The 70,079-nt window shown below is 46.0% G+C and overlaps 6 protein-coding genes across 7 annotated transcripts; 4 read left to right on the forward strand and 2 right to left on the reverse strand.

Moving 5' to 3' along the window:
* Positions 1 to 23,048: 23,048 nt before the first annotated feature.
* LOC127310466 (uncharacterized protein At5g43822) lies at positions 23,049 to 29,673 on the forward strand. Its single transcript, XM_051341146.2, has 10 exons — positions 23,049 to 23,373; positions 23,836 to 24,055; positions 24,172 to 24,787; positions 24,942 to 25,089; positions 25,634 to 26,855; positions 27,166 to 27,284; positions 27,398 to 27,574; positions 27,883 to 27,930; positions 28,947 to 29,011; positions 29,107 to 29,673. The coding sequence occupies exons 5-10, from the start codon at positions 26,724 to 26,726 to the stop codon at positions 29,148 to 29,150; spliced, it is 585 nt and encodes a 194-aa protein (XP_051197106.1). The 5' UTR covers positions 23,049 to 23,373; positions 23,836 to 24,055; positions 24,172 to 24,787; positions 24,942 to 25,089; positions 25,634 to 26,723; the 3' UTR covers positions 29,151 to 29,673.
* Positions 29,674 to 30,223: 550 nt separating this feature from the next.
* On the forward strand, positions 30,224 to 31,813 carry LOC127334823 (pentatricopeptide repeat-containing protein At2g21090-like). Its single transcript, XM_051361367.1, has one exon. It carries the CDS (start codon positions 30,224 to 30,226, stop codon positions 31,811 to 31,813), a length of 1,590 nt encoding a protein of 529 aa, XP_051217327.1.
* Positions 31,814 to 32,471: 658 nt separating this feature from the next.
* LOC127310495 (uncharacterized) lies at positions 32,472 to 36,271 on the reverse strand. Of its 2 annotated transcripts, none has more exons than XM_051341169.2 (7): positions 36,115 to 36,270; positions 34,685 to 35,178; positions 34,476 to 34,553; positions 34,051 to 34,149; positions 33,750 to 33,942; positions 33,212 to 33,639; positions 32,472 to 33,133 (listed from the first exon to the last, which is right to left on the reverse strand). In XM_051341169.2, the coding sequence occupies exons 2-7, from the start codon at positions 35,135 to 35,137 to the stop codon at positions 32,915 to 32,917; spliced, it is 1,470 nt and encodes a 489-aa protein (XP_051197129.1). In that variant the 5' UTR covers positions 35,138 to 35,178; positions 36,115 to 36,270; the 3' UTR covers positions 32,472 to 32,914. The 2 variants fall into 2 exon arrangements, with proteins under 2 accessions (XP_051197129.1, XP_051197133.1); XM_051341173.2 differs by lacking the exon at positions 32,472 to 33,133 and having other exon boundaries at positions 33,275 to 33,415; positions 33,595 to 33,639; positions 36,115 to 36,271.
* A 116-nt stretch (positions 36,272 to 36,387) lies between these two features.
* Positions 36,388 to 43,900, forward strand: LOC127310476 (SH2 domain-containing protein A). The gene is made up of 12 exons (XM_051341152.2): positions 36,388 to 36,653; positions 38,242 to 38,430; positions 38,595 to 38,795; positions 38,869 to 38,958; positions 39,210 to 39,287; positions 39,369 to 39,536; positions 41,962 to 42,279; positions 42,360 to 42,637; positions 42,715 to 42,877; positions 42,991 to 43,337; positions 43,442 to 43,507; positions 43,584 to 43,900. The coding sequence occupies exons 1-12, from the start codon at positions 36,462 to 36,464 to the stop codon at positions 43,615 to 43,617; spliced, it is 2,124 nt and encodes a 707-aa protein (XP_051197112.1). The 5' UTR covers positions 36,388 to 36,461; the 3' UTR covers positions 43,618 to 43,900.
* Positions 43,901 to 44,352: 452 nt separating this feature from the next.
* Positions 44,353 to 47,001, forward strand: LOC127310488 (nuclear intron maturase 2, mitochondrial). Its single transcript, XM_051341162.2, has one exon. The coding sequence runs from the start codon at positions 44,473 to 44,475 to the stop codon at positions 46,705 to 46,707; it is 2,235 nt and encodes a 744-aa protein (XP_051197122.1). The 5' UTR covers positions 44,353 to 44,472; the 3' UTR covers positions 46,708 to 47,001.
* A 4,621-nt stretch (positions 47,002 to 51,622) lies between these two features.
* Positions 51,623 to 53,066, reverse strand: LOC127310511 (uncharacterized). Its single transcript, XM_051341182.2, has one exon. It carries the CDS (start codon positions 52,793 to 52,795, stop codon positions 51,920 to 51,922), a length of 876 nt encoding a protein of 291 aa, XP_051197142.1. The 5' UTR covers positions 52,796 to 53,066; the 3' UTR covers positions 51,623 to 51,919.
* Positions 53,067 to 70,079: the final 17,013 nt, after the last annotated feature.

Raw genomic sequence — 70,079 nt, forward strand, 5'->3', positions numbered from 1 at the left:
CTTGCCACCATTGAAAAATTGTTATTTGGATGTTAATCTCACTGATAATGCTAAAAAGAAACCTTTGGGGAGAGTTAATAATGTTCGCATTACCGTTAACAATAACCTTGTCCCCGTTGATTTTGTTGTCTTGGATATTGTTGGGGGGATGACCCCCGGTACGCCAAAGGCGTGCCAAACCGGATGGTTCGAGCCATCGAGATACCGGTTTAATATTCTTACCGGAACACAAACGTAAGAGTTTGGGCTAAGTGAAGCTAAGCCGGTATCCCCGAGGGGGTATGCCGGAACCCGGTAAAGAAGATACCGGAGAGAAGGGCCTGTCGGCGGGACTGGTCAAAGATTCTCTTCAGAGCAAGAAGACAAGGATGAGCTAAGCAAAGCGGCTTTAATCAGAGCCCTGGCGCCAAAGAGAGAAATGACACTGAAAGAAGCCGGAGGACGTCAGCGTCCCTGATTAAAGAAGACTCCGGCATCATCTATGATTAAAGTAGCTTTGTAAAGTAGTTTGTCTAGTCAAAGATGCCATTAGGGTTTCTTGTTCTGTAAGCCACCCTCTCCCCTATATAAGGAGAGGGGGTACTGCCTCGTACAGGCGCGTGTCCACAGAAGAGATTAGACGATAGAACTTGTATCCAAGCACTTGTAACCATGTTGAGATCAATGAAGCAAGCGATCTAGTAAAGAGTTCTTCCTCTTGTCTCTCTTCTTGCATACCGGCCTTTGGTTGTGTTCTTGAGGAAAGCATCCGGAAGTTCATCCCATCTAGTCGCAAACCCTCCCCCGAATCCTCTAGCGTCCATTCGGCCCCAATTTAAGCCATCCTATGGCATCTGTCTGTTCACCACGACGACAGTTGGCGCCCACCGTGGGGCATGAAGTGGCGCTTGCAGGAGTTCACATTCGGGCGGGCATCCTTGAGGTCGCCGGCGAGCGTACGGTGTCCGCGCTCGTGCAGCGCATCTACGACATGGACTTCATCAACGACAACGCGGGCTGCTTCGCCAATGGCGGCGTCTTCCCCAAGAACGGCCGCACCATCGAGTTTGGCAGCCACCGCGTCTACTTCGGCACCGTCCCTGTGCGCCAGCGCCTCTCGCCGGTGCTGGTGGCACCAGACCCACCAAGATGGCTCTGTGCTGGCCGTGCCGCCGACAGCGTCGAGGTAATGATGACTGGCGTGGTTGGTGCAGGAAAAGAAGCTGTGGATGAAGGTGCTGGTCGTGCGGCTTCGACCCATGCGGCCAAGCCACCGCTAGAGCGCGACGCTGGCGCTGCGGGAGCATCTTCCGCACCACCGGCAACACCTCTCCAAGCGGCGATGAACGTGCTGGCAACGCCCATCGCGCAGAACATCGACCCGGCAGTAGCTCAGGCGGAGCTGGAGGCGCAACGCCAGAAGCTGCTCGCAAACGGCGCCGACATCGTCCGGGCGCAGCGCGAGCTGAACCTAACCCTACGAGTGGAAAAAAAGAAAGGCGGACATGTCCCGAGAGGAGAGCAAGCGTCCATGGAACGTAGCTCTATTGCGTCCTTTCTACTATTGAAGTTGTGGAGTACGAAGTTCCTTTTTGTACCTTACATGCTATGAATAAAAGATGTCGGAACCTCAAATGAATCTCGGGGACTACCCCAACCTAAGTTGCATGCAACATGTTTATTTTTTCAGTTCACCGGCTGCTTGGTGAACATTTTTTCTTTTCGGTTTAGTAGCGTGCTAAACCTACCGGAGTCTTCGACTCTGCTGCTGTCCGCAAACCGGCTTCATGGCAAGCAAGATAAACCGGTAGCAACTAAGCACGCGAACCGCGAAGAGAGAGAGTGGGAACAAACAATCCGGAAAAATTTAACTAACCCCGGTTAAACCGGTTTTTTGCAAAATTTCGAAGTTATTTCTAAGTCCAAGAAAATGCTTGTTTGGTGAAATAACCTTGTGCTCATACGCCAAAGAACACCCAGAGAAGGTAGGCAGAGCCAAGGCAAAAGAACCAAGTGTGCATCGAATTGGATGCGGAAACAATTTGGAAATCTTTGCAGTGCAGGATAAAAGCAGAACCAAAAGCAATTATACTAAGGCAAACTTAAGATGATTGACTACCGGTATAACTTACCAGCATAAACTGTTGTACGGCAACCAAAAGCGAACTTAGAGTTTTACATCATAAACCCCGGCATACCGGGGTAGAATTTAACGGGACATTGTTTTGAGATAAGCAGGACCAAAGAGCATAACACAGGTAAATTTTCAAGCAAGTGGATGATCAGGCAGCGGGGGCTTCAGGAGGGGCATCGCCAGCACCGGCATTGCCCAGAGGCTCCTCCTCGGCTTCATCCTCCTCCTCGTCGAGATAATCTTGGACGTCAGGAGGGGGAGGGATGAAGGTGCGCATGTCAGCGTACTCCGCGATATGGTACGCGCGATCCTGCCGCTTAGCGGTAAGAATCGGGTCCAGATCGGTTTTCGCGCCTTCGCGCACTCCGGTGAGGGCATCCAAGTTCAGCTCCGGATACCATGAGCAAGCGACGCGGAGGGCAGAGTCTGCTCTAGCGCGGGCAGCAGAGCACTGCCACTCGCGGATCCTCTTGCCGGCACCCTTAAGGCGGTCGCTGATCAGTGAGAAAGTATCCGGCACCTCCTCGCCAGGCCACAGAGTCCTTAAGAGCTGGGTAGCTACATCAGGAATGTCAGACAGGTTGCGATCTATGGCGCGCATATGAGACACCCGCGCGCTCAGCGCGACCAGATGGTCATAGGGGGTCCATGGCACGCCAAGATTCTCTTGGCCCTGGGCAGTGCGGTGCTCGTCAACCTTCTTGACAGCAAACCTCTGAGAGTCCGGGAAGAGGCCTGTGCAAAGAAAGAAAAAGGCTAAGGAAAGGAATCCGGAAGAAAATGCAACCGGAAGGACAGATAACGAAAAGAAAATGCGATCGGAAGAAAAAAGGCTTGTGGGCAGTAGTCAGAAAGTGCAAAAGGAAAGGACTTACGGTAGGCGTGTGCGTCAGTTTGCATGACCAGCCGGTTGTACTCCTTCTGCTCCGCCTCCAGCCGTGCAGCTTTTTCCTCGGCAGCCTTCCGGGCTTTGGCCAGCTCCTCCAGCTCAGCTTGCAACACCATGTTGGCGTTGCCGGCATCTTCAAGAGCCTCATGCATCTTGGCCGCTGCATCAGCTTCAGCAGCTTTGAAAGCCTTAGCATGATCAAGCCCCAGCTGGATGAACTGGGACTTGAGCTCCTGGTAGCTGGTCTTTTGGGCGCTCAGCTCCTCCTGATGCTGCCGGATGAGCTGGTCCTTCTCCCCTGTAACCCGGAAAAGAAGGTGTTAGCAAAATTGTGCTGGTTAAGATGAAAAGAAAACCAAGCTAACAGGAAAGAGGGAAAATTGTACGTTGGGCGGCGGCGAGCTGCTCCTTGAGAGCCTCAATGGAAGCTTCCGGGATCACTGTTAAGCAAAAATTATAAATGTTAGGAGGAAAAAAGGTTTCCGGTAAGAAGATGCCGGTGGTACAAAAACTTACCTTGGCACTTATCATGTGCCTCAGCGAGGTCCCGATGTTCCCATAGAAGCTCCTCAAAGAGGACCTTCCGAGCGTCAGCCGTGAGCTGTTCAAGAAAAAGAGATTAGCTAAGTTTTGCGCTAAGAACAAGGTTCTTAACCCGAAACTCGGGGACTGGCAGTGCTAGTTTCGCGCGTTTTAAACTAAGTTTTGCGCTAAGAACAAGGTTCTTAACCCGAAACTCGGGGACTGGCAGTGCTAGTTTCGCGCGTTTTAAGCTAAGTTTTGCGCTAAGAACAAGGTTCTTAACCCGAAACTCGGGGACTGGCAGTGCTAGTTTCACGCGTTTTAAGCTAAGTTTTGCGCTAAGAACAAGGTTCTTAACCCGAAACTCGGGGACTGGCAGTGCTAGTTTTGCGCGTTTTTAAGCTAAGTCTCGCGCTAAGAACAAAGTTCTTAACCCAAAACTCGGGGACTGGCAGTACCGGTTTCACGCTAAGTTTTTAAGTTAAAGTTTTGTGCTAAAAGCTGCGCTCTCACCACAAAACTCGGGGACTGGGAAGATAGACAAGAGAGGAACCGGCATGAAACTAAAGAAAAGATAGAAAGAATCCGGAAGCAAGGAAACCGGTAAAAGTTGAAAAGAGTTAGTAAAGCGTACCATCAAATTGTTCGTGGCATCATACCACGCGCTGTCGAGCTCCTTCACGGCGCAGCGAAGCCGCATGAAGTGCTCCTCGGAAGACCGGTCCCCAACAGGGTCAGGTGCCGGCAGCCTGTCCTTGCCCATACCGCGGGTCGCCGGAGTCATATCTGCGACGTTCCACTTCTGGGCGTAGGGCAGCAGATGCCCCAGCTCCCGGCCCCTGCGCTGGAACTCAGTGATACGGCCAAGCAGGCCGGTGGCCTTCTTGCTAGCAGCACTGGCGGCCTTGGAGACGTGCAGCACTAGGGGCTGCTGGCCACCGGAAGGGGCGTTGGAGGCCGTCGCCTTCCCCTTGATAAGCTTGGAGATCTTGGGCGGCGGTGCAGTTGGAGCAGCCCCGGAGGGCTTGAAGCGAGGAGCATCTGGCGGTGGCATTAGAGCAGTTCGTGGAGAAGGGGGAGCGCTAGGCGCGTCACCCAGGTTGGAACTTTCCGGCGCGGAAGTTTCCGGCGCGGAAGTTGTCTTCTTTTCAAGGACGGGAGGAGCCGAAGGCTCTGCCCGCCCGGCAGCTTCTTCCTCGGCGCCGATGTTGCTGGCGCCGGTATCCTGGCTCTCTGGAAGGAAGGAAAGATCCTCCTTCGTGCGGTGTTCTGGCGATGTAGGGGCCGCACGCCCCAAACTTGTTGTGCCCCCCAGAGGGGAGGCAGAGGTGTTGCCGGCACCAGATGGTGCCGGGCTTGAGCGAGGAGGAGGGGTTGAGGTCCTTGCGGAACCTTCAGAGCCCGCTGGCCTTGAGCCAAGCTTGAGCGCAGGGCTGAGAAAAAGAAAGAAAAACAGTTGGAGAAAAGCAACCGGAAAAAGAACTTGGAAAAAAGAGGCAAGCAAGAAAACAAGAAACTTACCCGGAGGCAGTCGGCATCTGCTTGCGCCCGTAGCGACGCATGCCCACTTCCTTCTCCCCCAAGGGCTCAGTCCGGAAGCGCTTGGAGGGAGGGGCCTGACTGGAACCGGCATCAGATGCCGGCATCTTGTTCTTTTGGCCCTGGGCCATGAGTTTGTCCACAAACTCGGAGCCGGCCTCGGCGCGCAAGGGCGGCACGTGCTCGTGGACCTATGAGTTAAAAATGGCTAAGAAGCGATTCGCGAAAAAGCAACAACGAAAGAAGAAGAAGAAACCGGAAAAGAAATACCTCAAGCATGGTCAGATCATCCGAAGAACCGGTTGGCTTCGGCGGAGACCTGCCAAGGCGCAAGGCTGGGGTCTTGCCCATCTTCAGATCTTTCCAAAAAATGTAGGGATCTGGGTCGACGGAGTCAAGGGCGCGCTTCATGCAGATCCCACGCCGCTCTGCTTGAATGAGGGGGAAGTGGTCCTTGGCCTGAAACACGAAAAAAGAGGGTTAACAAGAGCAAAAAAGGTTACCGGCAAAACCGACCCTAATTGCGTAATCTCTTACTTCTTGGGTCGGAGGGTTAGTAGTGCTGAGGGGAAGGAGGCCCCATTCCCAGTCAAACGGCATGGCAGTTTGGCAGATCTGCCTAGCCTTGCGGACGACGTCCTTCTTGCTAAGGGGACGGCCTGTGATCTTGGTGGGATCGCCAGGACCGTACATCTCGCTCATCCTATGCATCCGGCGCTTGAGAGGAAGCACCCGGCGCGAAATAAAAGTGCGGATGATATCATCCGAGCAGATGTTGGTCTCCTTCTTCAAAGTGGCCATGAAGCGTACCACCCGGTTGGTTTCGGTATGATCCGTCTTCGGGTTATAGCTCCAGTTGGCTCTACTGGGAGGCCCCACCTTGAACGGCGGAAGATCAATGAGATTTGCGCGGCCGTTGTTCTTCACGTAGAAGAAAGTTCCTTGCCAGGCGCGACAGGACTTGAGGCCGGTAAACTTAAAGAAAGGGCTCCCCTGGCAGGAGCCAACGATGCAGGACCCGCACTCCACAGGCGGCTTGGGCTTAGGAATTTCCTTGCCCTGAATGGAATTAATCCGCAGAGAAAAGAAGCGGGCAAACGTCTCACGAGTGGGACGAATGCCGATGTAGGCCTCCATGAAGGTGGCATAGCAGGAAAGGTAAAAGATGGCATTGCCAGGAAGGTGATGAGGTTGGAGTTCATAGAAATCTAAGAACTCCCGGAAAAAAGGCGAGGCAGGAAGGCCGAAGCCACGCTCAAAATGAGCAAGGAAAACAACATGTTCACCGGGCTGGGGCTCCGGTTCAATTTCGTCACCGGGAAGCCGGCAGGTTACTCCTTCCGGAATCCTGCGGGACCGGTATAGCCAATCAATCTCGTATTCGGTAACATTGGAGCCCATCCAGGCTCCACGAGTGATGGGGGAAGGCTCTCCGCCGGATACTTGGCTAGAGCTACTGGATTCTAGGAGGCTACCGGATTCTTGGCGGCTACCGGATCCCTGCTGGTTGCCGGAATCGGTATCCATCGGATCTAAAGCCGTAGATCCACCGGAAGGTTATCTACGCCGGCTACCGGAGGAGGAAGAAGACGAAGCAGAGGAAGATTCCTCGCTAGACATGGGTTTGGAGGCGAAAAACAGAAATCCCACAGTTGAACCCCGCGCGAAGATCTACGAGTAAGAAGAAAATCAAAGAAAAAGAGGAAATAAGAACACTATCGACCCAAGATCTAGAAAACAAGCAAATGGCAAGCAAAGTGAGATTGGCACTAACCTCGAGCGGCGCAGTCGCTGGGGAAGACGTTTGCCGGCGAAGGAGCGGACCTACTGTCCCCGACGAGCACCGTCGACGGTGAAGCGGAGAAGGACGCGAAGAAGCAAGAATGCTGCGGGCGCGACGGAGGTGCTGCGGAAGATTTCCGCACGGCGAGGTCCGGCGGAAACGCGGCGTGAGTTCGCCGGGCGACAAAGCTCAAGCGAACGACGGCGGACGAAGAGCGGCGAAGGCGCAGAGGCGAGGAGTACTGTGCGCGAAGGTTGGGGAATGCAAGAAGAGGAAGAAGAAAGGGCAGTTCTCCTTATAAAGAAGAGAGAAGGTGGGCTGAAAACCGCCGGGCCGCGGCGGTTCGCCTCGCGGCCCGCGACGGTTCGCACCACGGGCCGCCACGTGGCGAGGAAGTACAGGCGAAAAAATAAGAAGCCACACGGAGGCACACACTAGATCCGAAGTGGCTAGTGGGATCCGCAGTGGTGCATTTAATGAGCGCGCGGGAGTCGAAGCGAAGTGACAACTGACACTGGCGTGCCAGTTAACAGTGCGCATGTCACTGACAGGCGCGGGGCCCGAGATATTCGCGACTTCGCCGAGGAAAGAGTAAATGCGAATGATACCGGAGAAAAGAGATGCCGGGGGATGCCTTGCAAAGAGAGAAAAGACAAATAAGGGCGAAGATGCCAGATCCAAGTTCGAAGCCGGAGAGATTAAACCGGTATCCTAAAAAGATAAAAACCTGGCATGGTCTGTAGGATAGAATCCGCCAGACTATACCAGCTTCGGGGACTAATGTTGGGGGGATGACCCCCGGTACGCCAAAGGCGTGCCAAACCGGATGGTTCGAGCCATCGAGATACCGGTTTAATATTCTTACCGGAACACAAAGGTAAGAGTTTGGGCTAAGTGAAGCCAAGCCGGTATCCCCGAGGGGGTATGCCGGAACCCGGTAAAGAAGATACCAGAGAGAAGGGCCTGTCGGCGGGACTGGTCAAAGATTCTCTTCAGAGCAAGAAGACAAGGATGAGCTAAGCAAAGCGGCTTTAATCAGAGCCCTGGCGCCAAAGAGAGAAATGACGCTGAAAGAAGCCGGAGGACGTCAGCGTCCCTGATTAAAGAAGACTCCGGCGTCATCTATGATTAAAGTAGCTTTGTAAAGTAGTTTGTCCAGTCAAAGATGCCATTAGGGTTTCTTGTTCTGTAAGCCACCCTCTCCCCTATATAAGGAGAGGGGGTACTGCCTCGTACAGGCGCGTGTCCACAGAAGAGATTAGACGATAGAACTTGTATCCAAGCACTTGTAACCATGTTGAGATCAATGAAGCAAGCGATCTAGTAAAGAGTTCTTCCTCTTGTCTCTCTTCTTGCATACCGGCCTTTGGTTGTGTTCTTGAGGAAAGCATCCGGAAGTTCATCCCATCTAGTCGCAAACCCTCCCCCGAATCCTCTAGCGTCCATTCGGCCCCAATTTAAGCCATCCTATGGCATCTGTCTGTTCACCACGACGACAGATATTGAATGCAATGCATCTTGTCCCATTATATTGGGAAGACCTTTTCTTCGAACTGTTGGAGCTATCATTGATATGAAGGAAGGTAATATTAAATATCAATTTCCTCTCAAGAAAGGTATGGAACACTTCCCTAGAAAGAGAATGAAGTTACCTTATGATTCTATTATTAGAACAAGTTATGATGTTGATGCTTCATCTCTTGATAACACTTGATACACACTTTCTGCGCCTAGCTGAAAGGCGTTAAAGAAAAGCGCTTATGGGAGACAACCCATGTTTTTACTACAGTACTTTATTTTATATTTGAGTCTTGGAAGTTGTTTACTACTGTAGCAACCTCTCCTTATCTTAGTTTTGTGCATTGTTGTGCCAAGTAAAGTCGTTGATAGTAAGGTTCATACTAGATTTGGATTACTGCGCAGAAACAGATTTCTTTGCTGTCACGAATCTGGGCCTAATTCTCTTTAGGTAACTCAGAAAATTATTCCAATTTATGTGAGTGATCCTCAGATATGTACGCAACTTTCATTGAATTTGTGCATTTTCATTTGAGCAAGTCTGGTGCCACTTTAAAATTCGTCTTTACGAACTGTTCTGTTTTGACAGATTCTGCCTTTTATTTCGCATTGCCTCTTTTGCTATGTTGGATGAATTTCTTTGATCCATTAATGTCCAGTAGCTTTGTGCAATGTCCAGAAGTGTTAAGAATGATTATGTCACCTCTGAACATGTAAATTTTTATTGTGCACTAACCCTCTAATGAGTTGTTTTGAGTTTGGTGTGGAGGAAGTTTTCAAGGATCAAGAGAGGGAAATTATGCAATATGATCAAGGAGAGTGAAAGCTCTAAGCTTGGGGATGCCCCGGTGGTTCACCCCTGCATATTTTAAGAAGACTCAAGCATCTAAGCTTGGGGATGCCCAAGGCATCCCCTTCTTCATCGACAACATTATCAGGTTCCTCCCTTGAAACTATATTTTTATTCCATCACATCTTATGTGCTTTGCTTGGAGCGTCGGTTTGTTTTTGTTTTTGTTTGAATAAAATGGATCTTAGCATTCATTGTGTGGGAGAGAGACACGCTCCGCTGTTGCATATGGACAAATATGTCCTTAGGCTTTACTCATAGTATTCATGGCGAAGGTTGAATCTTCTTCGTTAAATTGTTATATGGTTGGAATCGGGAAATGCTACATGTAGTAATTCTAAAATGTCTTGAATAATTTGATACTTGGCAATTGTTGTGCTCATGTTTAAACTCTTGCATCATATACTTTGCACCCATTAATGAACAAATACATAGAGCTGGCTAAAATTTGGTTTGCATAATTGGTCTCTCTAAGGTCTAGATAATTTCTAGTATTGAGTTTGAACAACAAGGAAGACGGTGTAGAGTCTTATAATGTTTACAATATGTCTTTTATGTGAGTTTTGCTGCACCGGTTCATCCTTGTGTTTGTTTCAAATAACCTTGCTAGCCTAAACCTTGTATCGAGAGGGAATACTTCTCATGCATCCAAAATCCTTGAGCCAACCACTATGCCATTTGTGTCCACCATACCTACCTACTACATGGTATTTCTCCGCCATTCCAAAGTAAATTGCTTGAGTGCTACCTTTAAATTTCCATCATTCGCCTTTGCAATATATAGCTCATGGGACAAAATAGCCTTAAAAACTATTGTGGTATTGAATATGTACTTATGTACTTTATCTCTTATTAAGTTGCTTGTTGTGCGATAACCATGCTCCTGGGAACGCCATCAACTCTTTGTTGAATATCATGTGAGTTGCTATGCATGTTCGTCTTGTCTGAAGTAAGGGCGGTTTTCACAATCAAATGGTTTGAGTATGCATACTGTTAGAGAAGAACATTGGGCCGCTAACTAAAGCCATGAATCATGGTGGAAGTTTCAGTTTGGACATAAAACCTCAATCTCTTATGAGAATATTATCTGTTGTTGAATTTCTTAAGCATTAAAAGAGGAGTCCATTATCTGTTGTCTATGTTGTCCCGGTATGGGTGTCTAAGTTGAAGAATGATCAAAAGCGAGAAATCCAATGCGAACTTTCTCCTTAGACCCTTGTACAGGCGGCATAGAGGTACCCCTTTGTGACACTTGGTTGAAACATATGTCATGCAATGATAATCCGTGTTAATCCGAGCTAATTAGGACAAGGTGCGGGCACTACTAGTATACTATGCATGAGGCTTGCAACTTGTAAGATATAATTTACATGATACATATGCTTTATTACTACCGTTGACAAAATTGTTTCATGTTTTCAAAACCAAAGCTCTAGCACAAATATAGCAATCAATGCTTCCCTCTGCGAAGGGCCTTTCTTTTACTTTTATGTTGAGTCAGTTCACCTATCTCTTTCCACCTCAAGAAGCAAACACTTGTGTGAACTGTGCATTGATTCCTACATACTTGCATATTGCACTTGTTATATTACTTTACATTGACACTATCCATGAGATATACATGTTATAAGTTGAAAGCAACCGCTGAAACTTAATCTTCCTTTGTGTTGCTTCAATACCTTTACTTTGATTTATTGCTTTATGAGTTAACTCTTATGCAAGACTTATTGATGCTTGTCTTGAAGTACTGTTCATGAAAAGTCTTTGCTTTATGATTCATTTGTTTACTCATGTCATTACCATTGTTTTGATCGCTGCATGCATTACATATGCTTACAATAGTATGATCAAGGTTATGATGGCATGTCACTCCAGAAATTATCTTTGTTATCGTTTACCTGCTCGGGACGAGCAGGAACTAAGCTTGGGGATGCTGATACGTCTCCGACGTATCGATAATTTCTTATGTTCCATGCCACATTATTGATGATATCTACATGTTTTATGCATACTTTATGTCGTATTTATGCATTTTCCGGCACTAACCTATTAACAAGATGCCGAAGAGCCAGTTGTTGTTTTCTGCTGTTTTTGGTTTCAGAAATCCTACAAAGGAAATATTCTCGGAATTGGACGAAATCAACGCCCAGGGGCCTATTTTTGCACGAAGCTTCCAGAAGACCGAAGGAGTCACGAAGTGGGGCCACGAGGCGACGACACGCTAGGGCGGCGCGGCCCAGGTGCTGGCCGCGCGGCCCTGTTGTGTGGCCACCTCGTGTGGCCCCCTGACCTGCCCTTCCGCCTACTTAAAGCCTCCGTCGCGAAACCCCCAGTACCGAGAGCCATGATACGGAAAACCTTACTGAGACGCCGCCGCCGCCAATCCCATCTCGGGGGATTCAGGAGATCGCCTCCGGCACCCTGCCGTTGAGGGGAATCATCTCCCGGAGGACTCTTCACCGCCATGGTCGCCTCCGGAGTGATGAGTGAGTAGTTCACCCCTGGACTATGGGTCCATAGCAGTAGCTAGATGGTCGTCTTCTCCTTAGACCTCTGTACAGGCGGCATAGAGGTACCCCTTTGTGACACTTGGTTGAAACATATGCTATGCAATGATAATCTGTGTTAATCCAAGCTAATTAGGACAAGGTGCGAGCACTATTGGTATACTATGCATGAGGCTTGCAACTTATAAGATATCTTATACATAACACATATGATTTATTACTACCGTTGACAAAATTGTTTCTATGTTTTCAAAATGAAAAGCTCTAGCACAAAAATAGTAATCCATGCTTCCCTCTGCGAAGGGCCATTCTTCTACTTTATTGTTGAGTCAGTTTACCTACTTCTTTCTATCTTAGAAGCAAACACTTGTGTAAACTGTGTGCATTGATTCTTACATGTTTACCTATTGCACTTGTTATATTACTTTGTGTTGACAATTATCCATGAGATAAACATGTTGAAGTTGAAAGCAACCGCTGAAACTTATATCTTCCTTTGTGTTGTTTCAAAGCTTTCTACTAAGAATTTATTGCTTATGAGTTAACTGTTATACAAGTATTATTGATGCTTGTCTTGAAAGTATTATTCATGAAAAGTCTTTGCTATATGATTCAGTTGTTTACTCATTATCTTCATCATTGCTTCGAATCGCTGCATTCATCTCATGCGCTTTACAATAGTATTGATCAAGATTATGATAGCATGTCACTTCAGAAATTATCTTTGTTATCGTTTACCTACTCGAGGGCGAGTAGGAACTAAGCTTGGGGATGCTTGATACGTCTCAAACGTATCTATAATTTCTTATGTTCCATGCTACTTTTATGATGATACTCACATGTTTTATACACACTTTATGTCATTATTATGCATTTTCCGGCACTAACCTATTGACGAGATGCCAAAGAGCCAGTTGCTGTTTTCTGCTGTTTTTGGTTTCAGAAATCCTAGTAAGGAAATATTCTCGGAATTGGACGAAATCAACGCCCAGGGGTTTATTTTTCCACGAAGCTTCCAGAAGATCGAGGGAGAAACGAAGTGGGGCCACGGGGTGCCGCCACACTAGGGCGGCACGGCCTAAGGGGTCCCGCGCGGCCCTAGCGTGTGGGGCCCCCGTGACTCCTCCGACTCCGCCCTTCCACCTACTTAAAGCCTTCATCGCGAAACCCTCTGTACCGAGAGCCACGATACGGAAAACCCTTCCAGAGACGCCGCCGCCGCCAATCCCATCTCGGGGGATTCAGGAGATCGCCTCCGGCACCCTGCCGGAGAGGGGAATCATCTCCCGGAGGGCTCTTCATCGCCATGATCGCCTCCGGATCGATGTGTGAGTAGTTCACCCCTGGACTATGGGTCCATAGCAGTAGCTAGATGGTTGTCTTCTCCTCATTGTGCTATCATGTTAGATCTTGTGAGCTGCTTATCATGATCAAGATCATCTATTTGTAATGCTACATGTTATGTTTGTTGGGATCCGATGAATATTGAATACTGTGTCAAGTTGATTATCAATCTATCATATATGTTGTTTATGTTCTTGCATGCTCTCCGTTGCTAGTAGAGGCTCTGGCCAAGTTGATACTTGTAACTCCAAGAGGGAGTATTTATGCTCGATAGTGGGTTCATGCCTCCATTGAATATGGGACAGTGACAGAAAGTTCTAAGGTTGTGGATGTGCTGTTGCCACTAGGGATAAAACATCGATGCTTTGTCTAAGGATATTTGTGTTGATTACATTACGCACCATACTTAATGCAATTGTCTGTTGCTTGCAACTTAATACCGGAAGGGGTTCGGATGATAACCTGAAAGTGGACTATTTAGGCATAGATGCATGCTAGATAGCGGTCTATGTACTTTGTCGTAATGCCCTGATTAAATCTCATAGTACTCATCATGATATATGTTTGTGCATTGTTATGCCTTCTTTATTTGTCAATTGCCCAACTGTAATTTGTTCACCCAACATGCTATTTATCTTATGGGAGAGACACCGCTAGTGAACTGTGGACCCCGGTCCATTCTTTACATCTGAAATACAATCTACTGCAATTGTTCTTTACTGTTCTTCGCAAACAAACATCATCTTCCACACTATACGGTTAATCCTTTGTTTACAGCAAGCCGGTGAGATTGACAACCTCACTGTTACGTTGGGGCAAAGTACTTTGATTGTGTTGTGCAGGTTCCACGTTGGCGCCGGAATCCCTGGTGTTGCGCCGCACTGCACTTCGCCGCCATCAACCTTCAACGTGCTTCTTGGCTCCTACTGGTTCGATAAACCTTGGTTTCTTACTGAGGGAAACTTGCTTCTATACGCATCATACCTTCCACTTGGGGTTCCCAATGGACGTGTGCTTTACGCGTATCACTAAGTTGAAAGCTAATCAGTTATGCAGAAAAGTTAATTCGGAATAGATGCTTACCATGACATTCCTCTCCACATCATACCAAGCGGTGTCGGTATCACGCATGCAACGCTTAAGCCGGCCAAGCTGCTTGATTATCGGCAGACGCCCGTGCTTGTGACGTAAAGCACACGTCCGTTGGGAACCCCAAGAGGAAGGTATGATGAGTACAGCAGCGAGTTTTCCCTCAGTAAGAAACCAAGGTTATCGAACCAGTAGGAGATGAAGACCACGTGAAGGAGTGTAGTGCGGCGCAACACCAGGGATTCCGATGCCAACGTGGAACCTGCACAACACAATCAAACTACTTTGCCCCAACTTAACAGTGAGGTTGTCAATCTCACCGGCTTGATGAAAACAAAGGATTAAACGTATGGTGTGGAGAATGATGTTTGCTTGCAGAAAACAAAAGAGAACAATGATTGCAGTAAGTTGTATTTCAGATGTAAAAGAATGGACCGGGGTCCATAGTTCACTAGTGGTGTCTCTCCAATAAGATAAATAACATGTTGGGTGAACAAATTACAGTTGGGCAATTGACAAATAGAGAGGGCATAACAATACACATACATATCATGATGACTACTATGAGATTTACTTAGGGCATTACGACAAAGAACATAGACCGCCATCCAGCATGCATCTATACCTAAAAAGTCCACCTTCGGGTTAGCATCCGCACCCCTTTCAGTATTAAGTTGCAAACAACAGACAATTGCATTAAGTACTGTGCGTAATGTAAAAAATACAAATATCCTTAGACAAAGCATTGATGTTTTATCCCTAGTGGCAACAGCACATCCACAACCTTAGGGGTTGCTGTCACTCCCCCAGATTCAATGGAGACATGAACCCACTATCTAGCATAAATACTCCCTCTTGGAGTTACAAGTATCAACTTGGCCAGAGCCTCTACTAGCAACGGAGAGCATGCAAGATCATAAATAACACATATAGATAGATCAATAATCAACTTGACATAGTATTCCATATTCATCGGATCCCAACAAACACAACATGTAGCATTACAAATAGATGATATTGATCATGATAGGCAGCTCACAAGATCTAAACATGATAGCACAAGAGGAGAAGACAACCATCTAGCTACTGCTATGGACCCGTAGTCCAAGGATGAACTACTCACGCATCAGTCCGGAGGCGAGCATGGTGATGTAGAGCCCTCCGGTGATGATTCCCCTCTCCGGCAGGGTGCCGGAGGAGATCTCCTGAACCCCCCGAGTTAGGGTTGACGGCGGCGGCGTCTCTGGAACTGTTCCGGTATTCTGGTTCTCGGTGCTAGGGTTTTCTGGGACGAAGGAATAAATAGGCGAAGGGGCGGAGTCAAGGGAGCCAGGGGGCTCCCTCCCCACATGTCGGCGCGGCAGTGGGCCCCCCCGCGCCGCCCTATTGTGTGGGCCCCCTGCTGGCCTTCCTCTACTCTTCTTCGGTCTTCTGGAACACTCCATGGAAAATAGGGCCGTGGGCTTTTGTTTCATCCAATTCCGAGAATATTTGTAAACTAGCTTTTCTGAAATCAAAAACAGCAGAAAACAGGAACTGGCACTGCGACATCTTGTTAATAGGTTAGTCCCAGAAAATGCATAAAAACATTATAAAGTGTGAATAAAACATGTAGGTATTGTCATAAAACTAGCATGGAACATAAGAAATTATAGATACGTTGGAGACGTATCAGCCCGCGGGGATCGATTGTTGGCTGGCCGTCTTTACCGAGTCCGGAGGTGACGTCGGTTAGATCCGCATCATTCCAGGTGTCGGCATACTGCTCAAGCGAGCCAAGGCTATCCTCGCTATGGGTTCTCTCCATGATACGGCGGATATGCAGCACCAACTTATCATTGATGGAGGCAGCAGCCTTGCTGGTATAAAGTGTTAAGGCCTTGGAACCGGAAGGTGCAGCCATAGAGGCTTGCAGTGCGCCGGAAAGCTGCGACGGCTTAATTTGGGTGGACTTGCATGAAGCAACCTTCTTCGTCATCTTTCTGGGGCCTGGGGCAACCGGAGGTTTGCCAGGAGAGGAGGGCTTCTTGCTGAGCGGCTTCGTAGGTAGAGCAGGAGGAGTTGTTGTAGTGCCCATCGGTATAGAAGATGCCGGTGGAACCAGTGTAGAAGGATCCGGCGGAATCTCGGAGGTGTTCTCGCCTTGGACTGGTGGAACCACTAAGGGTTCCGACGATCCGGCTTGTTCTGAATTGGTGCCCATGTTGCCAGCATCGGGATCTTCGTCTCTTTCTGGCGGTGGCATAGAGTCCGCCCCATCACGGTGATCATCTTTATTCGGGGCCGTGTTCCCCTCACTTGTAACGGACCCTTCAGGAGTGGAGCGGACACACCGGCATTGGATGCCGGCGAAGAAGGCCCGCCGGCATGACGCTTGGCCTTGGAGGGGCTGGGCATCTGCAAAGGAGCGTTGTCGTCATCTTCCCCATCAGGGGTGGAGCTAGAAGTCTTGGAGGGTAGCGGAGTCCTTCCGGGCGCGCTCCGGTTAAGTTCGAGCCCGGCGCTGCAAGTAATAAAAGGATAATTAGCAGAGGAAGAAAATCTATGCCGGTAGTGCAGTAACCTGAGGGTTTAAATCTTACCCGGTAGAGGTCGGGATGCCCTTGGCTCTCTTTCGGGGTGGCCCAGTGCTCGATGTCTGCCGGCGCTTGGAAGTAATTGGAGCACCAGAACCGGAATCTTGAGCATGCTTGGCGCGGGTGGCCCTGGCTGTTGTCGGCTTCTCGGAGACAAGCGGGCGGCATCCTCCACCACCTGGTTATCCAGATCAGCTAAAACCGGATTCGTGGGGTATGCGAAGGAGATTGGCAGAGGATCAAGTACCTCTAGAATAATGCAATCGTCATCCTCGCTGCCTGTATCATTCGCTCGAGCTCTTGATGAGGAAGGTGCTGAGGGCTTACCGGAGCCCAAGTCGAGGATGGCATCCATCTCATGAACCGGCGTGTTCAAAACTGAATCCAGATCCTCCAAGTCCCACTCAGTCCAGTCGTCAGCAAACTTATCTGGCTCTTTGCGACGCTGGTGGCTAAAGTTCTGGAATAAAACAAGTCAAAGGTTATAAAAAGTATATACGTACATTCCGGAAACATTATTCCGGAGTTCCCCAAAACCTTACTTGGGGTGGCGGGTTCTCGCGACAAAAGGGCTTTAAACCCCACTTCCAGTCAACCGGCATATGTGTCTTGGCGATGGCCTTAACTTTAGCAACAACATCCCGCTTGGAGAGCTTGAAGGTACGTAGTAATCCAGGTGGGGTCCAAGCGCTCACTCATCTGACATATTTTGTGAGCGCGACGCTAAAGAGGAAGAAGCCAACGAGTAATGAAAGTACGAACAATGTCGTCAGATGTGGGCTCTTTTTCCTTTTGGAGCCCTTCAATATACCGGATGATCCGGTTTGTTTCCGCATGCTCTTTCTTGCGATTATACAGCCAATTCTTCCGAGAGGGCTTGCCGGGAACATAAGCCGGGAGGTTGATCAGATCCTCCTCGCCATTGTTCTTCACATAAAAGAAGGTCATCTGCCACTTCCGGCAAGATTCTAAGCCAACCATTTTTACATATGGGCTCTTCTGGCGGGGGCAGACGATGCAGGCGCCGCACTGAACAATGGGTTTGGGGAGCGGCACTTCCGGATCTTGAATAGAATTGATCTGGAGGTTGTAAAGCCGCGCCCAGAGCTCCAGAGAGAACCATAGGCCGACGTATGCTTCGGAGAATGCGACAAAAGAAGACACGAGAAAAACGGCATTTCCGGGGAGATGATGCGGTTGCAACTCATAGAAGTCCAGGAAGGACCAGAAGAAGTTGGAAGCCGGTAAACCTAAACCGCGTGAAAAGTGCGCGGTAAAGACAACCACCTCGCCGGGTTCCGGTATCAGCACCCTCTCATCCTTAGGGATCCGGCAGGTGACGTCCTTCGGGATGCGCTTTGACCGGTATAACAACTCTATCTCAGCGTCGGTGACATCCGAACCGTTCCAGCAGCCGCGGGAATAATCCGCAGCGCTTGGTCCGGTATCTACATGCTCAGATGTGACGATATCTCGCTCTGTCGAGTCCATTAAGGAAGATGATGCAGCTGGTATGCTAGAAACTAATTGCCCTCGGATCTACGCGCAACGAAGGATCTAAGGGAGCAAGAAAAATAAAAGGAAATGTGTAAGGAAATGAGATCAAGAACTACCGTGCGTGACGAGGAACGCGATGGAAACCAGAGGGTTGAGATGGGATCTACTGACCAAGAAAGGGTGGCGAAGACCTCGTTCAAGGCGGTGCAGGAGTCGCCGGAGAAGGGTCGGCCAGAGACGAGCGGCGCCAGTGCGGAGGACTCTCGCGGCGGCGAAGAACACTCGGGGCTTAGAGCACTGTGTGGGCAGCGATGCGTCGGGCGAGAGAATGAAGAAGAGGACGAAAAGGGGAACCGTCGAGCCTTAAATAGGTGATGACGCTTCGTGGGCTGAGAACCGCTCGGCCCACGATGCCCTTGCCACTCACGATGCCACGTGGACCATGGATACACGAGCGATTGTCTGGCCACACCAAGGGCCACAGGGATCCAGTGTGGAGCAATAACTGCGCGCGGGAAACCAGGGATTTGACCCTCGCTGACCACTGCTACGTCAGGAACAGTGGCACATGTCTCTAACATGCACAACTTCCGAGATAATCCTGACTTCACCGAGGAGAAGTAGAAGCGAAGGAACCGCCATAGAAAGGCATGATAAGATCTAGAGAATCCGTTTAGTCCGATGGCTAGTTAAGATGGGCGAGCAGCCGAGCCGCCGGTTTAAATTGAGACCGAAAGATTTAATCCGGTACGAGTTATGAGGGAACCTGATGTGGCCCGTCGGTTGGCTCAGCCGGACCACGCCAGCTTCGGGGACTAATGTCGGGGGGATGACCCCCGGACCCCGGTAGGTCAAGACTATGGCAAAAATGCCAAGATAAGATACTTATAAACCGGATTAAGTGATAATCCGGATATGAAAGATCGGGTTAAAAAATTACCTAGTTGGCACGGTCCGGTATACCAGAAGGGGTATGTCGGAGCAAGGACAACCGACGATATCTAAGCCGGATACACTCCCAGGAAACCAAAGTCTGGGAAGATAAAAAGACAAGAGTCTGGTTTACTCCGGCCAAGTCCACTTGGGTCCGGCATAGCCTCAACGGCAATATGTAGGCACCCTAGTCAAAGATTCCCTCTGAGGCCAAAGGACACGGAGGAAGTAAGCAGTTCAGCTTTAAACGAAGCCCTGAAGCCAAAGCAGCTTGATGACGAACAAAGCCACCGTAGGCCGACCAAGGAGCATCACCAAACAAGGGGTGCAGAGCGGAACGTCATGACCTGAGCCAGAGAAGCTTTATAAAGTAGGCTTAGGTAGGCATAGATTCCATTAGGGTTCCTTCCCTTGTAACCCACCTTTCCACTATATAAGGAGAGTGGCATTTCCCTTGTGCGGGGGAGCTCGAGTCCTGGTCTAAACCGTACGCTCTATCTTCTACCTCATGTTCTTCTACCTCTGGCCATTGGCTAAGTGAACCTTGTAGCTCCCTGTTGAGATCATATACAGATAGTATGAAGGAGTAGGGGTGTTACCTCCTCACGAGGGCCCTGAACCTGGGTAGATCGCCTTGTTTGTGTGGGTTCGTGTGAGTCTCTCCTTAATTCTCCCTCCTCCGGTCCCCTCGGTACACATCGGCCCCAAGTTAAGCCTACCCATGGCATCTGTTTGTTCACCACGATGACACTTATTCCCCCAAGTAGCTTTTGTAGTTTTGGTGAAATTTGAGAGTGAGGGACTTGCCATTGCATTTGGTGCATCGATTTGAGCTTGGAAGTGAAAGTGAGGAGCTTATTACTCTTGGGGTCTTGGAACCCTAGACGACATTGAGGCTTTTTGGCGATTTTTTGGGAGCCTCCAATTAAGTTGTGGATGTGTGCCCCAAGCTTTGTGTAAGGCCCGGTTTCCACCACGAAGGAAATCCCTTAGTGGAACCGTGACCTAGGCTTTTGTGGCGAGGGTCACCAGAGAATAAGGTGAGGCCTTTGTGGTGCTCGATGTGTGTGGTGTGACTACCACATCTTGGGGTGATGACTTTGTGGCGTTGGTGTGCATCAAGCAATCACACCTTAAGGTGAGTCCTCTTGTGGCGTTCGGGAGCACTAAGCCACCATACCTCTCCAACAGAGATTAGCACTCGCAAGAGTGTGAACTTTGGAATAAATCATTATTTCCGTGTGCCTTGGTTATCTCTATACATGTGCTCTTTATTTATGCACTTTACTTTGTGATAGCCTTCGTGCTTCAAGTTATATATATCTTTCTATCACATAGTTTCTTATTTTGCTTAGCATAAGTTATTGGTGCACATAGGTGAACCATAGTATATATGTTTTGGGCCTGACAAAGTAAATGCTAGTTTTATTCCGCATTTTTAAGCCCATCTCGTAAAAGTTTGTAACCGCCTATTCACCCCCTTCCCCTCTCTAGCCGGCATCTGTGTCCTTTCACTATGAGAAAAAGATGGCCTAGAACATTGGTTTATAGCTTGATTTGCTAATTCCTGCAAATATAGATACCTTAATGTAAAACCAAGGATAAGGTTTTCTATCTAGATTGCCAGTGCTGTGAGGGGAGACGGCTCATCTAACTTTGCTCTTGCCAAGTTAGAGTCCTAACATAGCCTATATCTACTACACAAAGCTCAAACAACCCTCTCGTTTGACCATTCCTATTGTTGCCTCTACTATTGCCGCTATTTCATAGCCTATATCTACTATACAAATCTGAACTTTTAAATTTTAAAATCGAGCATTTCTGATTTGAAAATTTTATTAAGTTTTTCATTTTTTTAAATTTGAATAATTTTCAAATTTGAACAATTTTCAAATTTGAACAATTTTCAAATTTGAACAATTTTAAGTTTGAACAATTTTCTAATATAAACAATTTTTAAGTTTTAAATTTTCAAATTTGAACAATTTTAAAATTTGAACATTTTTTAAATTTGTACATACACAAATTTGAACAAATTATAAATTTGAATAATTTTTAAATTTTTTTCAGAATCTGAAAAAAGAAAGAAAAGAGAAGAAAAAGAAACAGAAACAGAAAAAAAAAACAGAAAAACAAACAGAAAAACAAACAAAAAAAGAAAGAAAACGAATAAACATAAAACGAAAATAAAAAAAGGCGAAAATGGGCCGGGCCCTATACCCGACCAGGATGTTCGGTGCTCGGTAAGCACCGACCTGATCGGTGTATAGGATTCACCCTGCTGGGTGGGGTATACGATCCCCTCGAGACTGACAGGAGCTATCAAGCTATCAAGGCCAAGCAGCGGACCCATGCTCGCCAAAGGATCCGCGAGGCCCATCTAGCTCGTGGGCTGACGACCAAGACCCAAGTGTGAACAGTGGTGGCGCACGTTGTGCTTCTCGCCAAGGGCATACCGACATACATCAAATTGTGAACTGAATCCCGGTTGGGTCTCTCTCTATCTCCTCTCACCACTGGCGATTCTATCTCGGCGTGACACGGATTGTATACCGAGCGTGTTGAATCCTTGTACCGATCCTCGAGAGAGTAGTGGTGCGGCACATGTAGCTGGGGCGGAGCATCAAAATTGTACACGAGCTGTGTGCACTTTCAACCTCTAATGGAGGACCAGTTCAATACAGGGCTTTTGTGCTTGCTGCATGTTCTTTATGCAAATAAATGGCAGCCACGTGTGCCGTTTCACTTGTGCATGTAAGCATGTTCATTTTGTACTTGACTTGTCTGGACAATCAATCAGCCGGAGCGCTTGAAGAGTTCGAGTACCTGGGGAGGGCAGAATCGTCTTGGGGAGGAAGCTCCGCCGTGGGGTGGCGAGCAGCGGCACGGTGGCCTGGCCATGGCGGCGAGTCACCCGCGACGGGAGGAACATTTAGATTGCAGCCACAGTTGTCGTACAGTTCAGTTGAGCAGCCGTGGCTGTAACTGGTACAGAGGAGAGACATTGGATGAGCTTTTGGATGAGCTTTGTGTGGTGGATGAGCCAGAAAACACAATATGCGCACCTGCCACACCTTCATAACTCCAAATACCTGGATTTGTTACAGTTTCTCCTGAAATACGAAAAAAAATTCTTATATTATAAAGGATGAGATCAATTCGGAAGCGCATTTTTTTATTCTAGTAGACAAAATTCCTTTGGTCTAATTTAGAACTTTTTAATATATTTTATTTTTCCTAATTCTATCTACGCTCTGGAGGCTAATAACGAAAAGAAACAGTCTTCTTTTTTTCTGATCATAGAGAAGCCCTATGAAGTTAAGGTTTCATGTACGGTTTTGGAATAGCGGTGGGAACTGTGATGTTATCATCGACTACAAGTTCACAATACCTTTTAATGAAAGAAAGAGCTCCGGTGTATAGAGAGGGCCTTACCGTTCAAAAGGGAACCATAGAAACGATGGAATCCACTATTTTTTTTTTAGTATCGTTCGTTATAATTAATTTGTTATTTCGCATCTTTACTATTATATGTGAGTTGGTACGTCGTCAAAAATGTTTGATGTCAAAGATTGAAGACATCTAGACCGTCCAACGAAAGATCCACGGCCAAAAAGTCCAGCGCGTCCAGTATGCAACATTTAAGGAAATATATATTGTGTACCAACAATCAAGGGATCGCTACAACCACAGAATTTAAGAGAACGTTGAAAATTCCAGCGCTAGAATTAAGGAGGGCTATGTGAAAAGATTACTTTCCAAGCTTACCTTCAATTATTTCTACTACCTAAAAAGATGAACCTGTTCCGTTTTTTTAGGATAATTTGTTCTGTTTTCTGACCGAGCAGTTTGTTGATGTCCGCTCCTATATGAGCCTGGCCCAAACTCGTCAGGAGCACGCACACCATCACGCCTCGCCTGCAGCCTAAAGTAACTCGACCTTCTTCACTGACACCCCGCCTTCCTCATCCATTGCTACCAGTAGCCGCCTTCGCCCAGCGGCATGGCATTTCTCATCTGCGCACCGCTCTCGAGGCAGTGGCTCCGTCCGGTTCGCCGACCCACCGTGCTGGCCGAGCTTGACCAGACCGCGTAGCTCCGACACGTGGAGCTCAATAGATTTGAGGGGATGCACCTGCAGGGGTGGAGGAGACGGGAAGAGGAGGCCAGTTGCCGGAAAGATGAAGCAAGGAAGAGGAGATTGGGATCAGAGGTGGGTTGCCTGGTCCTTTTCTGTTGCTGCCAATTTGCTCTGTATTTCTCTCTTCCGAGTTTTCTCCCTTATGTTTCCTGGGGAAATTAGTTATATCTATGTAAATTGTAGACATAGGTTGTAGAGGCTAGCAAGTCGGAGCTGATGGTATTAGCACTTCGAAGTTGTTTTTCTGATCTGTAGACTAGCGACTTTTTTATGAATTTGATTTGATGACAATTTCTATGGCTATTGCAAGGTGAAAAGAGTAGCAAGTAAATCGGGTACAATTTATTTTCACCATAGCCATAAAAATATGCACATTTCCTTGAATATTTTGTTTTACCTTCAACTTTTTATTTTCATATCAACTTGAGAAATGTCTTATAGGTCAATAAATCCAACACTGTACATAGCATTATGTTGTCATTTTATTCTTGATGTAAAATTTCTTACTATAATTTCTTACATAACTCCGTACAGATGACCTATTTGAGGCCGTACCCACTGAACATAGCGGTGGCAGTCAACGGCGAGCTCCGGACAGGCAGACACCATGCTTGAGAAGAAGCTCCGGGCCCCATATGCGAGTGAACCTCCCACACATTATTTTCCTCTGCCACTATGGTTTATAATGGTTCTTAGTGTGTTTAGTGCAGTGGAAGCTGATGAACTATGACGATGGGATAGCTGATGTGTTGAGGTACTTGTTTCTGCCCACTCAATCGACTACAAGCACTAGAAGTGGCATGATACGGTGGTTGCTCCTACTCTGAACTGTAACTCACCGTAGCATGGTGCCTTGAACCTTGTGTGTAGATAATTGATGGAAAGGAGCTACTGAATGAGAAGAAAACAGGGAATGGTTACACGAACAAAATATATGTACTACTGAGAATGTAGGTATTGTTTCCTGACAAAGAGTGTTTCGCCTCTTCGTTCGTCAAACCTTGTTAAACCTCGGTGCTGACATGTAGGCCACACTACCCATAGCCATGAACAAATGAACATATGTATAATATAATTAATGGCCTTGTGAATCAATCTTTATTTTGTGGCAATGCAATTTATTTGAATTTCCAGTTTATTTCAGTGACATCCTCTTCTCTCACAAATTCCAGTAGACAAGAAACCCACTCACCATATTATGAGTTGTTTTAGCTGGTACTCCTTTTTGTACTACAAGTTGATTGTTCCATCATGGTTTCATAAACATGATTTACATATGTGATAATTGGCTGGGTATGTGGACCTTTTCTACAATATATGTTGTTGCTCGGTGTCTTTTGTGTAAGTTGCGCTTATCTGAATTTCATGCAAAGTAAATTTTTTAATTCTAATGTTCTTGTCCGTGTTGCATCATCGGGGAGAGAAATTAAATTGACTTGGGTGTTCTCAGTGATTAAAGATGAATAGACGAGCAGGTCACTTGCAGGTGTGTACATTCTATGCAAATATCTTGGTTGGGAAAATCAACATCTATAACTACCCATGTATATTCATGCTATTGTTTTGCAAGTTGTGCCATTTTTCTGATTGTTCGCCGTAGAACCTGATATGTGGACATCTTTCATCTGGTGTTACTCAAGGTATGTGTTGGCGGAAGTGCTTGAGGACAGGCGGCTCCCCGGAAGGAGGTTGCGGCTTTGTGCAACCATCTATGAGGTCATGCTTTCATTAAGGCTGTTGTGAAGAACTCGGGGAAGGATACATGGCCGGAGGACGACACACTAGCCGGTCAGAGGTGTTCCTTATCGTACATTAAATTATACGTGGGAGTGCAAGGGAATTACTCATTTCTTTTACTTAGACGTAATAAATGTTAGGAAAAATTCACGTGTCACCCTGGAAGAGGAATTGATAAGCACCTTCTAGATGGCCTTTGGAATTTGAGAGTAAACAACAAGAGGTCATTGAGATTTGCCACGCTTTCAGTATTTCCTTGCTCCACATGACATGCTTTTTCTTGCTATTCAAAGGATAATAAGCTGACTCCATTTACATTGAAGTCGAGCTTGGGCTATCGTTCCTTAGAGATACTTACTCTAGGGAAGGTACTCCCAGAAATGTGATCATAATCAGGCTCAGTTCTTTCCCAGTTGTGAAGTGATGACGCACGAATTACTTTTACATAACCTTGATGAGAAGGAGAAACACAAATATAAGTGATGCCATGCTTTTGCTGCACCCCAAGTAATTTGGTTAATTTTGCATCATAATACTCCATCGATTTTTACATGTAGTCTCTTGGGCTTTCTCCTATTTTTCGTTTCTCCCGTAGCTCCGTTCGCCATGACTGCCATGTGCTTTGTTGGAGAAGAAGCACTGTTCCAATTTAGCATCAACACCAAACCCTTCGCAGCTACCAGGAGTCAAGGTGGACAAAATGTGTTTTCCCTTTTTCAGTTATTACTACCAATTCTTACCCTTATACATAATGGTATCCTCGAGTTATTCAGTATGTTTGGTTAGAGGTTGATTATTTACTATAGTACAACAAATTGCTAAGATGAGATGTTTGATGGTTTGCAATATGTCACTAAATTAGAATTAGGACAGGGATTTGTGGTAGTTGAGATGGATAGTGGGGTGTGGTGACTATAAAGTAGAGTGGGGTGACTACAAAGTACAATGACATCATATTGGTGAAATATATGAAACTGAGCGGCTCATGAAAAAGGAAAATGCAGCCCTATTATAGTTTGAAAAGAGATCAATGATCAAGACGTTGTTGAATTAAAAGGTGTTTCCTTTCGCATATCCTTGATATTAGTGAGAATATATGTATACAATATATTTTATTTTTTGTTGAGAAAGGAACTTTAAATTCCGTAGCGACGCACGGGCATTCAACTAGTAGAAATAACTGAACAGAGTGGAATAAAAAATTGTGGTTGGGAAGGTTACTATAGGAAAAAAGCCATTGGAATTCATATTTTATATATAGGAATAATTAGTTTTTTTATTAATGAAAAAAAAAGGCTAAAGTTAGAGGAGCGGGCTCAGATTCCACTGCCCCCGAAATCCCCCGCTCCACCACGCGGCGGCGCCCCCCGTGCACGCGCCCACCCTTTGCCGCCTCAGCCCGCTCCACCGGCGGGCACATAGGGCGCCGGCGCTCCTGACCAGCGTCTAGTTCACGCCCTCGAAGAACGGGTGCTGCGTTACCTCCGCCGCGCCGGTACGCGCGCCCCTGGCGAGGTCCCTTGCGGCGGCGCTGTGGGCCCGCCCACCGGCGCGTTCGGGAACTGCGGCACCTCCGGGGACAAATCTTAGGAAAAAGAATTTATTCAAGCGCCGCCGAGAAATCTTTCCTAGCCGGGGTTTGAGCACCGGGGTGGGGAAGGAAACGGCACGAGCGGTCCATCTGAATGGAGGCGGTGGTGCGGAAGGTGCAGCAGCGGGTGAGGAAGGTGCGGGAGGAGATGGAGCGGTGGGACGACCTCAACGCCCGCCTCCTCACCCACTTCTCCAACGCCGCCATCATCATCGGCCGCCTTCCGGTACCTTCATTCTCCTCGCATCCTTCCTCATATCCTTGCTCTCATCTTCTTCTGCTTGTATAAATATATAGCAGCTTAACTGATGTAATTTTTCTGCACAGTTCACTTTAGGGCGCTTACAGTAGCAATTTCTCTCGGCTTCAGTTAAAGATAGTACTGTACCGAATTTTAGGAATAGTGACCCCTGATACTGCTGCTAATCTGCCCTCAAGTGAATTAGTACCTGCATTATGATGTTGTGGGTTCTCAAATCTCAACTCTCTGGAGGAATTAAAATCTTACTCTATCTCATGTGTTATCGTGCAACAAGGTACTTGGAGATGCTAAAAATTATGGTATCCTGCGGTGTGTGCCCAACATCAGGGAGGATCTCCTGGGGAAGCAGATGGAGAGCCTGGAGCTCATCTTTGTTTCGATGAGGACCACACTGTAAGCTGTTGTTGCAACCAGTTATTTTTGTTTTTTGCTTTGGTGCGACTCTAGAATGTTATGTGTAGAATTTTTTAGTTGATGCGTCTGACAATGCTGGTGTGATTTCTCAGGGAGGAGTTCAGTGGCCTTGCCAAAGGTTTTAGCAAGGCGCTGCTTAATACTAAGCAGATGGTGAGGGGTGGATCGGCGCTTACAGCAAAACAGTTGCAGTTACAAGTGGGAATCTTGCCAACTATTGCGGACTGCTTGGATGGATTACAAAAGCTGGCTGACATGCACCAGGCTGAGTAAGTACCAAATGAAAATTCCTTACCTGAACCTGATGTTTTATTTGGATATCCTCAAACTTTTTAATTATGAGCTACTAATATGAAGCTTAACTCACTTGAACAAATTCCTTTTGTAAACTTGCCGTCTCACAGAACTTTCAAAGTGTTTTCCAGTCGCAAATGCCGTCATCTCTTATAACAATTTGTTTTTTCTGCCGTCATGCGCTGCCTTCTTTTCTGGCAATACATTGATATGCATTTTAGTGTTTTTTCATAGCAGAAACTACTTTTTTACGTTTGTCTGAATTAATCTGCTTTATTGTCAGGTATGCGGTAAAATCATCTATCGTTTCTTTGGTGACATGGAAGAGCAGGTAAAGTGTGTATATTTTGACCATGACATTCTCTTATCAGCTCCTTAGATTTGTTCCTGTAATTCTTTATCTCTGTTAGTTTACCCACAAATAATCAATGCCCACCTCTCCCTCCCTTAAAATTAGCAGCTGGTCACATCTCAGTCCTTAGAGCATCTCTAACAGAGCCTGTAAAAGTGCAAACCGAAAAACTTGAGTTCAGTCTTCCGAAAACATGTTTACGGGTCGCAAAACGGCTGGCGCAAAATAGACCCCGTAAACTAAAACTGAAAAACGGAATATTCGAAAAATCATCATCTTCTTCATATTCACAAGAACTGTCCGTGCCGCTGCCTAGATCTCCCGCGCAGGCCGGCGGCCACGAGCTTGAGGGTCAGGCGAGGACGGTCGCGCACGGCTCGATGAGGCTTAGGTCCGGCCGGACGCGGCCGGACACAGCCGTGATTGCTGCTGCCGCTCCGCCTAGTGCTCCACAGCTGAGAATGATGCTAGCTTTAAATTGATTGCTGCTGCTAGCTGCAGCTCTTGGCCGCGCGTATGCAGTTGCTAGCTGCTGCTCTTGGCCGCGCGTGTATGCAGCTGCTAGCTGCTGCTCTTGGCCGCGCGTATGCAGCCGCGCTGCGCAGCCTGCCTGCCACCACGCCGCGCCATAGCCTGCTGTGTCTGCCCGCCGCACGCCTCGCGTGCAGCCACGAGCTTGGTCGTGGTCGCACAATTTTAGCAAAGCAGCCAGAAATCGGTGGCTGGAGGCGATTGTACGGACGGCGGCGCTGGAGAAGTCCGGCCTGTAAACCGCCCTTTGGTCTGTATTAATAGGGGCTGAGTGTGAATTTTTTCAGGGCCCTGAGAAAAATTTTCGGACCGGACAGCGAGTTCAGTCTGTTCTGCGCCACTTTTGACCCGAACCTGTAAATCGGCCAGAAAAATACAGTTCCGGCGTGATTTACCAGCTGTGCTAGAGATGCTCTTACACTGTCATGTTTCTTCATTGTCTTCTGATGCTCTTTCCTTTGCAGTTCAAGTGACCTTGCTGCAATGCGTCAACTCATTGTAGACCAACCAAACATACCAAAAGATGAAGGTAAAGAATGAAACAATAGAATTGAAATATGGTTCTTACTAATGGTTCCACCTAATATTGTATCTGACAGTAACACTATCTTTTTCATTTTGCAGTGCAATCTATTTTCGACATTATATTTGCAGATGAAATTTGTTAAATGCAGTCATGTTGAAGCCACTGTGTTTTGATCTACCTGCCTATCCAGACAAAGCATGAAGGCTGCCACACTTTCAGGTTTAATGAGCCCAAATTGCTGTAGCGCCATGAGGAAGCTGGAATTGATTTACAGAACCGTGTTAGCTTGTAAAACCTGCAATTAGGCCCTTGGTGCGTTTCAACATATTGGAAATTACTGCTATCTGTCTTATGGTATTGTGGAAGACTCCAAATATCCAAGCTGACATGGAACTATTTATCCTGCTGCAACTTACCAGTGTCTGCTGAAGACGCCTCTGGAATTAGTTGGCTAGGTGTTTGCTGGGAAGCTTTCGGATTATGACTTGCCTTTGTGTCTCTACCCGTTTGTTCTCTGTTGCGTGTAACGGTGTAAGTATCATGCCTGGAGATTAGTCGTTTGTTTTGTTTCTTTCACACTAGGCAGCCTGGCAGGTGCGCAGCTTCTCCTGTACTCTGCTCCTGTAAATTACGGAAGATAAATGGAACATTTGTGCTGGATTTTCTGTCGTCAAGTTGTTTCGTTTGTCTAAGAGGGAAAAATATCTTACAAGCTGCCATTTCAAAATCTGGCATAGAATAATGGAGCTAGATCATGATCTTGGGAGAAACAATACCGGATTGATTCTTCATTCTGGAGACTAGTATCAATTTGCAGCTGGGCGAACGAAAAATGAAAATCTAATCATAAATGAGCTGGAACGCGAATCTTGGGTGCAAATGAACACTGCATGTGCGTTCGAACTTTCTTGATCACTTTCTATCTACTCCCCCTCTCTCATGAAACTTACTTGAGATTTGACTAAATTTAGATAAATTTGGATGTATCTACATACCAGATAGTGTGTAGATACATTCAAATTTTGACAAATCTACGACAACCTTCGTGGGACGCGATAATTTCCTTTTGGATTTGGATCTGAATCGATCATCGGGGTTCATCCAATCCGTCCGGATTTTGAATTGGACGGCCCACATGGGCAGCAATCAGACGACACAGTCAGCGTCTTTCCGTCGTGCGCTCGGCCCACACCCGGCCTCCCATTCCCCCACCCGATGTCCATCGCCCGACGATCGCCGTCGCCGACATCGCCGCCCTACTCCGGCCTCCTCGGCGCCCTCCACTGCAGCGTATCAGGAGGCCAAGCCGCCGCCGCCGTCTCCCTCCTGCCCACCCTCTCCCGCGCCGGCCTGCGCCCGCCCTTCCCGCTCCTCTGCTCGCTCGCCCGCCTCCTCCTGCTCCGCCGCGCCGCACCGTCCTTCCCCACATTGGCCGGCCGCCTTCTCCTCTACATCCGCCTCGCCGGCCTCAAGCATCTCGTCGCTTCTTCCACCCCGCTCGCCAACCAGCTCCTGTCTCTGCATCTACTCCTCGGCCGCCCGCGCGACGCCCGTCGCCTGTTCGCTAGAATGCCCCAACCCACCGTCTACTCCTACAACGCCATGCTCACTGGGTACGCCCACCTCGCCCTCGCGGCCCCGGCGGCGAACCTCTTCGCTGCCATGCCACACCGTGATCTCACCTCCTATAATGCTGCTATGCTCGCGCTCGCAAGCGGTGGTGAGATGCGGGAAGGTGTGGCGCTGTACTCGGAGCTCAGGCACACGTCTCCTCCCCTTGGATACAACCATCAGACCTTCTCGGCCCTCCTTGTGGCGTGCGCTAGTCTCATGGACGGGGAGCTTGCCAGGCAGCTCCATGCCCATTTGTCTCTTCTCGGGTTCTTGTCTGATATCAACATCTCCAGTGCCCTTATTGATGTGTACAGGAAATGCGGCCGCATTACTGATGCTCATAGTCTGTTCAACGAGGTGCCTGCAAAGGACATGCGCATGTGGACGTCAGTAGTTTGCGGCTATGCAGAGGATGGCCAGTTGACTGCTGCTCGCCGGCTCTTTGATCAGATGCAAGAAAAGAGTATCCTTTCATGGAATGCTCTCATGGAGGGATATGTTCGTCATGGACAGGCAGTAGAAGCGTTGAATATTTTTCAGCAATTGATCAAAGATGGTTTTCATCCAGATCAGCTCACCTTCAGTAGCGCATTGTCTGCTTGTGCAGCTATTGGTTCAATCACACGTGGTAAGCAGATCCACGGCAGGTTGCTACAAACTGGTTTTGATCCAAACGTGATTATTCCGAGCTCACTCATTGAGATGTACTCAAAATGTGGCTATTTAGCTGGTGCTAGGCAGATTTTCGATCTAACATGTCAGGACCGGAGGGATATTGCGTTGTGGAATGCCATGTTATCTGCACTATGCCATCATGGGCTTGGACAGGAGGCAGTAGGATTGTTTGTTCAGATGATCCGGGAGAAACTGAAACCTGATGCTATCTCATTCTTGCTAGTTTTGACAGTTTGTAGCCATTGCGGCCTGGTTGATGAAGGCATGAATTTCTTTGAGTTGATGATTAAGAGATACAGGATTGTTCCAGGAGAAGACCATCATGCATGTATGGTGGATTTGATCAGCCGTTCATCCCGTTCATGTGATGAAGTAGTCGATTGGATCAGAAGTTCTCCATTTGGCTGTAGCAAACAAGCTTTGGAAACTTTGGTTGGGAAATGCGCGATAAACGGGAACACAGAGTTGATGAGTAAGATAGAGGAACACCTGGCTGAATTGGACAGTCCAAAATAAACGGATGGTTGATTTTTGAAGTTTTTTTTGTGAGGCTATCTCCCTCGTTGAAGAACGCACATACAGACAACGAGTCAACGACTTGTGTAGAACTTTGACATAGTCAAAGCTATTTGTTCTCTTCACAGGAGGCATTCATTCAGATGAGAGACAGGACAAGTTCATTCCTGAACAAGTAGCAGACTAGCAGTGGATCAGAAATAATTGCTGCTGAAGGGACCAGCGAACATGCGAACTCTGTTCGGTGCTGTACAATTGAAGAAAGAGGGGACGATCATTCTGGAGCTAATGCATTGCGGTTTGTCGTACCAAGTGAAGAAGCTACAATTGCGGTTTGGCATACCAAGTAATATTGAATGGCATACCAAGTAATATTGAAGAAGCTATTTCACAAATATTTTCAAGCAAGTCTCTGTTACGTGATATGCCATTGGACACAAGGAGCAGGAAACTCGGCATTATTTTTCTACTTGCCTTCTTAAGATTGCTTCATTCACTTCAAATTTTGTTTGTACAATATCTCATCATCCATACTGTACCTGAATCTATGTCCAATTTTAGAAAATGCTGTACAGAAACTCACATTACAGCAAGAACATGTAACTGTGTTTGGTTACCAACGCACCATGTAGTTGTATTCAAAAGATTACATGGCAGATGAAACAAATAAACATTGACTATTCCAAATTTAGCAATAATATTTCTGCTCGTGGTGAATAATTTTGTACGTGCTGTCTATACAAACAAGTGCGACAAAGCTACTCCCTAAATAGGATTGTTGTTTTCCTTTTGTTACAAATGATACATACATTTCATAAATGCAAAATAGTGGGCTGCCCATGGTGTGGACATTTTGGGACCGGAGCGTATTGCATGTTTTTGCTGTAAAATGCCATCATGCTCTACTATGTACATCAAATGTCTGAAAGAAGCAGCCAGATAACCTTGGAAAGCATAACTTGGTATGAATTAAATTGCACTGTCTGCTTGGATGTTGCAAATTGCACTGTCAGCTTGAATGTTGCAAATTGCACTATCTGCTTGGATTTTGCAAACTGCAGCATGGCACCAAAATATTCAAGTCCGTAATAGTTGATGAAGCTATTGGTAATGCTTGACCCATACTGGCACTGAGTATACCAGAGTTCCCAGTATGAAGGAGAACATGAAGGTCGCTGAAGCATAAACAAAGGCCCTACCGATCTGTCCGCTGCTTCTCATGGCATAGATTTCAGCAGCAAAAGTAGAGACTGTGCTCAGGCAACCAAGGAATCCGAACTGAATGCCATTAAGAACAATTGTCGACCGCTTTGTATTCACCTACAAAAAATCAAACCAATCAGAGAGTGGCAAGGTGATTTACATAAAGTGTATTAACACATGCTTTAGTTACCGTACCGCTTTGGCGGTCACGGCAAGCGACGCCATGATGCCTGCTGCTAGAACATTGGCTGCAAGTGTCCCAATTGGCAGCCATTTGAGGGATCTCTGTTTGCCAATTCCCTGGCCGTTAAGCCTTGCCAAGTACCAGCGTAACCAAACGCCTGGAGGCGCGACCGAGCACCCCAACCAGAGTACAGCGCCATCAGCAAGACTACGCACCTTTATTATGGCCAATACGATGCTCAGAACCCACAAGAAAGAAAGCAAAATTGACATAACTGCTATAAGGACATAATGTTTAGTCCTCGTGTCCACCCGCAAGTGCTCCCAGTCACATTTTGTTCCTATTGAACTATTTTCCTTGATGCATTTCACGATCCAGCTTCGTAGGCGCTCACCTGTTTCAGCACCCACCCTGATGGACTCATTGACGATCAACATTCCTGAGTAGGTTAGTGTTGTTAACCATCAAAAGAATGATTTATCTTTTGTTTTAATCAACCATAACTGTTTTTGGAATAACAACACTTCATAGAAAATGATGATGAGGTACCTAACACTATGCCAGCTATAGCATATGCCCAATGGTCTTTGGAAGACATGCTAACCACTGCCTGGTTCCACCCGCTAAAGGTGGTAAGGCTTCCCATGTACCCAGTTGTGATTCCAACAATGAGATGATCAGATATGTGCCGAATGTCAGTCTTGAAGATGATCCCAAACCAGGCCATCAGGAAGGATCCTAGCTGATACACAACATTTAGCCATTACCATGTGTTATAACATAGAGAAATCCCTAAAGTTTGCCTAAAAAATCTCCTTGTAGACCTGAGCAGGTACAGAATGGGACATACCATGTTCGATGGAAGATCAAGGTATAATGGGCTTTGATTTGAGGTGAGTGCAAGACAGTCTGGGCCAAACAACTTTTGTAGCCCGTACCTTGTAAATACCTAATATGGAGATCGAAAACGTGATTACCGGAAAGGATGATACAAGATAAACACTCAAAACTTAAAAATTAGTGAAGTACTAATGCATATTTCTAATCTAAGAATAAGCATTATAATTTGGTAATGACAACCACTCAAGTAGAAACTCCATGGACTAAAACGCTATCTGGTTTTCCAACGCATGAATGGACTAATACAAAAATTAAATAAATGTCACCTGAGCTTTCAATGATACAATCTCTCTTCACATTTCTTTACACTAACAAAGATTATTTAGTTATTAATATACTTAATACAAACAACACCAGACACTGTTAGAGAATTACCCCAAAAATCCCGAAGGTGGCTAAATGGATCAAGTAAGAAGCATAATCAAGCCTTCGAGGAAGCATATACTGTTCAACCTGCAGGCAAGCATAGGCATGTTTGTGTTAGCATCTATAGCAGAACATACAACCTTTGAACAGCGCCAGACAGCATAATCATTTGATTCATAATAGCAAGCAACCACTCAACTCAAACTACAATATTGTACCTTGGCTGATGAGCTCTCCTCCTTTGGCTCCACAGAAGATTCAGGTGCTGGCACACCTGTGCCACGTGAGCTGTAGCCATGGATTCGATTATCCCAGAGAGTACCAGCCTTTTGTTGATCTAAGGTATTTGCTGTATCTTCATCGGCATTATCTTCCAACGCTAGCACTCGGTCGCCACTGTCAATGACCTGAGCCAAAGCCGAGCTATCGGCATCACCTAGCAACTGGTCTGCTGACTGAAGGGAATGCCTCATAGAGTTCAGGATCGAGTCACCCATCTCACGGGATAGGCTGATGGATCCCCTTGAACTGAGCCTGCTGCTTCTCCTGCTTAGCAGTGAACTGGAGATAGCAGCTGAAGGATGACCAGTGGAATCCATGGATTCACTTCTTACATAGCCCAGACGATTTCCCTCGGAAACATGGCTCTTGGTTGAAGACTCGTCCATCATCTTGCAAGTCTGTTTGTCCAGCTACAAGCGATGCAACAGCTCTGCCAGAAAAAAAGGGAGCAACTTTTCAAAATCGACAGCCACCGATCCACACCATATAAAATCAGGAAACTTAGGAACCAGACAACAAGCAGGACAAAGAGATAGGTTTGTAGGCTGCAGCTGGACCAATCACATCACAACATACAACTGCACAAGGCCGTGGGAAATCGTTTTTTAATTCATATATTCCTTTCTCTAGTCAATATCAACAAGCTCCAAAAGTATTAATAGTGTCCACCAAAGTTCAGAATGCTAAAAAAGAAAGAATAGCATATCTGGTCAATACATGCTTAATACTTGAGATTTTGTTAAGGTACAAAAATATATATGATAAACTTTTTCCTAGCACAAACACATGGGGGGTAATGAACCAACAACTGATCAATGATCATACACAGTGTACAGCAGCTGAAAGCAACAACGGCGAGCCAAGACAATAATAGGTGTGAAATCCAACTCACCTAACCCGTAGGAAAAAACTTAGTGGGGTCAAAGTCCAAAAGAAGAGCCAAATTGTGGAATAACCAACAGAATCGGATAAAAGAGCAAACCAAACCAGTGAAACGATTCGTAGATACAGACAACATGTCCAAGAGAAACATGTGGCGTTCGCTAATTAGGCTGCTACTGGATAAACAAATGAAATCCAAGAAGGAAAAGCTAGTGAAAGGTGCCGGCCTTTTTGGTTTGGGCAGTAAACTAATTGTGAACCAGTCTAATCCCCGGCGCCTTTAGCTGCTGCCGAGGCGCACTCGCCGGGTCAAGAAAGGTGGGAGATCGGCGGGACCCCACGCCTCCTGCTTGTACCCGCCGCCGGCCGTCCGTTTTTCAGTGTCTCGGAAGACGCGCGCCTGCCTCTGCCCATCTGAGCTCGAGGAATCGATTTGGACGCCCGGAGGCGGGCTGAGAGAGGAGAGGGAGGTGGTGGGAAGAACCTGAATTCCGTTCGGAGCTGAGAGGGGATGGCGGCGGCGTTCTCGCGCGTAGAAGACGGCGGCGGCCGGCGGAGGCGACGGTCGTGGCTGGCCGGCGGTGGGGCGAGCTAGCTCCCTCCTCCGTGCATCCCCATTGTCTGCTTTTATTTATGGAAGGAAATGGAATCACGGAAGACCGGTCTGAGTGTCTGTGGCTGAGATGGCACCAACGTGAACTGGCTGGGACGGACGGTCCAGATCAGATCACCCAACGAACCGTTAAATAACCCACCATTTCGGAAGAACGGGGGGGAGCGGGACCGAACTGAAAACCCTCGCCCCTAACCTCGGCGCGGCGGGCCCCGGCGATGGCGGCGCCGCCGGCGGAACCCTGCGGGATGGACGGATACCGCGGCCTACGCGACGTGCGGGTCGACCTGGACCTGGGAGCGGCACGAGGCGGCGGGGAAGGAGGTGCAGGCGGGGGCGGCGGCTTCACCGTCTGCTTCTGGCTCTACCTCTCCGGCCCCGCGAGACCTTCCTCCGTGATCCTCCACCAGGTTCGACTTGATTCGACCCGCCTTTTTTTCTTCCCCCGTTTTAGGCGGCCGTTAGGTGTTTCGTTGCTGTACGGATTTTGATTGTGTGGGTGCGGATTCTGTCTTTTGGGGGGAGTTTACCTCTGCAGGTCTGCCGTAAAGCGGCGCTGCTTGCGGCTGTTAGTATGATTTAGGTTTGGATGATGCAATAGGAGTTGGGTACTGCAGTTATGTTATGCAGATTCATATGTCCCTCCGTGTGAATGGCAAGACTTGCGTTGGACTGATTCAGTGGCGGACCCAGGAAATTATCGAAGCCTGGGAGCGCCGTAAGGCAACTATTTTTTTTAAAAAAAAAAAATATAAGCATCACATGGACCCTGCTGGAGACGGGAACGACACGCTGGATGCGGTGTTGTTGGTGACGGAAGCGAGTAATACATTAGGATGGGTGGTGAGTTTCTTATTCGACTATGGCGACTGAAGGAGTTGGGGTTGGGGTTGATGGTGCGACTGCGGGTGGGGCGGGGGGCTCGGAGGTGACATAGCAGCGGAGGTGGCGCTGAGTTGCGTGGGGCGGCATAAGGCAATCACGGGAGGATCTACTAGCGCGGCGACGGTTGGAAGGTGAATATTTCTAAGCGACAACACCGGGCATGACCAGAATCAACCATGTGTGGCAGCGGTGGACGAGGGCGGGAGTCTAGAAAACTGAAACTTCCCTCGCGCCAAGCATTTCTTTGTTTTGCGTGTATTGAAAATTTTGTCAAACGGGCTGTTTTTAAGTACTCTCTCCGTTCTGAAATAGTCTACATTCTAATTTCAAAATTTGTTCTAAAATATTCTACTCGAACGTTCCGGCGAGGCTCTGAGCGGTGGTTTGATGAGAGAGAGAGAGAGATTTGCGTGGCTGAGAGCATTTAGCGGGAGGATAAGGCTCAAATCGTGGCTGATTTGACTGGTCCTGTTGTCTTTGCACGCGCCCCTTAGATGCAGTCGCACAAATCTTGACGTAACCGTCGCACGATGAGACGTATGTGCGGCGCTTTCCAGTATCATTTCCCTATTTTCAATATAGTTTGCATTGGATGTTCACATATCTAAGTAGTATTAATAAATGCAATATTAGTTTATCTCATTTTTTCTATAATGTAGCATAAATCAGAACGGAGGGAATATACGCTTTTTTTTTTTTTCCTTTTTTTGCATATGGGACGTTTTAGATGTGTTTATTCTTTGCTTTAAAAGCGATGAATAAATCTAGCGCTGAGTTGTTGCTGCCTAGTGCCCCTTCACGTGGACCTGTTCGCTGATGGGGTGGTAAGCTGTTTGCTATTTGCCCATGGCCAAACTAGCGCCGAGTTCGGGATGGGGAAACAAAGAAACGACCTGTTCGCTGTTTCGTTGGCCGTTCGTGGTCTCTGAACTGATGGGCTGCTAAGCTGGAAATAACACAACGAAGCCCGGGCAAGCCGGTCGATTTGACTCTAACTCGTGAAAGAAAATCAGCAACTTCTTTGTGCGAGCGGCAGCGAAGCCCGGGCAAGCGCCCGGGCTGCAGGGATGCTACGTCCGCCCATGGACTGATTGGGATGCTCAATTTTTGCAGATAACCGCAGGGGGTGACAACAAGCTGCCATTTCTCGCTCTAAGCGAAGGAAATAGGCTGCTTCTCTTCCCATTGCTGAGGTTGCATAAAGAAGCTCCTGGCGCTAGTTCCTGTCCATGGACTGACACGACCAATATATCGGCTGTAAATGAATGCCCTCTGGAGAAGTGGGTACACATCGGATGCGAGGTATGCTTGCTAATGTCAATGTTGTAGCATGCCTTTCCCGTTGCTGAATATCCTTGCACTGGTTCAGTCAGCGGAATTATGCATCTGATTGATGTTTCTCCAAATGGATATCTTCCTTTTATGTTATTTAAAATCTGTTCTGTAAAACTGTCCACCCGTGTCAGGTTACTGAAAATGTTATGCGGCTCCACATTGATGGTGATCTAGTTGCCGAGGCCCATCTTTGCGCGCTCCCTAGCGAGCCAGTCAATCAAGATGATGCATACCAAATTTGCTTAGTTGGAAATAGTGACAAGGTCGAAGGCTATGTCTACAATATCCAAGTGCTATCTATGCTAGGAACCATACACGAGCAATATACAGAGGTGACGTAACTTAGCTGGTGGTATCCCATCGTTTTCTTCTGTAAAGGCGAAAACTAATGATATTTTCTTGCAGAATCCACCATCTAAGTTATCTATTGACTACTCATGCTGTGATGGAATCGAGGTGGGCGATGACGGCATTTGGTGCATTGTGGGTGGAAAGGTTAATCAGACTCTGTCCCCTAATTACTTATCCTATGTTTATTTCTATTGTTTCATGTGCTACGAGGAATATTTTTGTGTTTCAGTAAAGTTTAACCTGTAAAAATGTGAATATAACCTGAGAGCTGCAGTTGAGCCGCAGAAAATAATGCTGAACTATATTCGTTGATTCATTCCATATGACAAATCACATAATAAGTCTAAATAACCCTGAAATGCTATCGTAATCATTGAATTTGTTTTTTTTTTCAGGCTTCTTGTCGGAGGAACTTCATTATGGAAGTAGTACTAACAAATGCTTTTGGTGAACCTGTGAACAAGGATACACAGGTTCTTGATTTACCTTCTTTCTTACTGTGAGTAAATGTGCTATTATATCTGTATAACTTTCGAAATTTCTTGCTCTTTTAGATTGTTGCTTCACTTGTCTATGCTGACAATGGAGCAGTAGTCGAAAAATCAAGGGATGATGCAGAACCTCCCCTGCTGATTGCCTTTGAAGGACTTGAATACCCAGCTAAAAGCAGGCCTCTTCCAATTCTCCGTGGGCGTGCACTATTTAAGCTCAAGATATCTCAGGTCTTATTCTCCATATGATGAATTGCTTTAGTACAAATAGAGATTACTTCAGTATGATTATTGCTCTGTAGCAGCATTGTAGTGTTCCAGAGGCCGTATCTATAACACTTCAGCAGTTGTGATGCTGAAGCGGGCTGCCACACAATTGCTATAGTCTGTTGTGTGCAGTGGCGGAGGCAGGATAAAACTGGAGGGGGGGCATACCTCCAAAATTTTTTTTTGCACCATCCCCAATTGTGGAAAAAGTTTGTAAAATAAGTGATATATAAAATAAATCGGTTGTCAACATTGTAGTTTAATATATATATCAAATGTGCATGATTACAATACAAATAGTTTAAAATATGAAAAGAGTCTTACCTGATAAAATATAGTATGAATAGAAAATTACATCGAAAAATACACTTTAAACATTCGCCGTAACGACCACTAGGAAAAATATCAATTTGAGAAGCATGTAAACTAGATAATAAACCTTTGGCATCTAGATACCGTCCGAGGAATATATCTCGGCTACATAGGGAACAAAAATATAGTGTTCAAGAAACATATCCCGAATATATAGGAAAAACCGCACTGAACATAGTTTTGAAAATACAAAACAAAGAAAAGAAAAATAATAAGATAAATCTATGAGAAACGTGCCAAAAAATTATAGAAACCAATTATATAAGCATATATATAGAAGAACAAATCTGGATCCAAACTAAGGAGCAACTAAAAGCTACCTAACCAGACCTCATTGAAGTGAAGAAGGCCGGTACACAAAAGCTATCACGATCTGAACTACAGCTCAGCGGCAGAGAACCTCTGTCCCATGGTAGACGACCCGGGATCGAATCCTTCATCTTTGATTTTTAATATCCTTTAGCGCTAGCGCTCAGTAAATGGGTCGGACCTTAACTGCGTGCCAAATTGGGCTACTCAGATGATGGGTAGTCAAAAAAATTCTCAAATTTCTGGGTGGGCCACGGCCCCCTCGACCCACCCGCTGTGTCCGCCCATGGTTGTGTGTAATGCTTGGATATGTACAAGAGTGTTTTGGGTTTTCATCTTAGTTAAACACTTAATAAAAGCCTTTTTGTGTGTGTGTATAGCCCTCTGGTTAAAATAGCGGGCCATAGCTTATAGCCGCAGCCAATGGCGGAGCCAGGAAATACAGCACAACTCTAAATTGTAAGAAAAAAATGTAGAGAATATATAGATTTTTATGGCGACAATACCAAAATATGTTACCATTGCGCCACATTAAACGTTGATAACATATTTTGACATCTACACAAAATGTAGCTTGGAGTCAGAATATACAATTAGAGAACAGCAAACTAACAATTTTCAGTCGAATTTCACACAGCATGTTGTCGTATTGAATTCATAAATAATTTAATCCTTGAGAATTCATAGAAATAGCTTTACCCGATGTGCGTTATACATTTGCAATATGTAAATCAGTCTTCCACATGCCTATTACGAGATCGATTTATTTTAAAACGGAGAAGAAATAAACGGGCTATAGCGGCCTAAGACTGTATAGCCGATTCGCTAAATAATAGGGAAAAAATTAATATTTCGGCAGCATCTAATCATATATATACATCAATAATTCACAGATGCATAATATAGTAACATAGTCACATAAGAGATGCACATAACCAAAACATAGTTCACATATAGTTCTGTCCAAAACATAGTTCACCGATAGTACCAAATCTGAGTCAATTAAAAGAGACCGGAGGGAGTAGTTATGTCCAGATATTACAACACCATTAAGTAGCAGCAATTCATGACATAGTGGTGTCCATAAATTGGGCCGCTCTGAAAATTTTGGGTCAAATTTTTTTGGGCCCGTTGAGCGGGAAGATAGCCGCTATTGAGCTAAATTGAGGCTAAATAGCTATAGCCGGGCTATTAGCAGCTATTTCCATTTAGCCTTTGAAGACTCTAGCCGTAGCCGCAGGCCTTGCGAAAGGCTATAGCCAGGCTATAGCGGGCTATTTTGAACAGAGGTATAGCCCCTAGTTTTCCAGCAGAAATGAATACAAATAAGATTGGTATTTAGGACACAGGCCTTAAATATTCCATTCATCTCCTGGCTTAACTAATTATTTATGCAAAATTCACTTGAGTTGAAGGTGTAACAAAATGTTTGGCAACTTCAATATGAAATATATATGTGCCAAAAAGAAAAAAGGGCTGAAAAGTGTATAGAAGCCATTCTACGGCCCTATGTAGCCCTGGGGCTGCACATACTTGCAGTCGCAGCAACAGGTGCTATGTACAAGTGAAGCACCATTCTTTATCACGGCTGTACTGTAGCCTGATGTCGGACGCACCACCTTTGTCTCAATGAGCCTACATCTACAATTCTATGCTGCATTTTTTCTTGGCTGATCTTTGTCCGTGACATTTGATTTGGTTGTTCCAGCTATCTTCTAAATGTGACAACAAGCTGTTTCGCATTTATTTCTCTACACTTCACGTGCAAAAATATCCTTTTCTGGAGGCATCTTCCAAACCAGTTCGCTGTATATCTCGAGGCCGTCCCAACCGTCCAATGGGTCCTCGAAAACGGACAAGTTCTGCAACAGTTGGTGAAATTCAATCAGTCAACAATCATCAAGGGTTTGGTCGTGATGGCAAAGTAAATGCTTGCTTACAGTCTCATGATCTGGTGTGTTTGCATCCGTCCAAGTTTCTCAAGGTAGAAGTTGATGGCATAGAGACTCACAAAATATTAACCCAGGTATTCAATCTGATAGATTGCAGTAACCCTGAAAATAATGCTTAATAGACTTGATTTAACAGTTACTGGTCTATTTGCAGAGTGAGCAGGACAGAAAATTGGTGTTGGAAACACCAAGTGTCACCAGAACTGACTCTACAACATCTGACTCCGACAGCATTGACGGGGGGAGTTCTTGGAGTGGATCAGATAGGGATGAAGTTGAAACTTTTTCGGATGCTATGGTCTTCAGATATTGTCTAGAAGGCACATGTGAGCGGTCAACTTTTCTTAAAGGTGCAGCTTCTTCTATCAATGTGGATGACTTGATAGCACTTGCAAATCAGGTCTCTTTGTATAGTGGATGCTCCCATCACAGGTAGTCCTATACCCTATGTTGTACTAGTAGGTTCCTCTCCATCATCACTAACATCCATTTGCACTTTTTTTTCGAAGATACCAAATAATTATTTCAAAGCAATTGCTCGAAGAGGGCGCTGACACTTGGAGCAGAATTTCAAAGAACAAGGAGCGTGCTCTGTGGTCATCTGCGGTTCCTGAAATCGTGGCAAAATTTATGGACATTTCCCGTTCTGCAAATAGAGGTTTGTCAGAACAGGTAGATCCATTTACTTCTGTATGAGGTTTCCATATTAGGAGGGTTGGTTTTTCAATTCCGTGTGAGTAGTACAGAAATAGATGTTTGATTCCATACCCCGTGCACACTTATAGGATTTGGAGGTTCTAAGAGGAATTGCCGGCTGTGGTGATGATCTTGGAAGGGACGAATTTGATAGGCTATGGTATTGGCTATACCCAGTGGCTGCTTCTCTTTCCAAAGATAAAATCAACAATCTGTGGGCTCGCACAGAACCTGTATGGATAGAGGGATTGATTACTAAAGAGGAAGCTGAAAATGCGCTAAGAAGTTCGAGGGAACTGCTCAGGAAGCCGGGAACATTCATTCTCAGATTCCCTACAACACGAAGCTGGCCACATCCCGATGCTGGAAGCCTTGTTGTGACCTATGTTGGCTTTGATAACTCAATTCATCACAGACTTCTCTCCCTAGATTTCAGGTGCGCTCCGATCAGTAATATCAATCCGTGATGATTTATCTCATACTTAGGTTCGTCTTTGTTGTGATGTTGCTGAAAGCCATTGTTCTGTTTACTGGATACAGCGCTGCTAGGGCTGGGAGCCTACAAGATTTGCTGCTGCAGGAACCTGAATTACTCCAGCTAGGCAGGCGAGCACACTGAACTTAATGTTTTCTGAATAGTTGAAGATATCATCATTCTCATTCTTACTCAACTTGAGTGCAGGGTTGATCGCCTACCAACTGCCATGAGAAATTAACCCAGTGTGCTATGGGAGGCAATGCAGCAAGGTGAAGTTATCTGTTGTCGGAGAAGGTGGATAGTTCGTGGCATGCTTCCGAAGGGGCAAGGGCGGCCACAAGAGCAGTTAGTCAGTTTCCTGTTAGGTTTTTTGCCTGTACAATTTTGTAATTGTAGCAATTTAGCAGAAACAGATGATCCTACCGTACAATTAGGCATGTTGTAAGTCAAACTTGAAGGTTTGATCTGTTGTAGCTCATGTATACAAGCTGACAGTTTGGAATGCAGATTATTTTTGCAAAGTTGCCAGCACATCCCATTTTCATGTCGAAGTTGATTCTCATGGGTGTAGTATATAATGTTAAGAAGAGCCTATTTATGTGCCATACAAAAGAATAAATTTGACAAAATTTCATAATTTATGCGCTTTAGAGTAAATCATGCTCGCCAAATGAATTTGGTAACTTAATAACTACTAACCTTCGAAGATTAACATTTGCTTTTGACTCAAAAATCGGATTTATCTGGTTTCAAATAGAATTATTCTAATTAAATTTCGGATAATCCATATCCGCATGCAATTTGCTATACCGAGTTTACGTGATGCCTGAGCTTATTCTTTTAGTGGAGCCTGAGTTTTGTTAATTCAGAGCTTTCTTGTTTCAGTGTGTCTCGGGCATCAGTTTGCTAGGTCCTATGATACTCGGAAGCCCATTGGGCTGTCACAGGTAGCGTGGCCGAAGCCCTCCTACCTCGCCGCGCCGCCGTGGCCGCCTCCGCTACCACCGTCCACTTCCCCAGCCAAAACCCAGGACGTCGGCGGCCTGCGCGACGCCAGGGTTTTGGCCATCCGCCCCGCCTCCGCCTCCGCCCGATGCCTCCACCTCGCCGCGCGCTCCTCTCCTCCCTCCTCCGCCTCCGCGCCTGCTCCTCCCTTGCCTACCACCCACCGCGACCACCACCGCCTTCCCCGCGCCGCCACCAGTTCGTCGCCGACCCCAACGCCGCCGCCGCCGCCACCACTGCTCGAACCGGCCTCGGCCTCGGCGTCGGAAGCAACCCCTTGGACCCGGCGCAGCTCCTCCGCGACGACCCAGTCTCCATCACCGCGTCGCTGTGGGTCTCCTCCTTCCGCGCCGCCGCACCGGGAGGCGGCGACGCGGCGCCGCCGCCGCCTCCGCCGCCCTCGCTCGCGCCCTTCCTCACGCGCCTCGAGCTCTGGGTGCTCGCCTACCAGAAGGCCTACGCCGACGAGACGGGCTCCTACCTGCCCCGCTCCTCCATCCCGGCCTCCACGCTCGCCTCCATCCTCACGCTCCGCAACGCCGTCATCGACGCCCGCTTCCGCTTCGGGAACCGCCTCACCCCCTACCTCCAGTCCCCGCGCGCCGCCGCCTCCCCGGACCCCAGCACGCTCTCCAAGCGCAAGCTCCGCGCCCTGCTCACCACCCCGGGCCCGGCCCCCTTCCAGGACCGCGTCGTGCAGGAGCTGCTCCTGCTGCTGCTCGAGCCCGTCTACGAGGCGCGCTTCTCGCCCAAGTCCTTCGCCTTCCGCCCCGGCCGGTCCCCGCACGCCGCGCTCCGAAGCATCCGCCGGACCTGGGCGCCCTACCTCTGGTACATCAGGGGGGATCTGTCCCCGCTGCTCGACTCCCCTGACCCTGCGCTCGTCGTCGGCGCGCTCATCCGTGATGTGCGCGACAAGAAGGTTGTCGATTTGGTCCGCTCCGCGCTGCTTACTCCAGTGGTGACTGCAAGGCCGGGTGATGATGATGCATCGAAGAAGAAGAAGAAGAGGAAGTACCAGAAAAAGAAGGTGCTGCCGGAAGGGGAGCCCAAGCCTGACCCCTACTGGCTGCAGACCTTCTTTGGGTTTGCACCGGAGGAGGCGCTGACCCAGCCGGATTGGGGACATTGTGGGGTGCTCAGCCCGTTGCTCGCCAATGTGTGCCTGGATGAGTTTGATAAATGGATGGACGAGAAGATCAAGGAGTTTTACAAGCCGTCCAAGTCGGATGTCGTGGGAGGGGACGACGGCATCGAGCAGGGGAATACATCGTGGCCGGAGTTCGTTCCCACGAGCGGGCCTGACAAAACAAGGAAGGTGGACTACATCCGCTTCGGTGGGCATTTCTTGATTGGGGTTAGGGGCCCTAGAGCCGACGCTGCAGTCATCCGGAAGCAGCTCATTGAGTTCTGTGACCAGCGGTTCAGGATCAAGCTTGACAATGAGAGCCTCCCCATTGAGCACATCACTAAAGGGATCATGTTCCTTGATCATGTCCTGTGTCGTCGTGTTGTGTACCCAACCCTACGTTACACAGCCACTGGAGGCAAGATCATTAGTGAGAAGGGGGTTGGTACTCTGCTCTCGGTTACAGCCAGTTTGAAGCAGTGCATCAGGCAGTTCCGGAAGCTAGAGTTCTTGAAGGGAGATCGTGAACCAGACCCACAGCCATGCTTCCGGATGTTCCATGCCACACAGGCTCACACTAACTCACAGATGAATAAGCTTTTGATGACGATGGCAGAATGGTATCGCTACGCTGATAACCGCAAAAAGGTTGTCAACTTTTGCTCTTACATCATAAGGGGGTCCTTGGCAAAGTTATATGCTGCCAAGTATAAGCTGCGGTCAAGAGCAAAGGTTTATAAGATTGCATCAAGGAATCTTAGTCGACCATTGAAGGATAAGAAAGGGCAGTCACCAGAATACACCAATTTGCTGAGAATGGGTCTTGTGGACTCAGTTGATGGACTTCAGTATACAAGGATGTCGATGGTTCCTGACCCCGACTATACACCATTACCAAGTGGATGGCGCCCAGACCATGAGAAGTTTCTGATGGAGTATATACAGCTCACAGATCCACAGACATTGGAAGAGCAACGAAGCTGCATTAGAGAGGAAGGGCTTATAACGCCACAGGACCAAATTTCAATGCTCGTATGGAGCTACAAGAAAAATGCTGCTTTACTACCTTCTTCAAAAGAAAGTGATGTCCAAGGATCCATAGAAGACCCTGGTTCAGATACAGATGAATTGAATAACAGTGAGCTAGGGCATGGCAGCAATCAGGGTTTTGCACAACCTGCTGAAATGTCATGAGTGTCGATAATTTCTGTAAAATCGCCAAGGATTAGTGAACATGAAAGTTGGTTGGTGCCTTTGAATTTACAAGAGACCAACTCACTGATGGACTGCATAGAGTGATACAAATGTGTAATATTGTTCTGTAGAATTTCTAGCATTATGCTGGCTGGTTCATAACTATCTAGCTAGATGGTTACTTACTACTACTCAAGGACATGACATATTGTCTGGTTGTATCCTTCCAAACCATTTCTTAATGCTCAGTGCATGGTGCACGAACATGAACTTCAGCGTTTCAACTCGGGATCATTTTGGTGCCAAACAGTGCATATGCTGCAAGTGACCAGCTGCTCGTCATCGTGCATGTCTTTTAGTAAGACTTTATCAAGCCAATTTATTCAAAGTTATATATGAATTAATTGGATACACATTCTGTTAGAGCACCCTACTTGTCCAAACAGTCATCTATATAATCTCATGTCAAATACAGAGCTCGCTGAGGTTACTACTAAAGGATAATAAATTTTCTTAGCCTTTTGGAAGCTTGTTCATGTTAACTTGTTTCCCTGTTTTAGTAAGGTAGCTTACTTGATGGGCATTGCAGTGTGTGAACCATATTATAATGGTGGAAAACCCTACATTGCTCGCATATTTTATGTGTATTTTTTTGTTCAATTTGTGCCTATATATGTACTACTTGCTTGTGTTTTTGAGAAATTTGTCAACAGTAAGCTGCTAGTTTAAACTTTGCTAGTCAGATGTACTGTTTCCTAAGCTGTCCCAAAATCTTTATGTTTAAGTTTATTGATTTTTTCCTAGCTTTCCTTGGACACTTGTAGTATGCAGTGCATAATCTTGAAGAAAACAGAATTAGCCTCCAGTTAAGATCGTTGTTAATGTAGTACATAAACTTAACATAGGCAGCATCATTTGCATCGGTAAAACAATGGGCAAGTTTCTGACATAGATTTTGGCATTGTTTTCTTGTATATCCTTACATATGTTGGATTGTGTAAATACTCGCGTTGCAAGGTATGTGCTAATCCTGCAAAATACTCATGTTCCAAAATAATTTAAGTTTTTGTTTTGTCCTAGGTCAAACGTCTCTAAGTTTGACCATATTTACAGAAATATATGTTAATATCTACAACATCAATCAATATGGTAAGAAAATATACTTTATAATGAATCCGATGAAACTTAATTAGTGGTCTAGATGTTTATATATTTTTCTATAAACTTAGTCAAACTACTTTATGTTTGGACAAAACTAGAACTTCAATTACTTTTGAACGTATTTCCTCCTAAAAGAATTACCCCTCTGCTGTTGGGTTGTTGGTGGGCTGTTGTTTGTAGTCTGAGCATTGGAAACAACTGCAAAAAACATTGTTTCATCACTATTTAGAGTAGTCTGTTACAATTTTAACTTATTCGATTTCACATCCTTCATTTCCTCTCGTTTTGATTGCAAAGATTGTTTAGGGTTCTTGTATCTTATGCAGTCTGGAACTACATTGGGCCTTTCTTGATACTTCAAACTTGCTCTATAATATAATTGGAAGAGAGCAAGAGAGAAGAGAAGTGGAAGTTAAAGCAAAGGATCTTGAACAAGTAATGCTAAAGCTTCTTCTTTATGGTATGTCTAATATTTAGGATATTCGTCCAGACCCTTGTTGCATTCTATCGCCTGTCTCCTTGTCTACGACCTGCATGAATAATCCTCTGATGAATTCTATAAATAGTCCAAGACTACGTCCTTAGAAGTTCGATTATCTGTTGTTATTCTCAAAAGAAGGTCTACTAGTATTTTGTGATCCGGGGTATATGGTTGGGAAAGCATGTTTGTGGTAGTTTACTTTTTCTATATGGCATAATAGTCCTTCTGCTCCAGTTTTCTTCAGATATCAATCTTTAGTATCATGTAGGCAAACTGAAACGCCAGAGCGAGTCAATCAAGCTTTAGACCCCCTAACCCCATTTCTTGTTTCCTATTTACAGGCATTTGTAAATGAGTTTGATTAGTAGGCGTTGACTATTTTCATGCAGGGTATCATGGAGTTAAATTTTGATTACTCTTTTTCATGGAAATTATGTCTTGTTTATAATTCTCTTCTGTCGTATTTAAATTCTACGCTACAGAAGACTGGTGCCTGCATGCCATTGCTTGTGCTTCCTGTTGCTGTTTCCAGTTGGTTTTCTATGATTCTTTTTGTAGCAAAGTATCCTAGTGCTGTATCAAAATCTGTCTAACATCGATCTTGTGAGTGCCTTTCAGATCTAAATGGAAGTATGGATCTCGACGCGAAACATGGGTCCCATAGAGCACCCTGAGTTATGCCAATCATTTAGCACCGCTACCCTTCTGTTGTGCCAATGGATATGGTAGACATCATTTTGTTTCCCACTAAAGGAAGCACTTGTGAGACCTGACCCACAGGCCCAAGCCTATCAGGTATGTCCCAATTAAGAGACCTGTTGTAGCTTTTCACAATTGTTTTTGTTTAGTCCCTATAAAAATCATCTTGATATAGGTCAACGAATCTGGACCTGATTCCCAAATATTACACAGCTGTGTCGTGCTGTTCATGGTTACAAGTTCTGTGATGGATGTCTTGTATTTGTCTAAATTTGGATGTATCTAGGCACACAGTAAACTCTTGGCAGCAACGCAAACTGAAACCCATAGGCCATTGCTAGTCAGCACCTGGTCTGAACTGTGTTTCACTGCTAGTACTTTTAGTTGGAATCAGGACACTCGGCTGCCTAGGCTCACCTATGTAGACCGCCAGGCGTCTGCTTAACTCAACACTAGTCGGAGACTAGACACCATCACCCGCCTGCCTAGCAACTACCACTTAGAACGCTAATCAGATGCATATTATGTGTTGCCTAAATCAGAAGGAAAGCTTACCACTTAAATCTTTTACATTTGGAGAAGGAATTTTAGTTTGGACTGCGAGTGGTGGGACACCTAGATTGATTCTTTATAATGTTGAAGAATCAAGTTTGCAACCTAACAAAGGAGCAAGTGACAACATCAAGATGCTGCACCCCTTTGACTAACTATACCATGACTCCGAGCAGAGCTTTCGACAGTTGGCAATCTGCTTGCTTGAGCATCTACTGTCGTCACTGTCGAACCGCCACTGATAGATTAGCTTGTAGTCCCCCTAAAATTTGGTATCTGACAATCACCAACTAGGAATTCTGGCCCCGCACTTTGGCGTGTGTATGAAGGGTGGTTCCCCTGTGTGGAAAGATGGCAATCAGCAGCTATAATATATTCTTTTTTGACACGACAAGGTGGCTGCCTCTTGTATTTATACTTCATTATTTCGTAGTGATCTTTTAGACGAATGATTTTCACACTTGGTAGCCTGTAAAATGGAGCGACCTCCATTTCCCAGCATGCCATCGAGCACCAGCCACTAGCGATTGTTTCGCAGTAGGCCCTCTCCTGCTCGATGGAAGTTTCTTTCAGCGCCCAAAAGCTGAGCACTTACCTGTTTTGCCCAGTGCACACTGTCTGCATAGTTGACTTATATGCCAATACTAATAAAAGAAAAATAAAAGCCTAACGAGATCAGCAAGTTGCTGGGCATTTCCCACTGATTTCTTGAGGGCGATGTTTCCTGGACAGGGTGTAGAAAATACGTTATGCACTTTACGCGTCTGTTTTTAAATATGATTCGTGTTCGTCAGAGACAGTGCCTAAATGTCTATGACCGGGTCATCTTTTGCTTTCAGATGCTGGCAAATCTTTGGTCGTCTATTTGTTTAGGGTGAATCAGCCATCACTGTCCATGTGTCCATAGACTGAAGGAAAGCAGCATCTTAACCTAACCTCAGGTCATGCATATTATAGAGCTCATCGAAGAAGGGTATGATTTTGGTCCAAATTTTGTTTTTTTGCTTGAACTTATTACGCCTTGCTGGTAGCCACGCTTGTTGTTTTGTCTGGATCTACTTTTAACTCCTTGCTGGTAGTGTTATCATAGCACTTGAATCGACGATGTGATGGCTAGGCTGGATTGTGGTGGCTAGGACAGCCGTCTCTTTTTACTGGAGGGGTGACAGTAGTTTTGTGATGAGTATTTTGGGTCCATTTCTCGGACCTAGTTCACAGACTCTGTTGCCTCGATTCATCAACGATGCCACAGCGTGCTCCGCGGGCTCTTTTTGGCATGGTTTGTTCGATCAAAAAAGGCGTGGGAATTTGCACTCGTGGTCACACGGAAAGACTAGAAAGGGACGCGCGCTTTGTGGTGTTTTGTGCTGCGTGGAGTAGAACGTAGTAGTATCTGCGAGCATGGTTGTAGCCAGGGGCGCCACGTCGAGGAGGCAAGGGAAATCGGGTTCTTTTTGTTTGTGTTATGTGAATACTATGATCATGGCAATTGGGCGCTGTGCCGTGCGGCCAACGCGAGGCATTGATCTCCAGTTGCTTTCTTTTTCGTCCTGTTTATGCTCATGATGATCGCACCGCCGGCAACGCATGCGCGCTCATTCATCATCCTCTCGAGCTCCTAAAGCTTGATGCCATCTCAATTCCCAATGGCCAATGGCCAGGACAACTCTCCCTTCCTGACACTAAAATTTAGAGGAGTGGCAACCAAACCATTTCCTGCTTAACATTGACACAGGATGACATCCACGTCGGAGGCACAAGTTGCTACATGTCTGATGCACAACTGACACAAGCATTGCCAGGGAGAAGCTTCTTTGTCTTGCTCATAAACTAATCAATGTCGCTGGCAGTGTACACGTTGCTCATCGCCCAAGAATTCGAAACATTTTTTTTTTGAAACGGGGAATTCGAAACATTAAGACATAGCAGGATGCAGAGCACCACGAGTTCTCGAAGCAATAGAGGTGCACGTAGACAGATTGAATGGGGAGCAGAGAGGAACAAAATTGAAGTCGTAGGTCAGAAGTCAGCGATCAAACGTTCAAACAAAAGTAATAATGAGCTGAGCTGAGCTGGTCGTAATTGACACAAGCTAGCTGAGCTGAGCTGTGCGCCGCTCCCATTCACACAAGAAATCAAAATAACAAAACGAGCCTTTAATTTTTGTCTATCTCCGAGTAGTGACAAGCGTAGCATCATCGTCGTCGCCGTCGCCGACGACGAGATCAGCCGAAAAGGTCAATTTTGCGGAGGGGACACGGCTAATTCTGACGGAGAAAAGAGGAGGAGCGATTTGCCGGCCGGCGGGAGCGGCGGAAGTCATCGGAACCTGCCCATGTCGGCGAGCTTCCGGGAGGTGTTGCGATCGAACGACGTGGCGCCGCCGGCCGACATGTGCCGCCGGTGGCTCTCGCCCTGGGACGACGCGTCCGACGGCTGGCAGCGCCGGCGTCCGCCGGAGCTGGGGCGGACGAGCGGGCTGAGGCACACCGCGAACCCCGAGATCCCGTCGCCGCTGGCGGCCGATCCGCCGGGCCTGCCGCGGCGGTGCTGCTGGTGGTGGTGGTGCCTGGCCGGGGACGGCGAGGGGAACCACCAGCTGCTGCTGGTGCTGCCCACGGGCGACCCGGGCTCCTCGTCCAGCGGCCGCGGCAGCGACGACGCCGACGCGTCCGGCGGCGGCCTCCGCTTGCGGCGCACTATGGCCGACAGCCACGAGGTGGACCGCCGTGGAGGGTCGTCCTCCTCCTTCCTGCTGCGATCCTCATCCACCACCACCTTCTGCCGCCGCCCGGCCCCGAAGAGCGCCGCGAGGAAGGACCGCCGCCGGTGGGCGGACTTGTTGCGGTCGCCCCCGCCGGGCTCGTCGTCCGCGGCGCGCGTGGAGGGCCCGACCTGCGGCGTGCTGAAGAAGAGGAGCTCGGGCCGGTGGCCGTGGCCGTGGCGGGACGAGGCGTACGCGCAGGCGTCGGAGCGCCGGTGCTGCTGCTGCTGCGGGTGCGGGGCGGTCGCTGCGTACGGCGACGCGGAGCGGCCGCGCGTGGGCGAGCTGGCCTGGCTGCTGGCGCCGCTGCTGCTGCAGGCGGCGGTGGCGCCGGCCCGGTCGCGCTCGGCGGCGAGCACGAGCAGGCGGTCCCGGAGGCAGGGCGCGCAGACGCCGACCGCGTTCGCGTACGGGTGGAGCTTGCACTTCATCGAATCCTCCTTGCTGTCCGTTGCAGGCTGATCAGCGGCCGCGCATCGCCGTTTGTCGGGCGGCAGATCCGGGGAGGCGGGAGCGGGGCGGTGGTGGTTGGCCTGGCTGGCGTTTGGATTGTGCTGTGGCGACTGGCGAGGCTTTGAAGCGGAGAGGGAGCTGGTCTGCTGGAGCGTGTGCGCGCTGCCGCTTGGATTTTGGCCGGGGCTGGGTTGGTTCGGTTGTGTCGCTCGCTGGGTGTGGAGGGGAGTGGTTGGTCGATGCCGTAATGGTGGACGGATGGATGGATTTATTCGGGATCGGTGGGAAACGCTGCGGCCCGCACCCTGGGTCTATTCTAGCCACCGCGTCGGTCGGTCGGTACTGCTTCGCTGCTCACTGTTTCCCGAATCCCGATCCACTCACCCTGTGCCTGCGTGTGGTCGTAAACTACTGTAGTCGGTTAAAAGATACTACGGAGTAGTATACTTTCCTCTCGGAATAATGGAAAATAGTGCGAGCCGATTAAAAAACGCGTACTTACTAACCAACATCTAGATGCAAGAGTAGAAAGACCAGTAAAGCTACGAAAACGACCTTGTGTCTTTTTTTTTTTGCGAGAAATTCAACCGAGCATCTAGAGCAGAGCAAAGAACCCTTAAAAATAAAAATAAATGGGTGATTTATTTTTCGAAAATGATACAATTTCCCCGGAGGATCAAGCCTCCAGGTCGGTCTCTCTCGACCCGTCTCCCACTTTCTTATCCTATTTTCTCTCTTTTAAATGAGTTTATACGCATTTCAAACTGTTAAAAATTCTGACCGAAAATGCCCCGCGCGCATCCTGTTTTATGTGCTCTCAAAGTCATTTCATGAAAAATCGGGTTTTTTGTGTCAGCTGTAAAAAAGACAATATTTGGTCTTAGAAAAATATTTTCGAGAAACAATTTTTTTTGTTTTTTCGCGCAGTATACAAAAAGATGTTGGGTTTTCGCGAAACAAAGTTGTAGACCAGTGCTCCTCCATTGCCGCTCTCCATCCCTCCCCCATGCTCCTCCGCCGCCTACCTCTAGGGAAAGACCTCCTGCCAAGGATGTTGGTGTGAAGCTCGTCCTCTACCGCGCCAAGCTGCTCGAAAGACGACAAGGAATATGGTAACGGGTATGGGCTAGCCTGGTCCATCACCAGCCGGATTCGCTACCGGCCATCCCGGGCGGCGAGATCAGAGGTCAAAATCAAGGTTAGTTTTTTTGCAGATTTTCAATGTTGCATGGGCACTTCTCGCATGCTGCAAACTCTTGTGGGTTTTGTTGCCAACCCACGAACGAGATGGGGGTCGGCTGCAGATCTTGCTTCAATACTGTAAATGTTTTTTTGTGGGAGTTGCAAACGTTGCCCTATTTCAGTTTATACTTGTGTTGACTTTTTCTTGGGGATATCTTCTCTTTTAACTTGATGAAAGCGAGTGAGTTCGAAAAGCCGGAGTGGACTAACAACAGTCTAACATAATTAGCACTGCTCGTGTTAAGGGCGAAATAACGGGCAGCAAAGTACATCCAGCCGAAGCTACGATAGACATGACGAAGCCCGGTGAGAAAATATTCATCCTTCCACTGCACCGTTTTAATGCGTCCGTCCTGCACGGCTGACAGGTTAAATGCTGTACTTGCAGACAAGGGAAACGAGGGGCACCGGTTTCGTATGTCCATCCATCTGTCCGCCGTGCCGGACGGACGGCGCTTCCATCAAGTCAAAAAAACCTCAAAGCTGTCGCTAGCGGATGAGATTTCGTCGGGTATGCGGCACGGTAATGAAGAAGAAATTTCGCGTGAGTTTACATGAAACGTTCTGGTTTTAGTTTCCGGAGAAATTGGGTGGGATGTTGGAGGAAATTGCAAAAATCACTAACCGTTGCCATGTCGGTGCACGAACTACTCAATTTACAAGTTATTTGTACAAATCACATCGATTATACATGTAATGCGTTATACAAAGGTTCGTATCTAGAATTAAGTTCTTTACAAAGCCCACATATATGTAATGGAAGGCCTAAATCTAGGTTAAGCTACTTAATAACAAATCTGATGGCAGGGGTCCACATGTCAGTAATGATGCGGTGTCCACGTCTATCAAATATGAATATGAATACGTTTAACATGCACACACGTAGTTTAAGAAATTAATTTGATCATTATTTTAGTCAATAAAATATGAAATATATTCAAAAAAATTATATCATTGGAAAGAGATTTTGCATACAAATCTAATGATATAGATTTTGTAGACATAAAAGTTATAATTTGTTAACCAAATCAATGGTCAAAGTTTGTCTTAAACTGTGTGCGTGTCTGTTAAACGGGGACGGAGGTAGTAGTTTTTTATTAAAAAAACATAGCCACTTTTTTCAATCATTTTCAAAAATATAAAAATTCCTAAAATTTGAGACAATAAACTAAATATCTAAAAAAACAGTTTAGATCATCCGTTTAAAATATTGATCATTTTCTGTGAGATTAGAAAAAATTGTAAAGTAACGTGGACGACATGTTATCAAGACACATAAAATAATTAATTTGTGCAATAAAGAATTTTCTCTAAGATGAAATGAGCACGCGTTAGTACATAACCCACACGTTTGCATGGAACTGGGCTCGATCGGCTTTGCGTCGAATAAAACGAAACGAAAGACCACACGTTTCACGAGCCGCTCAAAAGAACCGTAGGTTGGTTACACGTCGTCGGCGTCTCAATAGTTGCACGCCGCCGACGTGCGATTAGCTTCACGTCGCTCCGTGTCACCGCAACCACCGTTGTACAAGAATCGGACACATCAGCATGGCGCAATACCAGCCGTGTATTTTGCAAATTTTGTCTTATGACGATCTGCAATAAATTCATGACCGCATGCATTAACACGTCTAGTTTTTTTTTTTTTTTTTTTTGCAAATGTCCAAAAGAATGTCGCTGCCAAACAAGGGCATTACCAGTTTTTTTTTTTTTTTTTTTTTTTTTTGAGCGATGACAGGCGAACCAGATTTCATTCATCAGCACTCAGCAGTGGGCCGGCATACATTTTACAAAGAGGTGTAGCATGAAAACGACAATTGCAAGCATGACATTAACTTTTACATCTAGATGACACGTTGTTGCTGCCGGCGATCGCTGAGATGTGAGATCGATACAAGGAGGATTTTGTGGTAGCCACCGGACCTGAAGAAGATAAAGATCTAGACCAGGGGAAGAAGAAGCCATGTGAGACGAAGAGGCTCAGTTCAATTATGCTTAGTTCGATGTGTGCCCTTTTTCATTCCTCTCCATGTTGAACAACTAGGGAAAGTCAATTGTACAACACCAGCAACCGAAGCCCAAGCCAGGGTGTATGTTAGTTTTTGCACTAGACCCTCGGAAAAAAATGAAGGAAACACGATCATGTCCTCGAGGTTATTCTCCACCGCAACGAGTTGACAAGCTCCGCCACCATGCCAAGGATGTCGACGCCAGCGACGAACCACCTGGGCCAGCTGATGTGGGTATTACCTTTCGGGTACCCGATAGTGGCCTACCTCCCTTGGCCTAACAGAGGGCCCATGAGAATTACCGCAGCCCGAGGTGGATCAACATGTCGGTTGCAACAATGGAAATATGGAAGGAGACGATTCCTTGGTGAACAAGGCAAGCAGCCATCATTTAAAGGAAAAATAGATTAAATCTCACCTGTAATCTAGTCGAATCCTATATAAAGACCATGAGAGGGCCTGCACGGATAGAATCTACACAATCACGCATACACCTAACCCTAGAAACCCTGCCTCTCGGCGAGGTCACCACCACGCAGCTTATCGGCTGCCCCATTGTAACCTTTTTCATCGATAATCAAGATCAAACAAGCAGGAGTAAGGGTTTTACCTCATCGAGGGCCCTGAATCTGGGTAAATCTCACATCTTGCTCGTTCGGTATCTGATGTCTACTGCTAACCTGCAGGATTCCATCAACCCTAAGCCTCTCATGGTGGGCATTGCCGAGGAGCCCCCTCGTTAATTGGCGCCGTATGTGGGAAAACTGCTCGTTCAAGGAACATCATCGACTGTTCGATCGCGCCAGCTACATCCTCGTCGGCATCTTCATCATCGGCTCCATCATCGCCGATCTTGGAGGATCTGATCTGCTTCGCGTTCACCCCCACGCCTCCGCGTCGCGTTCGGCCTTCTCAAGCCTGCACGGCGGGATGGACATGGCGTTTGGGAGCGTCCACCTCAGAGCGTCGGTGGCGTTCTACGGTTTCCTGACCCGATCACTCCGGGCCCTGCAACAGCCGCAACTTCATCGACTGCCACGTCCTCCGCTTCTTCACCAACCATGGCCGAACTATCAGCTGCTACTTCATCGACTACTGCATCGACAATACCGATCGTGTCGGCTCCGTCGTCACCATCGGCGTCGTCGCTGCGCCGGACCGTGTCTACAATGTCTGTCGGGTCTGATGACTCTGAGTCGTCGGATCTGACGTCATACTATGTACTGCATCGACTGTGACACCAGACACGAGCTCGGTTCGGACGCCCCTTGCTTCGTTTGTGGCATCAAATACCCCTCTGGCGAGGAAAGCTCGAGCAAACACGGCAACATCATCCCTTTGTCCATGGCAAGGGTGGCATGCTACCAAGTCCGTGCCACCTTCGCCCCTGAAACTGGAGTCGAAATCCCTGCGGGTGGTAACACCCCACGCACCAACATCGAATGGCGGCGAGATGGCGAGGCCAGCGGCATCAACATCACTTTCTCTGTTTCCATAGAGGAGTGGGCCGCTGCACGCGACTCCATGGTCAACAACACCAGCCTCCCTGTCGGTGTATCGGCATGCACCCTCAACACCTACCACGCTATCTTCGAGAAGAACCGCTCTCGGCCGGGCAAGGAGCGAGCCGACCTGGATCGACGTTGGCAGGCAGCCGACCTGTCGAGCGAACGATGAAGGGAACTTTCTTCCCTCGGGAGCGCTTCTAAGAGCCACCAGGCTCCCAGTAGGTATCGCCCGCGCATCCCACGCCTCTCAGAAGCAGACGTAAGAGAAATCACGTCGAACATCTCCAACTCCTTCATGACGATGGATTCAGCGGGCATCCTCAGGCCAAAAACGGTCGAAGGCGCAACTACGCACATTGCGGCATACCTGATCAACAATCAGCCAACACCAGGTGATCCGATGGTGCCAGGTCGCCCTGAAAATCCTTGGGATCATCGGCGATATGCTCACGCCCAGAAAGGATAAATCACCATGCCGCGACGGTGGCTCTCAGCACCGCTCATCGCGGTCGCCTGATGGATCACCGCGCCATGGTAGCGGCTCACGACGATGATCCTCATGGTCTCCCGACAGATCTCCACGGCGAAACGGCGGCTCTCGACGACATTCGTCCTCCAAGGATGCCCGTGACGATATTATGCAGAGAAGATCGACAAGGCTCACCGTTGACGCGCTGCATGTGTTCGCTTCGAGAGCGACAATTCCAGGGAATCTCAAGAGCACGATGGAGAGCTCCGCGATGCCGATTATCCGAGCCACAAGATTAAGGAGGAAATGCCACCCAAGAAATTCAAGCCAACTCCTACTGATGCCGCCAAGTACGGCGGCTAGCAGGAGCCGAGATCATGGATACACGACTACCTGCTAACTGTAATCCTGTACAAGGGAAACCAAGTGGCGGCAATGAAGTGCTTACAGCTATACCTTAAGGATTCATCACGAGCATGGCTGAGAGGCCTGCCGCAAGGATCCATCAGGTCCTGGGAAGATCTAGTCAACGCCTTAGTCAAGAACTTCCAAGCCACGTACAAAAGGCTCGTCAGAATCAAGGAACTACGTTAGTGCCACCAGAAGCCGAAGGAGTCGATGCACTCGTACATCAGGCGCTTCACCAAGCTCCTGAACGCAGCCGAAGATGTCTCCGTCGACATGGCAATCGACGCCTTCAGTAACGGCATCCGACGAGAGTCTTATGTCGAAGAACTCGGTCAGAAAAAGCCAAAAACCATTACTAAGTTGATGGAGATCATCAATAGTTGGGCCGATGGTGAGGACCACGTGCGAAAGCCTCGCTGATGACGTTGGGACTCCAAGTGCAGAGTGTTGCGTCAGCGAAATATTTTCCCCACAAGGGTGACTCGAGGGTTTATATCGAACTCTCGGGGAACTAGATAAAAGAGTATTCTCTTCTCTCTTCTTCAAGCAATCCTGCAAGTAAAATAAATGCCTTGTGTCCCCAATTTCACCGTGTGGTTGTCCAGCACAAGGTCTCACGTGAGTAAATAACACAAGTAGTAATAAAACAAGTAGAAACTAAACTAGATAAAAATAACTAAGTAAAAACTGTAAAGAGATTGATTGTTTTGGTGTTTTGGATGCAAATAAGAAAAGTAAATATTTTTGTATTTTCAGAATAAAATAGTGCAAAAAATATAAAACAATGTAAAAGCAATATAAAGGTGTTTCTTATGATAGAAAGTGGACCGGGTTCATGGGTTCACTTGACTATTTTCTCGTAAAGTTGTGGTGAACAAAAAAGCAATTCATCAATGAGATATGAAGGTACAAATAATATTATATGTAAGATCAAAATTAATATGGGCATCACGTCCTAACATAGAGATGATGCAACACACATCTCTTATGCTCCACAAGAAAAAAACTTCATCAATCTTATATTAAGAATTAACAGAGCATAGCAATAAGTACTTTGACATGAATTTTGAATATCAAATATGTTACCTTGAACAAACAAGATCATCATTACTGCCACATGATGAACATAGCACATGAATTCACTTTATTCCTAGTGAGCTAGCAAAAGAAAGGCAAAACTATAATAGCTCTTGAACATATTGTCATTATCCAATCACTAAAACCTTGTTACTCCATCAAGTGAAGGATACTGGGCAAATGTTGTTTCAGCTCCAACCAGCAGCTGACTTCGCACTAAAGCTCGAACCCTGGCGGCATTCTTGAATTTCGCCATCAGAGTGAGCAGTGTGGAAGGAGCTGGGTCAAGCGGAAACATAGTGCTCCATATCATGGTCAAGCCTACACGACACTTATCAAAAAATCCATGCACATGTTGCACCCGATCTTGAAATTTACTGACAACCGTCCAGAATACGCCGTGCGGTTGTGATAAATCGGTCAAAGTATCGACCTTCTCGTGCACACGTTTGTTCTCTTCCAACAAATTAAGAGATATAACTGTCGAAAAGAAGGAATATTAATACACAAGGAGCAAGTACTCAAAGACACGAAAAGACGGAAAGTGTCGACTACTTACAGTTCAAGCTTTCGGTGGCCTTGCAGCTCATTCAGCGCATATTGCTCCGCCTCGATGGCTAGTTCACCATTTTTCTTTACAACTGCTGTCATAGCATGGATTCGTACCAAGACCTTCTCCATTTGAGATAGTTTGCTTCACATCTGATGCACAAGGCCAGATTCATTGCCAGTAGCAGGACCCGAAGAACTTTCAGCATACGGAGTAACTGGAGTCACCTGCGATAAAACATCAAGTACGCATATTCATAAAATCAAAATCAAGCTCGACGACTTCAACTCCCATCGGGAGTGCCAACAAAGTGGAATTTTCATTCATGAAAGTAAGTGCTCGCAACATTGCCAGCAGGGTTCATTACACAACAAGCAATTAAAGCCGTTTCAAAGTATCGGTTACAGGACACCAATTTCAAGATTCTTGGGTTTGTGTCGAGACACTTGGGGCAGTTTCGGCGACCGTTTGTTTGTGTTCCCCCACCAACTCAAGAAGCTCGCGCGAGCAATTGCGTGCCGATCTGCTGAAAGTGCTGAGGTCGACAACAACGCCATCTTTGTCCTTCAGCAACGCCTTTGTCAGCGAGTCCATATCGGCCTCGAAGCCATATCCCATCAAAACCTGGAATGCAAGAAGCTCTCCATAGATACGCGAAGTGCATTTTAATACCTCGTTGGTGCCGTCGGTGTCAACAAAGAACGCGTCCACCAGATGCCCCAAGGTCTTGTCCTAGTCTAGTTTCAGGAAAATCTAGGTGAAAAGCCTCGACAAGACCGCTTTGCTCTTCTGCAGCAGCACCTGAACGTGTCCGCTGGAGTCCACGACGAAGGAGATGGCGTCAGACGTGGATTCGACCTGAGGCTTGCTTATATGATCGGCGGGTATATCAGCAGCCCCTAAACAAGATGAAGACATAGGAAAAAGAGTCAACGCGATTGATACGTCTCCAACGTATCTATAATTTCTGATGTTCCATGCTTGTTTTATGACAATACCGACATGTTTTGTTCACACTTTATGTCATTATTATGCGTTTTCCGGAACTAACCTATTGACGAGATGCCGAAAGGCCAGTTGCTGTTTTCTGCTGTTTTTGGTTCCAGAAAGGCTGTTCGGGCAATATTCTCGGAATTGGACGAAATCAACGCCAAACCTCCTATTTTTCCCGGAAGGCTCCAGAACACCGAAGGAGAGTCGGAGGAGAGCCAGGGGGCCCCACACCATAGGGCCGCGCGGGCCAGACCCTGGCCGCGCCGGCCTAGGGTGAGGCCACCCTGTCAGCCCTCCTGCGCCGCCTCTTCGCCTATAAAACCCCTTTCGACCTAAAAACGCAGTACCAATTGACGAAACTCCAGAAAGACTCCAGGGGCGCCGCCACCGTCGCGAAACTCCAATTCGGGGGACAGAACTCTCTGTTCCGGCACCCTGCCGGGACGGGGAATTGCCCCCGGAGCCATCTCCACCGCCGTCTTCACCGCCATCTTCACCGCCATCGCTGCCTCCATGATGAGGAGGGAGTAATCCACCCCCGAGGCTGAGGGCTCCGCTGTAGCTATGTGGTTCATCTCTCTCCCATGTACTTCAATACAATAATCTCATGAGCTGCTTTACATGATTGAGATTCATATGAGTTTTGTATCACTACTATTCTATGTGCTACTCTAGTGATGTTATTAAAGTAGTTTTATTCCTCCTGCACGGTGTAATGGTGATAGTGTGTGCATCCGTGTTAGTACTTGGCGTAGGCTATGATTGTAATCTCTTGTAGATTATGAAGTTAACTATTGCTATGATAGTATTGATGTGATCTATGCCTCCTTCATAGTGTGATGGTGACAGTGTGTGCATGCTATGTTAGTTCTTGGTGTAATTGTGTTGATCTATCTTACACTCTAAGGTTATTTAAATATGAACATTGAATATTGTGGAGCTTGTTAACTCCGGCATTGAGGGTTCGTGTAATCCTACACAGTTAGCGGTGTTCATCATCCAACAAAAGAGTGTAGAGTAGTCCTATTATGTGATCATTGTTGAGAGTGTCCACTAGTGAAAGCAGGATCCCTGGGCCTTGCTTCCAAGCATCGAATCTCCGTTTGTTTATCGTTTCTTTGCGTTACTACTGCTTGTTTACTGTCCTGGGCAAAGCACTTTTCTGGTGCCGTTGCTACTGCTTATATATATTCATACCACCTGTATTTCACTATCTCTTCGCCGAACTAGTGCACCTATTAGGTGTGTTGGGGACACAAGAGACTTCTTGCTTTGTGGTTGCAGGGTTGCATGAGAGGGATATCTTTGACCTCTTCCTCCCTGAGATCGATAAACCTTGGGTGATCCACTTAAGGGAAACTTGCTGCTGTTCTACAAACCTCTGCTCTTGGAGGCCCAACACTGTCTACAAGAATAGAAGCTCCCGTAGACATCAAGCACTTTTCTGGCGCCGTTGCCGGGGAGGAAAGGTAAAAGGCACTCATACTTCGGTTCCAGGTAAAGTACTTTTCTGGCGCCATTGTGTTTGTGCTCGAAGCTATTTCCTTTAGATCCTGCAATTGCATATTTTTGTTTCTTGTTTTACACTAGTTAGGCATAATGGAATATAACTATGAGCTTCTTAATTTATTTCCTAAGCTAAGACATGAATTGTGTGATGCGAAAATTAAAGAACCTATGAAACCTCATTTGCATGCTAGTAGCAATATTATTGGTATGAACGCAATCACTGCTAATGCTATGAATAAGTCTAAGCTTGGGGAAGCTAGTTTCTGTGATCTTTTTGGCTTCCCATCTTTAGGGGAGAAAATTTGTTCTGATAATGCTTTATCTCCCATATGCGATAACTCTAATGATGCTTGTGATATTTTAAATCCACCTACTGCAAGTACTGCTTTCAAGATACCCATGAAAATTATTGAACGTGTTATGGATAACCGCTATGAAGGGGATGGAACTGTCCATCCTAAAGACCATTTACTGTTTTTGCATGAATTATGCGGGTTATTCAAGTGTGCAGGTATCTCTATGGATGAAGTGAGGAAGAAGCTATTCTTTGTTTCGCTGTCTGGTAAAGCGGCGCATTGGTATAAATTGTTGGAGAATAGTCATTCTCTTGGTTGGGAGGAAATTGCATCTCTCTTTTATTCTAAATTTTATCCTCCTCATGAAGTGCATATTGATAGGAATTATATTTATAACTTTTATCCTCGTGATGGAGAGAGTATTTCTCAAGTGTGGGGGAGATTGAAATCACTAATGCTCAAATGTCCCATTCATGAGCTCCCCCGTAATGTTATTGTTAACAATTTTTATGCGAGACTTTCAGGACAATACAAGGACTATCTGGATGCCTGTTCGGAAGGATCTTTCACAAGCAAAGAGGTTGAAGCTAGGTGGGATCTTCTTGATCGGATTGAGGACAACGCTGAAGGATGGGAGAACGACAAAGGTAAAGAGTCAGGTATAAATTATGATTATGAATGCATTGAAGCTTTTATGGATACCGATAAATTTCGAAATATGAGTGCCACTTATGGTCTTGACTCTCAAGTTGCTGCAAATCTTTATAAAGCCTTTGCTTCTTATTTTGAATTGCCTAAAAACAATTTTGATAAGTATCATGAACCTTTTAAAGAGGCTTGCATGAAGAATGAAATTGTTGTTAATTATTGCAATAAGCATGCTCAAACTCCTAAGAATGCTATTTCTTATAAGCATGTTAATTTTTGTGGAATACATAGACCTTGTGGAATTAATCAAATCAAAGATGAATATTGTATCCATCATGCTAATGAAAAAACTAGAAAGTGGTTTAGGGCTTTAGATGATCTTGGTAAAAAAGTTTGTGCCGTCTATCCTTTTATTTATGAAGTTTGCCATGAAGTGGGTCATTTTAATTTTCAATGCTCCTCCAATGATAATTTGAACCCAATGAGTGCTGCGAATTTGTATTGTGATAATGAAATTACTCCTAATCAGCATGATGAACTTACTTTATTTTTGGGGTGTGAAGAACTGTCGAGAAAAATCTCTTTGTTACATATGAGTGATCTTGATATTGATGATGTCCTGCATGAGTGTTTTTCTTATTGCATTGATAATAGCCATACAAATACTTACATACAAAATATTTTAGAAGATGACACCTTGCCAAAATATGATAGGACCGCTGTGTGTTTTCAACTAATTAATGAAAAGGAGGGATCCTCCCAAGTTTCTTCTATTGTTTCTGAAAGTAAATCAGGTTATGCGGACAAGCCACCCTTCAAGCCTCTTCCTCCTAAAGAAGGGAACGAGGAGAAGGAAGAGAAGAAGAAGAAAAAGGGAACGAAGAAGAAGAAGAAGGAGAATAAAAAGAAAGAGGTAACGGTGTATCCCCGCGTGAATGAGATAACGCTAGGTAACCGTAAGTATGTTGCTCCTAATGATTATTGTGATAATGAATCTGAATACGATGATCTTCCTATGCCCTTTACATACATTAGCAATCATGATTTGAATGAGCACACTACTTTTGATATTGCAAATCTCTGGGAAACTAATTCTGAAAATGATGATGATAATAATTGCCATAGTGTCAGTGCTATCCATGCTTCCTCTCATAATGATATAGAAAGCTCTAAGCTTGGGGAAGAGGTGTTTGAAAATCCTTTAGCTACTGGTCATTATGTTCTTGATACATCTCCTTCTAATAACAATGATGGTGTGGACACAGATAAACCGACTGTGAAAGATAACTATTCTATTTCCTATGATGACATTGTGCCTCCGATCTCTGATGATTATTATAAAGAATGCTATGATATAGGTTCTAACTATCCTTATTAAACTTGTCATAGTCATGATTGGATTACCAAAACAATTCCCTTAATATGCAACTTGTTTACCATGTTCAAATTCTTGATAATAATCTTGCTCCAATTACTATTAATGAGAATAACTCTTCTTATGCCAAATTTAATGATACTTCTATGCATATGAACCATGATAAGAATGTTTTAAGTGATGGGTATATTGTGGATTTCATCAATGATGCTACTGAAAGTTATTATGAGAGAGGGAAATATGGTTATATGCATCTTAATAATATTAAGTTTCCCCTCTTTATGTTGAGAATCTTGAAGTTACTCGTGTTTTATCCTCTTATGCTTGTCACTTTGTTCTTTATGAATTCATTTGTGTACAAGATTCCTCTTTATAGGAAGCATGTTAGACTTAAATGAGTTTTGAATTTGCCTCTTGAAGCTCTCTTTTGCTTCAAATACTATCTCTTGCAAGTGCATCATTAAAACTGCTGAGCCCATCTTAATGGCTATAAAGAAAGAACTTCTTGGGAGATAACCCATGTGTTATTTTGCTACAGTACTTTGTTTTATATTTGTGTCTTGGAAGTTGTTTACTAATGTAGCAACCTCTCCTTATCTTAGTTTTGTGTTTTGTTGTGCCAAGTAAAGTCGTTGATAGTAAGGTTCATACTAGATTTGGATTACTGCACAGAAACAGATTTCTTTGCTGTCACGAATCTGGGCAAAATTCTCTGTAGGTAACTCAGAAAATTATGCCAATTTACGTGAGTGATCCTCAGATATGTACGCAACTTTCATTCAATTTGAGCATTTTCATTTGAGCAAGTCTGGTGCCTCAATAAAATTCGTCTTTACGGACTGTTCTGTTTTGACAGATTCTGCCTTTTATTTCGCATTGTTTCTTTTGCTATGTGGGGTGGATTTCTTTATTCCATTGACTTCCAGTAGCTTTGAGCAATGTCCAGAAGTGTTAAGAATGATTGTGTCACCTCTGAACATGTGAGTTTTTGATTATGCACTAACCCTCTAATGAGTTTGTTTCGAGTTTGGTGTGGAGGAAGTTTTCAAGGGTCAAGAGAGGAGGATGATATACTACGATCAAGAAGAGTGAAAGCTCTAAGCTTGGGGATGCCCCGGTGGTTCACCCCTGCATGTTTCAAGAAGACTCAAGCATCTAAGCTTGGGGATGCCCAAGGCATCCCCTTCTTCATCGACAAATTATCAGGTTCCTTCTCTTGAAACTATATTTTTATTCGGCCACATCTTATGTACTTTACTTGGAGCGTCTGTATGTTTCTTGTTTTTGTTTTTGTTTGAATAAATGCTTATGTGGGAGAGAGACACACTCCACTGGTTCATATGAACACATGTGTTCTTAGCTTTTAATTTTCATGGCGAAGGTTGAAACTGCTTCGTTAAATTGTTATATGGTTGGAATTGGAAAATGATACATGTAGTAATTGCTATAATGTCTTGGATAAATGTGATACTTGGCAATTGTTGTGCTCATGTTTAAGCTCTTGCATCATATACGTTGCACCTATTAATGAAGAAATACATAGAGCTTGTTAAAATTTGGTTTGCATATTTGGTCTCTCTAAGGTCTAGATAATTTCTAGTATTGAGTTTGAACAACAAGGAAGACGGTGTAGAGTCTTATAATGTTTACAATATGTCTTTTATGTGAGTTTTGCTGCACCGGTTCATCCTTGTGTTTGTTTCAAATAACCTTGCTAGCCTAAACCTTGTATCGAGAGGGAATACTTCTCATGCATCCAAATACTTGAGCCAATCACTATGACATTGATACGTCTCCGACGTATCGATAATTTCTTATGTTCCATGCCACATTATTGATGTTATCTACATGTTTTATGCACACTTTATGTCATATTCGTGCATTTTCTGGAACTAACCTATTAACAAGATGCCGAAGTGCCGATTCTTGTCATTTTCTGCTGTTTTTGGTTTCAGAAATCCTAGTAACGAAATATTCTCGGAATTGGACGAAATCAACGCCCAGGGTCCTATTTTGCCACGAAGCTTCCAGAAGTCCGAAGAGGAGACGAAGTGGGGCCACGAGGTGGCCACACCCTAGGGCGGCGCGGCCCCCCCTTGGCCGCGCGGCCCTGTGGTGTGGGGCCCTCGTGCCGCCTCCTGACCTGCCCTTCCGCCTACTTAAAGCCTCCGTCGCGAAACCCCCAGTACCGAGAGCCACGATACGGAAAACCTTCCAGAGACGCCGCCGATCCCATCTCGGGGGATCCAGGAGGTCGCCTCCGGCACCCTGCCGGAGAGGGGATTCATCTCCCGGAGGACTCTACGCCGCCATGGTCGCCTCCGGAGTGATGTGTGAGTAGTCTACCCCTGGACTATGGGTCCATAGCAGTAGCTAGATGGTTGTCTTCTCCCCATTGTGCTTCATTGTCGGATCTTGTGAGCTGCCTAACATGATCAAGATCATCTATCTGTAATTCTATATGTTGCGTTTGTTGGGATCCGATGAATAGAGAATACTTGTTATGTTGATTATCAAAGTTATGTCTATGTGTTGTTTATGATCTTGCATGCTCTCCGTTACTAGTAGATGCTCTGGCCAAGTAGATGCTTGTAACTCCAAGAGGGAGTATTTATGCTCGATAGTGGGTTCATGCCTCCATTGATATCTCGGGGACGATGTGAGAAAGTTCTAAGGTTGTGGATGTGCTGTTGCCACTAGGGATAAAACATTAGTGCTATGTTCAAGGATGTAGTTACTAATTACATTACGCGCAATACTTAATGCAATTGTCTATTGTTAGCAACTTAATACTGGAGGGGGTTCGGATGATAACCTGAAGGTGGACTTTTTAGGCATAGATGCATGCTGGATGGCGGTCTATGTACTTTGTCGTAATGCCCAATTAAATCTCACTATACTCATCATAATATGTATGTGCATGGTCATGCCCTCTTTATTTGTCAATTGCCCAACTGTAATTTGTTCACCCAACATGCTGTTTATCTTATGGGAGAGACACCTCTAGTGAACTGTGGACCCCGGTCCAATTCTCTATACTGAAATACAATCTACTGCAATACTTGTTCTACTGTTTTCTGCAAACAATCATCTTCCACACAATACGGTTAATCCTTTGTTACAGCAAGCCGGTGAGATTGACAACCTCACTGTTTCGTTGGGGCAAAGTACTTTGGTTGTGTTGTGCAGGTTCCACGTTGGCGCCGGAATCTCTGGTGTTGCGCCACACTACATCCCGCCGCCATCAACCTTCAACGTGCTTCTTGACTCCTACTGGTTCGATTAAACCTTGGTTTCTTATCGAGGAAACTTGCCGCTGTGCGCATCACACCTTCCTCTTGGGGTTCCCAACGGACGTGTCAACCACACGCATCAAGCAAATTTCTGGCGCCGTTGCCGGGGAGATCAAGACACGCTGCAAGGGGAGTCTCCACTTCCCAATCTCTTTACTTTGTTTTTGTCTTGCTTAGTTTTATTTACTACTTTGTTTGCTGCACTAAATCAAAATACAAAAAAATTAGTTGCTAGTTTTACTTTATTTGCTATCTTGTTTACTATGTCAAAAACACAAAAAAATTAGTTACTTGCATTTACTTTATCTAGTTTGCTTTATTTACTGTTGCTAAAATGGCCAACCCTGAAAATACTAAGTTGTGTGACTTCACAACCACAAATAATAATGATTTCTTATGCACACCTATTGCTCCACCTGCTACTACAAAGCAGAATTCTTTGAAATTAAACCTGCTTTTATCGAATCTTGTTATGCGAGAGCAATTTTCTGGTGTTAGTTCTGATGATGCTGCTGCCCATCTTAATAATTTTGTTGAATTATGTGAAATGCAAAAGTATAAGGATGTAGATGGTGACATTATAAAATTAAAATTGTTCCCTTTCTCATTAAGAGGAAGAGCTAAAGATTGGTTGCTATCTCTGCCTAAGAATAGTATTGATTCATGGACTAAATGCAAGGATGCTTTTATTGGTAGATATTATCCCCCTGCTAAAATTATATCTTTGAGGAGTAGCATAATGAATTTTAAACAATTAGATACTGAGCATGTTGCACAAGCATGGGAAAGAATGAAATCTCTGGTTAAAAATTGCCCAACCCATGGACTGACTACTTGGATGATCATCCAAACCTTCTATGCAGGACTAAATTTTTCTTCACGGAACTTATTGGATTCAGCTGCTGGAGGTACCTTTATGTCCATCACTCTTGGTGAAGCAACAAAGCTTCTTGATAATATGATGATCAACTACTCTGAATGGCACACGGAAAGAGCTCCACAAGGTAAGAAGGTAAATTCTGTCGAAGAAACCTCTTCCTTGAGTGATAAGATTGATGCTATTATGTCTATGCTTGTGAATGATAGGACTAATATTGATCCTAATAATGTTCCGTTAGCTTCATTGGTTGCACAAGAAGAACATGTTGATGTAAACTTCATTAAAAATAATAATTTCAACAACAATGCTTACCGGAACAATTCTAGTAACAACTATAGGCCATATCCTAATAATAATGGTAATGGTTATGGTAATTCTTATGGGAATTCTTACAACAATAATAGGAATTCACCCCCTGGACTTGAAGCCATGCTTAAAGAATTTATTAGTGCACAAACTGCTTTTAACAAATCTGTTGAAGAAAAGCTTGGGAAAATTGATATACTTGCTTCTAAAGTCGATAGTCTTGCTGCTGATGTTGATCTTTTGAAATCGAAAGTTATGCCTAATGAAAATCATCATAATAAAATTACTACTACAGCAAATGCCATCCAAATTAGAATTAATGAGAATATAAGATTAATGGCTGAACTGCGTGCTAGGTGGGATAGAGAAGAAAATGAAAAACTAGCTAAAGAGAAGAATGTAGCTAAAGTTTGGACTATTACCACCACTTGTAATGCTAATGCTACACATGTTGCTGCACCTCCTACTATTAATAATAAAAGAATTGGTGTTAGCAATGTTTCCACTTCTAATGCAAAGCGCGAGAAACTGCCCGAAACTGCTAAAGCTAAACCGCTCGTGATAAAGCTGCTGAAATTTTTTCCAACATTGGGGATGATGATCCCATTGCTTTAGATTATAATGGTTTGAATTTTGATGATTGCCACATCTCTGAAGTTATAAAGTTCTTGCAAAAACTTGCTAAAAGTCCTAATG

The sequence above is a fragment of the Lolium perenne genome, chromosome 1 (assembly GCF_019359855.2).
Source record: "Lolium perenne isolate Kyuss_39 chromosome 1, Kyuss_2.0, whole genome shotgun sequence".
NCBI lineage: Eukaryota > Viridiplantae > Streptophyta > Magnoliopsida > Poales > Poaceae > Lolium > Lolium perenne.

Excerpts from the sequence above, each read along its gene's own strand:
- LOC127310476 (XM_051341152.2), top strand. The coding sequence starts at position 36,462 with ATGGCGGCGCCGCCGGCGGAACCCTGCGGGATGGACGGATACCGCGGC. Across the intron at positions 36,654-38,241 it reads CCTCCGTGATCCTCCACCAG|ATAACCGCAGGGGGTGACAA; the intron begins GTTCGACTTGAT and ends CAATTTTTGCAG. Across the intron at positions 39,288-39,368 it reads CTGTGAACAAGGATACACAG|ATTGTTGCTTCACTTGTCTA; the intron begins GTTCTTGATTTA and ends TTGCTCTTTTAG.
- LOC127310466 (XM_051341146.2), top strand. The coding sequence starts at position 26,724 with ATGGAGGCGGTGGTGCGGAAGGTGCAGCAGCGGGTGAGGAAGGTGCGG. Across the intron at positions 27,285-27,397 it reads GTTTCGATGAGGACCACACT|GGAGGAGTTCAGTGGCCTTG; the intron begins GTAAGCTGTTGT and ends GTGATTTCTCAG. Across the intron at positions 27,931-28,946 it reads TTGGTGACATGGAAGAGCAG|TTCAAGTGACCTTGCTGCAA; the intron begins GTAAAGTGTGTA and ends TTTCCTTTGCAG.
- LOC127310488 (XM_051341162.2), top strand. The coding sequence starts at position 44,473 with ATGCCTCCACCTCGCCGCGCGCTCCTCTCCTCCCTCCTCCGCCTCCGC.
- LOC127310511 (XM_051341182.2), bottom strand. The coding sequence starts at position 52,795 with ATGAAGTGCAAGCTCCACCCGTACGCGAACGCGGTCGGCGTCTGCGCG.
- LOC127310495 (XM_051341169.2), bottom strand. The coding sequence starts at position 35,137 with ATGATGGACGAGTCTTCAACCAAGAGCCATGTTTCCGAGGGAAATCGT. Across the intron at positions 34,150-34,475 it reads CCACCTTCGGGATTTTTGGG|GTATTTACAAGGTACGGGCT; the intron begins GTAATTCTCTAA and ends TCTCCATATTAG. Across the intron at positions 33,640-33,749 it reads TATAGCTGGCATAGTGTTAG|GAATGTTGATCGTCAATGAG; the intron begins GTACCTCATCAT and ends TAACCTACTCAG.
- LOC127334823 (XM_051361367.1), top strand. The coding sequence starts at position 30,224 with ATGTCCATCGCCCGACGATCGCCGTCGCCGACATCGCCGCCCTACTCC.